General features: G+C 39.8%; 1 non-coding gene across 1 annotated transcript; it reads right to left on the bottom strand.

Annotated features, from left to right (window-relative positions):
• Window positions 1–48,473: 48,473 nt before the first annotated feature.
• On the bottom strand, window positions 48,474–48,580 carry LOC141625956 (small nucleolar RNA R71). Its single transcript, XR_012535695.1, has one exon. It is a non-coding gene; the product is annotated as a small nucleolar RNA R71 (small nucleolar RNA).
• Window positions 48,581–72,089: the final 23,509 nt, after the last annotated feature.

The raw sequence follows: 72,089 nt of genomic DNA, 5'->3' as shown, positions 1-72,089 counted from the left end.
ATTAGGAAAATATTATGTTAATTATGTGAGTGGTAAGCATAATGATTTACCTAATACTAGACATGCAAACCTAGTGGTTATTGTAAAGAACACTTTGATCATGCATTGGGCATAAAAACCTCCCCCCCTTCCACCCGGTTTTGTGATGAGAAAAACCATGGGTTTTTCTTATTATTTTACCTAATATACACTATCATATAGTCTAGTGTATTATTATTCATTATTAATCATCTAAAATAAGGTTTTTAGTGAGATAAAATCTTCCTCCTCCTCCTTCTCTCTTAACCGAAATTATTGAGAGATCAAATAATATTTTGGGTCAATTTTTATACAAAATTAATATTGTTCTAGTAATAATAATATTAATTTTATTAAGTTGTTACTTTGGGTATAATACCTTGGGAGGGATTCTCTACTTGAATCCTTGTTCATCCACTTAAGGAAGCTCAAGAACAAGTGAGTAGGAGAACTCACTTGTGCCCATATAAACCGAAATCTTCAATGTGAGATGATGATTTTTCTTTAATTATTTTATTGTTTGCATGCATAAGATCATTGTTTAATTTTATGACTAAATTTAATCATCACATATAAGAATATGTCAAGTAATGAGATATAGATTTCTAACAAGCGGTATCAAGAGCCTTGGTTGTTTGCATGCAAATCGGTTATAGTTTTTCCGAGTTATACGATTAACATATAAAACTTGTAAATTTGTGTTATTATGATATATCACGAAATAAATTATGCATGTTAAAGTTTCTGATCCTAAAATGTATTTAGGATATTTTGGTTAATTTATGGGTTTTTATTTTTCATCTTATATAATAATGGCATTAAAAATGTGATTTTATGATTAAAATGTCATTTTCGGACTAAAATTAGCTAAACTTCGAATTTTCCGGTGATTTTTGGATATGTTTTCACATGTTTTATTGTTAGATGACCTGTAAATTTTCAGAATTTTTGGAGTTTTTATGCTCGAAATATGGATTTTTCATGATAAAAATCGAATTTAAATGAAAAATATATTAATATGAGATAAATTTCGAATATGGTCATAGGAATTTAATATGTTGTCACATGCAATTTTACAAGATGTGTGTAAAATAATAGGCTATATTGAAGTCTTTATGCATGATTTATGAATTTTTGATGAAAAATAACATAAATAGTGACTTAATTAGTGAATTATTGCTAAAACATACTCCATGACTAAGGAAAAACGTCACATGTTGCATTTTATTACCTATTTCAGATCTAAAATTGAAAAGTTGATGAATATAATTTTTCTCATGTTTTTATGATTATAATTGATAAATCCGATAAACCGCAACATAGTTTTTCCGATAAATATTTCGAAATTATAACCTAAAGGTTTTTGAACATTATGAGTGTTATGGTATTTTTACTGAATGTTCAAGAGTTTAAATTTCAAATTTCAAATTTATTTGAATTTTTGGTGATTTATTTGAAGTTTATAGCATTTTATTGTTATTTTGGGTCCATTAATGAACAATTTTAAGAAATATAAGTTAATTATGGTCAAATAGTTAGTGGAGACTACATTTTGAGTCCTAAGTGGTTAGGGTAATTTACTTGTGCATAAATATGAATTTATGTAATTTATTGTGATTTTAAAAGGTTGAATCACGCAAATCCGTAAAAACCGTTAAATATACGATATTGGCTCCTTAAAGGCGATTTAGCATAAAATTGGGCATGTTCATACATATTATAATGCTGCATTTTATTTATGATTGTCATAATTTTATTTTATGTAATTTTATTTTATGTAATTTTACTTAGTATGGCCTTAGTTTTTAATTGGTATTACCCGAAATGTATGGGAATATCGATTCGGTTGTAATTTATTGTGATCGCGTATCACCGTTTTGTAATTTAATAGATTTATTTTATTTTAATTACAAATGTATAATAGGAAATTATGTAATTTGTTATGTAATTTATTTATTCCGGAGTTCCTTGGAGACGATGTCACTCAAGGAAGACGATACATAAAGACGGTGTTACCTCGAGATGCGTGCCAAAACCGAAGTTCAAGGGACCAATGGAGTTGGTTTCCGAATATGTAATAGTTAATTATATTTTCTACTTTAGGAAGGCCATAATAGGATTTAATTTATGCTTTGCATTTTTATTTATATGTTGCATGCATCGCTAAATCGCCATAACTAAAACATGCATCATCTCTTAATCGAGTTTATCGACCGTGTCAATTAGAATTATCGTAGTTCACCGCTTTAGTTCACTTAAAACGTGATAGATAATAAATTGACATGACCTCTCGCTAAAATAATCAATTGAGACATAGCCTTACCAAAAAGTAGAAACCATGAAAATCTATTTCGCGAGGGAGTGCACTCGGCCCTACCGGGGTACAAACCTTGTTACGTAGGGGAAGTGGGTGATAAATGTCTATCCACCGAATTCATGTTGATAAGGGATGAATCGGCCCTACCGTGCCTAAGTTGATGTGGATTTGGATCATGGACACATTTTTTCGAAATTTGGATTGAGCTCAACGGAAGTATTCGTGACCGTAGTCGCATGTGTTCCGGGCTAAAGATAAATGTTAATGTAATTTTATTGACCAAGAGTTCTAAAAGTAGAATCGATTAAAGTGTTAATCCACCGAGTTATATTGATAAGGGATGAATCGGCCCTACCGTGCCTAAGTTAATATGAATTTGGATCTTGGAATCATTTATCTACGTTGGGTAGAGGTCACTAGATAAATGCAATAAAACTTGTTTAAATTAATTTTTACGAGTATTATTATTATTTTCAAAACGACATATGTTTTATTCCTTCTATTTTGTTTTGTAGACCGCTTTTATTTCTCATAACAAATGGCCAATCCAAACACCAACACCACGCCTCTCACTAATACTTCATGGCTCCGATCCTTCATGGATCGATGTAAACTTGAAAAGAATGGGTCAAATTTCTCCGATTGGGATGCCCAACTCAAATTAGCCGCCCAAGGTAACGACAAGCTTCGTTACCTCACCGAGGCCTCTCCACCCGAACCTAATACTAGGTCAACCGCCGCTACTAGGGAAGCATATGAGGCTTACCATAAGGAGTCCGCCGCAATGAAAAATGTGTTGATCTTTGCGATGGAGGCGGATCTCCAAAGGAGAGCCTTTAAGATGGGCACCGCTAATGAAATCTACTCCAATCTTGTGACAATGTTTTCACAAACTCCGCGGATCGTCCAATATGAGGCGGCCGCGACATTCTTTGATCTCGACTTCAAAGAGGGCCAAAAGGTTAGCCCTCATGTGCTCAAATTAATGGAGCTAGTCGAGACTTTGAAGATTCAAAAAGTTGAAATCCCCAAATAACTCATTGTAGATAGGATTCTACACTTATTATCCAAAGTTAAGGCATATGTTCAATTCCGGGTGAATTTTAACATGCAAGACAAGGACGTGTCTCTTGAAGAATTGCACAAGTTACTTGTGCAAGCCGAAAGAGACATGGGGTTAAATGTCAACCCACCCAAGGATGTGCTTAACATAAGTACCAAGAGTAAGGGGAAGTTCAAAAAGAATGGGAAGAAAGGTAAGAAGCAAGCTCCCAATTTCACCAAAGCTAAGACTTATGAAGCTAGCACTTCCAAGATCAAGAAGGGTCCTCTTGATAAATGCCATTATTGTAATGGTGTTGGACATTGGAAAAGAAATTGTTCCAAATACCTTGGTGACATTAAGGCTGGAAAGATCACTCCAGTAGGTAAATGACTATCCTTTCTTTTATGTTTCTAATTCAACATCGGTATTGTGATACAAAGTTGTGATAATGTATCCCTTTTTATTGTAAATAGGGCCTCCACCAAGCAAGGACAAGGGAAAAGAAAAATAAGCTTGAGAAACCATCGAGAAGCTAGGAGTAGCTTCCATGAAGCTTGTCTTTTTATTGTCTTATTTTAATTTATGTTTCGGATTTTAGAACCTTTTGATTTCCGTGTTTGACATGGAATTGTATTTTGGATATTGGTTGTATTTTGGATAATGGTGGCTTGGTTTGCAACCCAAGTCACCCGTTTTATTGTATTTTATCCTTGTTCTAAAATTCGTCTTTATCCGCTTGCTCATAGAAACAAATGATCATTCACTTAAAGTGATATAATTGACAACTATAATGATGGGATTCATTATATGTCCACAAGCTTAAGGCTTGTATATGATCAATTATAAAGTCATATTGAGTTGATGAACTCTCTTGAAGGAATGTCAATCACCAAGTTCACTTATCAAATTTATAACAATTAGTCAACCTATGAGATAGTGCTCCTTATACTTCAAAATCATTATTTGTGTCTCATAAGCTATCTTTGAATCTCTAGTGTATTCATTCTAAAGATAGAGTGGGAGAAAAATGAAGAGACAAAGAACATCAAGAAAATTTGTGTAAATGAGATCTATGCAAGGAATAATGATTTGAATAAAGGTATATCTATTTATATAGTATACACGAATAAATGAGATCTATGGTCTCGAATAGATCTACATGACAAAAGAGACCAAGTGAAGTAATCAAAAGAATATGTTCTCAAGATAACTACAAGAGGAGACCAAAAGAAAGTTTTGGAATGAGAATGACTAATTTAAAGTCTTAACCATAAGTTATGACTAAGTTTATGAACAACTTTTGACCAATAGTTTCAATATTAATATTTACTTAAGAGCCTAAATGAAACAAAGTTGCATACTCGAAAATAAGTGAGATTTATGACCAAAAGGTTGCAAATGTTGATATGCCGATATCCACAAAAGCTGAGTTAAGTATTATCCTCGCTAATGTCATTACTTAACCTCATTATGAAAATGAAATGGTTAAACCTCCTTCCGACAGGGTATCTTGAAGGACGTGTATTAGATATAATTCACATTTGAATAATGATATTGCTACGCATTATCACAATATGAATGAGTTAAGAGATTAGAATCTCTTTTCATAAGGTTAAGATGAAACCTCTTCAAAATAGGTATTTTGAAAGGATATGATGGGAACATATATGGTTTTATCTTAATAACTTAGCAAAGCAATATATATATTTCAATTCTTTAAATTTTTCAAATGAGTAGTCGATTACGAAACATGTGGAATTAAGTGGGAGTTGGAAATTATCATGTGAAGACATGGAATTTAGTGGGAGCAATCATCTTGTAAAATTTATAACTCACTAACTCATTGAGAATGACGAGCTAATACCTTCTTTCACAAAGAAGTATTTAAGTTTTCAATTCTGGATGAGAATGGACTATGATGAATCCAATTACATCACGAGATGTTGGATAAGTATTGAGATATACACATCGAATCAACGAGAAACATAGGTTATTCATGTCAATGAAAATGGAATTGCCATTAGCAGTCATGGTCGTTCATTGAACGTAAGAATGGTTGAACTCATGATTATTAGTTACTAATGTTTCCGCCATTAGAATAATCTTGCACATGTCCATTAATGAATCATATGCATAAGTGGCAAGCCATAGAAGAAACGTCATGAATTCTCGAGGAGAATCCGATGAGCGATTTCAGTGTTGGACATAACACTCTGTTATGTGTCAAGAGGTTGCACATATTAAAGTTCGAACAACACGTAAGGATTTATGAAAATCCTATCCCTTTCAAGCTAAAAAGAGAAATAAAAGGTTTGGAAATGTACTTAGTTGAAGTAAGAAGTTACTCAAAAACTAATATTTCCTAATATGCTAGGACTTGTGAGAAGTGCTAGGCTAATCATCTTGACAATTGTTGCAAGACTCTGCAAAACATTTACCTAGTGCATTATGAGTGGGTGGAGTACTTGATCAGTGTAAGTTATATCATTCACCGCAAATTCATTGGTTATGTGATAATCGACAGAGAAGTTCTTTCAAAATAAAGAACCCAAACCAAGGTTGGAAACCTATATGTGTACTTGGTAAGGTTCATGCTATGATAGATAACATGAACGTAAAGGAAAATGCGATTATAAGAAGTTTGAACACATGGACACATGGTATGTTAAACTTCTATTGCAATCAACAAGTGTTTACACACTTACGATATGCATCACAAGGTTGTAATATGGTATTGACTACCCGAATGTGATCTCGACATTTGTCGTTTGAGTTATTATTAACTCACCTTATACTTTCTTACATCCAACGGGTTGTAGAGACACTTGAACCCCGTTTAAGTGAACACGGATTAGCATTGTATTCGCCCATAGTTACTTACATGAGGTGACGTCTCGAAGTGACTAGAATGTGATGCGATTGATGGCAAGTTCAAGGGCCATGGAGTCATATGAGAATGACTAGTCGATCACACAGGCAGACTGTTAGGAACATTTTGTCGGGCCTTATGACCGCTTATAGAGTTCTGGCAAATTTATATAGCCTGGTCGTGGCGAGAGCTACTTTAGTATTCTAATGAGTCGATTCTTTTGACTAAAGACTATTCACTTAAGATGGCACAGTTTCAGATTAACTTTGATTTGTGTTACTACGACCTTCGTAAATGGGGTCAAATGGGCATATTTTGGGTTATGATGGCTGGGGCTAGTCAAAGGGAATGAGTGCGATAGGAATTGTCCACTCCTGGTCAGGGTTATAACAATATCTCAGGGCCACTCGAGGAGTAATGAACTGGAAATGCGTGGCCACGCTCGGAAGATATCTATGGTAGATAAATCCGGTCAATCAGTTATTCTCCAGATCGAGGAAACCACTCTCGATATGATCACTTGCAAGTACGACCTGAAAGACACCTTGCATTGAGTGGGAGATAGTAATAGGACAAGAGAATTGGTGACGCACACTTGTCGAGGACAAGTGGGAGATTGTTGGAATATGTGTCCTCCGACAATAATGCGATCACAACTGTTGATCATGATGATCACATGTTTAAGTCTCATTTTAAAGAATACAATTGGGAAGTAATATTTTACTGTCAACTGGTCCACACATATCGGTAATGATTGGCTGACTAGAGTTTGACATTACTGTCGTGCGACGGTGGTGACTAGTTGATCCCCTTAAGTCATACCTAAAGGGTAACACTCTTAATTGATCATTTAATTGATCGTATGACGATACGGGTTAATTAAATTACTTAAAATTGACGGACGATTTTGGAAGTAATATTTACGTGTCTCATTTAATTTGATTAAATAAGATACGGTCTAAGTAATCGAATTGTTTTGTTACTTAGATGAAATTATTGTTTAAGGAAACAATTGCATTTGAATGAATAAATTATTATAAATACAAGATGTTGTGATTTATAATTGTTAAAATATTTTGGTATAAGTAATTATGAATTACTAAGTCGATTTTTGTATATGACTGTAGATACCCGTATCCGTCGATATTGGAATTTATAGAGAACCCGACAAACACCCGATGATGATAGGACACATGTATTCTTTAGTTGTCATTGTCATTATTTGGAGCTCGTTTTACGATGTAGAATGGGCGTCGTCGATGAAGTATTTTATTAATTTAAATGATATTTAAATTAATGTTTTTTAGTGAGTTCATTTTATTAATTTAAATGATATTTAAATTAAAGCTTTTTTAAAGTGATTTCAATTTAATTTATTTTATTTTGAATTTTATTTTCCCAAGTTTATTTTATTGAAAATAAAATAAATATTTGATTTGAAAAATCATTTTATGAGTCATTTATTTTAATGGGTTATTTGATTTGAAAAATCGATTTTAAAAGCGAAGAAAACTCGTTTTTAAATATGTTTTTGAGCTCGATTTTAGCTCGGTTTTTGAGCCCGTTTCCTTTACGAATTGGCACGAATCTCGAGTACATTAACCAACCTAAGCCTCTACCCATCAACCACAGTTCGAACCCCTTACCCATGGCCCAAAATCCCGTCCCAAATCACCCCCAAACAGCCCGCACAAACGAGCAGCCCCCCTGTTTTGGCAGCTCAATCCCGAGCCCAAAACCCGCTCCAAATACCACCAAAACCCGTACCCATTAACCCTAACCCATACCCTAGTATCCTACCCATATTACCCTAGCCTAATCACCAAGAAAACCCCTCTCAAACCCTCACAAAAGCTGCTGGACAACAGCTATGCGTGAGCAGGCCCGACTGCCTCTCCCTCTCTTTTGCCCTACTTTAACTCCTTATAAATACCCACCCTTCACCATACATTCATTCCTCTAAGTTCTCCCCACATCCTACCATCACTCACAAGCTTTAAACCTCAGAAACGAACCCTAATTGCCTCTCAAAATCCCTCCACAAAACCGACATACAAACTGAAACTGTTTGTGTGTCCTCCTCGAAAAACAATTCGTTCCTCCCTCAAACCTCCATCAAAACTCGATTTTCTTGTTCCTAATTAACCACATAACATCCATCTACACATTAGACAAAGATTTACGAGCCAAATTGCCCTTGAGAGTACACGAAATCCCTCGAAAAACAGAGTGTTATACACTCTGTTTTTTTTTTTTTTTTTTTTTTTGCGTTTGTTCCTGTCTGTCCAGTTCTGTTTGTGCTCGTTTTTCGTGCCCAATAACTCAAAACGAGCAGGGGTTTCTTTAAGATCTCTGTTCTCCTCTCTTTCTAGTTTTCAAAACATCTTTTAAATCGAATTTTCATCGTGAAACGAGGGAGAAATCATTGTTTGAAAGTTGCTGTCCAGATTTGCCAAAAACGCGTGTTTGCTTTGTTTCTTCGTCGACGATGGCATCTCGAGATAAAATCTAACATCGATTACGACCCAAGACGGTGTCAACGATACATGTAGGTTGAGGGTGCATCAAATCCTCCTCTTTCTCCCTTTTTTATTTTCGTTTTTATGTTTGTTCTTTTATAGTTTGTTTTGTTTGTTTATCGCTTTTTATTTATCGTTTAAATTAACTATGAAACTAGTTTAGTCCGAGTATGAGTTAAAGTACCACCATGAACACCCGCGTTGACTTGAGATGGGAAAAGAAACCGCTACATCAGTCGGTCGTACACCCCCGTCTCATTTACATATCCTCGTGTTCAAGGTAGGGCATAAATAAAACGAATTTCTAACTTCGCTCTTCGCTTTTGACCCCTTTGTTATTTCGGCCAATTCGACACACCCTAGGATCCGTTGTATGTTAGTTTAACCTCTGATTGTTAATATATGACGTATTTAGATGACATTCGATCGTTTTAATAACCTAATTAGACATGTTAGGTGGCATCGTCAGTTTTAGTTTCTTTTCTTCTTTTGTTTCTTTAATTGTTTACTAATCCTATTTTAATAAATATGGATTGGTGAATAATTTTAATAAGTTGGGTTCAATTTAATTAATAAGTTGTACCTAATTTATTTCAAGCCTTTGTACTTATTTATTTTAATTTAATTAGTTTAATTCTAATCTAATTTGTTTATTAACTAATAATTCGGCTAACATCTTTAATTAGTCTAACTTAGCTTTAGCTTTTTTTGTTTACATTTGTTTCGTTTATTAAGACTTAATAGTTTAAGTTGTATTTTGTTAGTTTGTATTGTAATCTGAGTCAAAGTAATTACGATAGTTGTTGTAATTAGATTGAGTTGTAATTTATTTCTCGTTGTGTCGGCATGAAATGCCTGGGTTGTAATAGGATAGATCCCAATGGCTCCCCCATTCTTCCTAAGCCGTGTTTGCGCATCTTTTATTTCAAATCAACCAACATGCTAAAACAACTTTGACAAAGTTAGTATTCATGCATTAAACGACATAGAAATTGTTGTCACATGTTAGGGTTTTAAAACGATGTTTGCATATCATATATCGTAGTAGCTATGACCTTGTTTGAAATCCGTACTTGACTTAGTAGAGGCCGTTATTGACGGGCGGGGTTGGGTGTCCTTATGGGCTTCCCAACACGTACCCTCACCCCTTACTCAAGATCTATGGTTTGTGGATCCGTCTAAATACCATTGGATTACGAGAGTCTTTCAAATCGAGTGATATAGGGTACAAGTCTTTATCTTTAATCACTCGTAGTCGATTGGCTTTACGCTTTTCGATGAAAGGTGTAAAGTTGACTTGAACGGTTCCAAGTTCCCAAAAAACTTGGTGGCGACTCTAATATGTCTTAATTCGATTCGAAAGAACCTCGAGTCGATTATGCCTAGTGTGGATCCCGCGGACGCAGCCCCGAGGGCCTTGTCCACGATTTGGCGACTCTCTTTGGGGAAAAGAGGACTAGTTACACTTTGTTTCTAGGGTCTTTTCCTCCGAGGTGAAACTTGAAAAGAAAGTGTTGGAAAGTAAAACATTACTCATAGTGCTACGATTCATGCATAAACCCTTAAGGACTTGCCCGGGCCGTCCCAGCGTTTCTTCGTGATGCGTGGGGGGCGACGTCCCACTATTCTAGGAAGCTGCACATTGCTCGCTTCCACTTCACCTCGCGTGGTTCTTGATGGTGGGGACGATCTTCTAGGTACTCTACCTTAAGACACCTTGCTCTATAAGACCGCAAAAGGATGGAGGGCATAAACCTTCTTGTAGAAGACTTGCCGAGACTTAGAGATGTCTAGGATCATACATCCTTGTAACATGAGAATGACAATGTGCAAATTGTTTTCCCGAGTCTTTTCGAAATTTCCCATGTCCTTTTCAAAACCGAACTTTTGAACAACTTACTTTCAAAATAGCATGGTTTTAAAAACGCGAATGCTTTTGCCCAAATAGGACTAGAATTTTCGGCCCAAAATGAGCTTTTATAGCCGGCATGCTGCCCATTTCAAATCTCATTTTCGAATCAATCTTTCGTTTTTTTTTCAAAACCAATCCAAAATGCCTCTCGAACCTCAACCAAGCATGAAATGCGTCAAGTCGTGTCCAGGTCATGGCCGTGTTAGGCCGGGTGTGTTTCGTTCTAAGAGTCTAGAACACGACCTTGTTGGGTCACCCAAGCTCACCTCTTGGGCCTTGAGTCATGTTGGTCGACCATTTGGTCTAGGATAGTCCACAAAAACGCCCAAGCTAGGCCATTTAGGGCGTTTCACCCGAACCTATGGGCTATGTTAGTCCAATCACGGGTTTAGTCACACCGAGTCCAGTTTAGAATCGTGCTATGACAGTTTGAGTCATGTCGTTTTGCCGAGTCTAAAATGAATCGAGGTCTAAATCCAACCGTGAGTCGAACCTTTGGTTAGTCAGTCTCAAGTCGAGTCTTTGTTTGAGTCAAGTTGGTGTCGTGTCCTTAAGTGTGCAGGGGCTCTTACATTTGAATATTGACTCGGTTCGGGGTTTTCTTGTAGAAAGGCCGCCAAAAACCCGACTTCAAGCAATGGAAGATGCTGTTAACAAACTCACTGAGGCCATGAACCTCATGATGACCAGAATGGATGCGATCGAATCCAAGCTGGGTGAAGATTCCTCTTCATCTACCCCACCTCTGACTGATCTGGAGAAACGGTTCAAATTCATTGAAGACCGTCTGAAACTCTCCCAGGGGAAGAACATCCACTACGAAAATGCTAGGGCCTATGCCCCAATTCAGGATAAGTTGCCCACGAACATGGTACTCACTGATATCCCAAAGTTTAAGGGCACAGAAGATCCAGTCCACCATGTTAAGGCCTATAAGGGGTACTTAGCACTGAAGGGAGTGCCTGCTGACATGCACTCTGAAATTTTCGCTCAATCTCTGGATGAACACCCGAAGGCGTGGTTCTACAATCTGGACCTTAAGAACTTCCCTACTTTCGAAGATATCACGGTGGAGTTTTGTAAGCACTATGCTGACAATGTCGAGATTCAAACCAACATAAGAACGCTAGAGGTTATGACACAGAAAGAAAAAGAAGGCTTTACTGAATTCCTTGCAAGATGGCGCGCTGAAAGCGTGAAATTAGCCAAGAAGCCTGATGAAGTTGAAATGGTAGATAAGTTCGTAAAGAATCTACGACCTATTTACCGCAATGCTCTGAAATACCAGAATTTTGGCTCTTTCAAAGAATTGATAAGAATCGGGATAAAGGTAGAAGATGATGTCATAAGGGCAGAGGCTGAAAAGCCGAAAGGGTACCAAGGGGCCTCATCGTCTAAGGCCAAAGCCCCAGCAACGACCCATATTGATGAAGCCATCAATCGCTTAGAAGGGCAATCGAAGAAGTCGCAACGCCAAACACCTAGGGCATTCACCGATATCGGATGCACTTATACCTACGCTCTCCAAAGGCTCATAGCCCAAGGAAAGCTGAAGCCTATTGGTCCAACTCCGGACCCTCCTGCCGATCAACAAGGTAAATGGTATAAACCAAATGCCTACTGTGCCTTTCATCAAGCGAAAGGCCATGATACTCGAAAGGTGCTATCGATCAAGCACGAAATCCAAGACATGATCGAGAATGGAACACTCCCGATCCCAACTGTTAAACCCAATAACATCACCAATCCATTTGGCGATCACGCCAACTTTGTTTCTGTCGAAGACAATGTCGATTATTCCCATTTTATACGCCCATGTCACTGTAAAGGAGTGTTTATCGGGAAAATATTTGTGGATTGCTCTGAATTCTTGCCAAACCCGAAGAATGAAATTCAAGTCGGGAGTCTTGCTCTAGAATGTTCTCCTCTCATTAACGAAGTTAATAAAAGACAATTCGATTCACCAACCTTCATCACTGGCGTAGATCCTCAGAGGACTACCTCAGGATGGAGGCAGACCATCCAAGGGATCAAGGACTAGAACCGAGCATCTAAGATGACAGCTGAACAAGGGAAAGCTCGTGACTAGATTTGAAAATTATGAGTCGGGATCTGTTTTCTTATCTTAGTCAAGTCGAGTCTAGGACTTTCTTTTCTTGAAGTTGAGTCGTTTGTTCCGCGGTGACCTAGGGTGTGTCCTAGGAATCGTTCTTTCGAGTTTGTTAAACTTTTGCCATTCCAATAAAAGGTTGCAGTTTCGTTTCCCAATTTGTCTTGTTTTCAATCCTCAATCATTCTAAAAGCATGATAAAATGCACAACACACTCAAAGGCATCCCTGGGGTAGAAATATGTCCCGTTTCAAAATGGAAGGTACACTAGGATCCCGTGTTTGATTCCTTTACCTATTCCATGTCTGGTGGTAGAAAACCTCCATCTGAACCAATGTTTGTGACAAGCTTTTAGATGATTCTATGATAAACCCGGACTAGCTCCTTGTTTCTCCTATCGATGATGGAAGGCAAGCCTTTTCCCCAACAAAATCATCCCATTTCGAAGAGAGAAGATATCAACCCGTTGTAACAAGGAATTGTTAGTTCCTACCCAAATTAGTTGGCGAAGCCCAGTTTTCAAGGTGTATCCATTTATGACTAAGAGAATGAATAGAAGATCATTTTCAAAGAGAGAAAAAAGATGAAAAAGAATGAAAAATGAGAAAAAGAGAAAAATTGGAAAAATGAAAAAAAAATGAAAAAAAAAGAAAAATGAAAAAAAGATGAAAGAGAAAGAAAAAAGGAAAAAAGATGTTGAAGTCATTGTAGAACGCTTTTGGTTGAATGTCGAAGTTACGGAAGCCAGAAGTCAAGTCAAGTACCCATAGTTGAGGTTCAATGGGCGAAGCCCAAAAGTTTAAGTAGTAACCTTTCTAACCTCTAAGTCCTTCCTGAGACAGTTACAAGGGGATAGTCGGGAATTTTGAGAATCATTCCGCTTGTGCTGGGACCAGATATGGAGATTTGAACCCACATTGTTTTCCAACCCATTTGCACTCGGGTTTCATCAAACCCGAGACACCTTTTTCAACCACGATGTAAGCCATAACCCATTGGCCTTAGCACCAGAAAATGAACCTTCAGAATGACGGTCCACTATTCAAGCCTTTTGTTGCCAAGCTCCACATCCCCAAAAGATCCAAGCCTTTTACACCTAACCCCAAACACGGGATTTAACGGTACTTTACAGGCTAGAATGGGATACGACATGATGCCTTAGGTGAAACCTTCGAATGTGTACACACAATCAACATGCCAAGTTTATGCACCAAGATCGAACTACGTCGGATTTGATTTCGCTCCACGCGAATACGTAGGCAGTCCTTTAGAATAAGGGATTCAATCCACTCATCAACCAAGTTGTCATCTTGTCGGTTTCTTACGGGTCTTTACCAAGTCCAAATGAAGCCACCTTTGTTTGAGTCGGTCTTAGCACTCGATGTAGGCTAGGATGAGGGTATAGGTTCGGATGAATAGTATCGAGTCTCAGAATGAGCTTTATCTAACGGTTTAGGCAAAGGTGCTGAGTCACATAGATGTGGGTTTGTGTTGGGAACAGAAAATATGAAAAACCCGCTGAAAAGAAAGAAGGCGTGGAAGAAAATTAGTAAAAGCCCGCTGAAAAGAAAGAAGGCGGTGGCAAGAATGATGAAACTCGCTGAAAAGAAAGGAGGCGAGGAGAAGAGTGACGGAATGTTCCCAACAAAAGTCATGTGTGATGTCTAAGTGTTCTCATAAAATCAGTCTGTGTTTAGTGTCTGGGCGAAGCCAGCGTTGTTGCTCCATGAGTTTAATCCACCTTGTCAATGCCAAGTGATCTTGATTCCCATGTGCCCTCGGGAGCACGCCCATGTCATACGATATCTCCATCCAAAGTCCGACGACCTTGTGATTCCCATTTGCCATCTTTTGGGCGCCAGAATGGCCTATTTACATTTCTACCCCCAACAATGTCAATATTTGAATTAAAACCCGTGCACACTTGCGGTTTTATTTTCCTTTTTGTTTTGCGGTAGTGGGCTACGCCCACGTTATTTACGGGTCATACAGAGTGTCTGAGTCGTATTTCCACGTTGTTTACGGGTCATACAGAGTGTCTGAGTCGTATTTCATGCTCACCCATCAAAGTTCGATTTCAAAAAATTTCAAAATGCCAAAAATTTCACAAATTCAAAATTCCAAAAACTTTTTGCGAATTGTGGATAGATGATCCAAGTAGTGGAATCTTTGTGGGTCGATGATCCAATCCTTCGAAATTCAAAAATTCAAAATTCAATTTTTGAAGGGCCGATGGCCCAATTTTCTAAATGATGACAAATTCGAAATTCGGGTCAATGACCCAATCATTCAAAATTTCAAATTCAATTTTGAAGGGTCGATGGCCCAATCATTCAAAATTTCAAATTCAATTTTCGGGTTGATGACCCAATCAGTCAACATTTTCAAATTCAATTTCCGGGTCGATGACCCAATCATTCAAAATTTTCAAATTCAATTTTCGGGTCGATGACCCAGTATTTCAAATAATCCAATTTCAAGATCGATGATCCAAATATGCTTATGTGATAATTATTGCTCGTACATTTTTTTGTTGTGCTTCAAATATAGCAGGATATGCTTCAACTGGGGGCTCTAAAGTCTTCGACTTTAGAGCCATTGCAAACTGGGGGCTCTGAAGCCGTTGGCTTCAGAGACCATTATCAAGATGTAAAGGATGACATCCACCAAGAATTCAATTCAATACAAGAGTATGAAATGGAGGAATTCCTTAGCTGAAAGCAAATGATGAAAGTGGCGGCAACCTCCTCGGAAAGTCCCGTCCCATTTTGGCACCTGCCAGCAGATGATAAATTTTGGGCAAGTGTCAGCAGATGATGAATTTTGGACAAATGCCAGCAGATGATAAACTTTGGGCACATGTGTCAGCAGTTGCCGAACTACGACGCGGGTTTGATTCCGCCAGAAACGGATACGTAGGCGCCTAAGGATAAGGCTCAATCCACCATATATGCAATTTAGGGGTCGATGACCAACGATGATAATTCGACGCAACAGAAGCAAGAGTCAATCCCCAACGAAGTTTCAGGTATGATCTCTTCTTATAGCTGGCGAGCTTATATACGCAAGTCTAATGGACTATAAACGACCCGAAGAATCCTCAGGTCGAAAGGGACCTGGGGTATTCTTTGACTTTCGCCTTGTCCAAGCCTCAGTCAAAGTGGGGGCTCTGTAGATACCCGTATCCGTCGATATTGGAATTTATAGAGAACCCGACAAACACCCGATGATGATAGGACACATGTATTCTTTAGTTGTCATTGTCATTATTTGGAGCTCGTTTTACGATGTAGAATGGGCGTCGTCGATGAAGTATTTTATTAATTTAAATGATATTTAAATTAATGTTTTTTAGTGAGTTCATTTTATTAATTTAAATGATATTTAAATTAAAGCTTTTTTAAAGTGATTTCAATTTAATTTATTTTATTTTGAATTTTATTTTCCCAAGTTTATTTTATTGAAAATAAAATAAATATTTGATTTGAAAAATCATTTTATGAGTCATTTATTTTAATGGGTTATTTGATTTGAAAAATCGATTTTAAAAGCGAAGAAAACTCGTTTTTAAACATGTTTTTGAGCTCGATTTTAGCTCGGTTTTTGAGCCCGTTTCCTTTACGAATTGGCACGAATCTCGAGTACATTAACCAACCTAAGCCTCTACCCATCAACCACAGTTCGAACCCCTTACCCATGGCCCAAAATCCCGTCCCAAATCACCCCCAAACAGCCCGCACAAACGAGCAGCCCCCCTGTTTTGGCAGCTCAATCCCGAGCCCAAAACCCGCTCCAAATACCACCAAAACCCGTACCCATTAACCCTAACCCATACCCTAGTATCCTACCCATATTACCCTAGCCTAATCACCAAGAAAACCCCTCTCAAACCCTCACAAAAGCTGCTGGACAGCAGCTATGCGTGAGCAGGCCCGACTGCCTCTCCCTCTCTTTTGCCCTACTTTAACTCCTTATAAATACCCACCCTTCACCATACATTCATTCCTCTAAGTTCTCCCCACATCCTACCATCACTCACAAGCTTTAAACCTCAGAAACGAACCCTAATTGCCTCTCAAAATCCCTCCACAAAACCGACATACAAACTGAAACTGTTTGTGTGTCCTCCTCGAAAAACAATTCGTTCCTCCCTCAAACCTCCATCAAAACTCGATTTTCTTGTTCCTAATTAACCACATAACATCCATCTACACATTAGACAAAGATTTACGAGCCAAATTGCCCTTGAGAGTACACGAAATCCCTCGAAAAACAGAGTGTTATACACTCTGTTTTCGCGGTTTGTTCCTGTCTGTCCAGTTCTGTTTGTGCTCGTTTTTCGTGCCCAATAACTCAAAACGAGCAGGGGTTGCTTTAAGATCTCTGTTCTCCTCTCTTTCTAGTTTTCAAAACATCTTTTAAATCGAATTTTCATCGTGAAACGAGGGAGAAATCATTGTTTGAAAGTTGCTGTCCAGATTTGCCAAAAAAGCGTGTTTGCTTTGTTTCTTCGTCGACGACGGCCTCTCGAGATAAAATCTACCATCGATTACGACCGAAGACGGTGTCAACGATACATGTAGGTTGAGGGTGCATCAAATCCTCCTCTTTCTCCCTTTTTTATTTTCGTTTGTTTATCGCTTTTTATTTATCGTTTAAATTAACTATGAAACTAGTTTAGTCCGAGTATGAGTTAAAGTACCACCATGAACACCCGCGTTGACTTGAGATGGGAAAAGAAACCGCTACATCAGTCGGTCGTACACCCCCGTCTCATTTACATATCCTCGTGTTCAAGGTAGGGCATAAATAAAACGAATTTCTAACTTCGCTCTTCGCTTTTGACCCCTTTGTTATTTCGGCCAATTCGACACACCCTAGGATCCGTTGTATGTTAGTTTAACCTCTGATTGTTAATATATGACGTATTTAGATGACATTCGATCGTTTTAATAACCTAATTAGACATGTTAGGTGGCATCGACATAGCTTTTAAAATCGATTAACAATTCTATAACCTAATTGAATTCATCTTCCCTTTCACTAATTTTCTCGCTAGCATGGAAGTGCGTGCTTAACACCTTTCCATTTGCACTCGTTGACGATTTAGAATTGTACCTAACCTAGTTCGTATTTATTTAATTCAATTTGTAATTAATTAACCTTTAATTTGTTTTATTTATTTCTAATTTTTTAAAAGTCGTTTTAATTATATTTTATGGTTCAAAATCTGTAAATTTAATTTAATGAATTTTTTCGTAATTTATTTTACTGATTTCGTAATTAAAACATAATTAACTTTGCTTTTCTACAAAAACCGTGCCTTGCACGGGTCTGTCTGACTTCTGATCCGTGCACTGCACGGGTCTGCCAGTTTTAGTTTCTTTTCTTCTTTTGTTTCTTTAATTGTTTACTAATCCTATTTTAATAAATATGGATTGGTGAATAATTTTAATAAGTTGGGTTCAATTTAATTAATAAGTTGTACCTAATTTATTTCAAGCCTTTGTACTTATTTATTTTAATTTAATTAGTTTAATTCTAATCTAATTTGTTTATTAACTAATAATTCGGCTAACATCTTTAATTAGTCTAACTTAGCTTTAGCTTTTTTTGTTTACATTTGTTTCGTTTATTAAGACTTAATAGTTTAAGTTGTATTTTGTTAGTTGCTATTGTAATCTGAGTCAAAGTAATTACGATAGTTGTTGTAATTAGATTGAGTTGTAATTTATTTCTCGTTGTGTCGGCATGAAATGCCTGGGTTGTAATAGGATAGATCCCAATGGCTCCCCCATTCCTCCTAAGCCGTGTTTGCGCATCTTTTATTTCAAATCAACCAACATGCTAAAACAACTTTGACAAAGTTAGTATTCATGCATTAAACGACATAGAAATTGTTGTCACATGTTAGGGTTTTAAAACGATGTTTGCATATCATATATCGTAGTAGCTATGACCTTGTTTGAAATCCATACTTGACTTAGTAGAGGCCGTTATTGACGGGCGGGGTTGGGTGTCCTTATGGGCTTCCCAACACGTACCCTCACCCCTTACTCAAGATCTATGGTTTGTGGATCCGTCTAAATACCATTGGATTACGAGAGTTATTCAAATCGAGTGATATAGGGTACAAGTCTTTATCTTTAATCACTCGTAGTCGATTGGCTTTATGCTTTTTGATGAAAGGTGTAAAGTTGACTTGAACGGTTCCAAGTTCCCAAAAAACTTGGTGGCGACTCTAATTGGTCTTAATTCGATTCGAAAGAACCTCGAGTCGATTATGCTTAGTGTGGATCCCGCGGACGCAGTTCCCGAGGGCCTTGTCCACAATGACGTATTTTTATTAATGCGTTGATTTTTAATATGTTAAAAATACATAACAATTTTATGTGACATGTGACATGTGACATATGACAAATTGACAATTTGACAAAGATAAAATGGAGTCCATTTTATCCATGTTAACTGAAATAATGGGAGGATTAGGAAAGTATTATGTTAATTATGTGAGTGGTAAGCATAATGATTTACCTAATACTAGCCATGCAAACCTAGTGGTTATTGTAAAGAACACTTTGATCATGCATTGGGCATCAAAACCTCCCCCCCCTTCCACCCGGTTTTGTGATGAGAAAAACCATGGGTTTTTCTTATTATTTTACCTAATATACACTATCATATAGTCTAGTGTATTATTATTCATTATTAATCATCTAAAATAAGGTTTTTAGTGAGATAAAATATTCCTCCTCCTCCTCCTTCTCTCTTAACCGAAATTATTGAGAGATCAAATAATATTTTGGGTCAATTTTTATACAAAATTAATATTGTTCTAGTAATAATAATATTAATTTTATTAAGTTGTTACTTTGGGTATAATACCTTGGGAGGGATTCTCTACTTGAATCCTTGTTCATCCACTTAAGGAAGCTCAAGAACAAGTGAGTAGGAGAACTCACTTGTGCCCATATAAACCAAAATCTTCAATGTGAGATGATGATTTCTTCTTTAATTATTTTATTGTTTGCATGCATAAGATCATTGTTTAATTTTATGACTAAATTAAATCATCACATATAAGAATATGTCAAGTAATGAGATATATATTTCTAACAAATATGACCCCTTGTACGTTGGGTAAGTAGTTTGTGTTGACTTAGTTTATCTCAACATTATAGTCCGAAGAGTTTCTCGTGATTATGATGGACTAAAGATAGAATTTACAGAAATTTATCGACCAATAATTCTAACAGTAGAATTAGCCAAAAGGTTGGCTTATCAATTTGCAGATAATTGAGTCTTGCGATCATTTATATAATTCTTGAGGGAGGTCAATTGTATAAATGCATGAGTTTTCGCTTATAACAGTTTTACATTAAGACTTAAAATCATAACGATGCATATGCTTATTATTTTTATTCTTCTTTTCGCAGTGTAGAATACGTTTATTTTGATAATACTGTTACAACAAATGGCTGGAAATAACGAAATCTCAATGCCGAGTGCCACACTTGGACGCGAGTCCTGGCTTAAAGTTTTTATGGTCAATATGAATCAGTTCACACGACTGAAGAATGATGGGTCCAACTTTGCGGACTGGGAGGCAACACTATGGAATGCTGCCATTGCTGACGGTAAGCTCAAGTACTTAACTGAGCCAATACCGGTAAACCCAGGCCCCAATGCAGGAGTTAACGAGTCACTTGCTTATAGTGATTTCGTCATGGAAGCGGGTGCGATAAAGAACGTACTCATCTTTGCAATGGAAACCAATTTGCAGAGACGCTTCATTGCCCAAGGTGTAAACAAGATTTTCACCACGTTCACTAACGAGTTCTCAAAAGCACCTAGAATCTTTACTTATGAGCATACCTGTCGCTTCTTTGATGCGAAACTCTAAAAGGGCCAACCGGTTAGCCCACACATTGTTAACATGATTGAGAATGTCGAGAAATTGGAGGCACTTGATTGCAAAATCAGTGAGAGCATAGTCATTGACCGAATGCTTCATTCTCTTCAAGATGGTTTTGCCCTTTTCAGGGCGAACTACTACATGAATGTCTTAAAGAAAAGTCCTCATGAGCTACACTCACTTCTCGTACAGACCAAGAAGGATATGAAATTGAGTGGGAGCATGAAGCAGGATGTTCTCAAGATTTCCAACAAGAATTAAGGTAAGGGCAAAGCTCCAGGCGACCTAACTGTAGGTAAGCCAAAGTTCAAGAAGCCAGGAAACGGTAAGAGTGGGCCTGGTGAGACTAGTGGCTCACAGGGCAAGGCAAAGAGCAAGGGCAGTGACATAGAGTGCCACCATTGTCCCAAGACTGGATATTGGAGGAGGAACTGTCCCGTGTACCGTGAGGACATAAAAGCAGGTCACGTCGTTCCTGTTGGTATGTCATCTTATATTCATATGATTGAGATTAACCATGCAAGTTTCGGAACTTGGGTACTTGATAATGGTTGTGGTTCTTATCTGTGTAATCATTTGCAGGGCCTAAGAAACATCACACCTCTCGAAAAGGGTGATGTGGACCTGCGAGTCGGGAATGGAGCTAGAGTTGCTGCTGTCTCGAAGGGAACATATGTAATCCAACTCCCTAGTGGTTTTGAGTTATATTCATATAACTGTTACTATGTACCCAGTTTGTCTAAGAACATTATTTAAGTTTCCGTACTTGATAAGGACGGTTTTTCATTTTTAATAAAGGATAATAGCTGTATTTTCTCTTTCAATGAAATGATTTATGGCAAAGCAGTTTCCATAAATGGAATTTACATCTTAGATCAAACTACAGACATATTACACGTGAATAATAAGAAATTAAAGGTTGGTGACAAAGATCAAACCTATATATGGCATTGTCGTATGGGACACATAAATGAGAAACGTGTAAAGAAACTCGTCGATAATGGGACTATTCCCGCATTCGATTTTTCTACATATGGCACGTGTGAATCATGGCTCATTGGCAAAATGACTCAAATTTCCTTCAAAGGTGTTGGAATGCGCGCTAGTCACCTATTAGGACTCATACATACTGACGTATGTGGACCTATGTCAATTACCGCTAGAGATGGCTATAGATATTTTATCACTTTCACGGACGATTTGAGTAGATACGGATATGTCTACTTGATGAAGCATAAAAGTGAGTCCTTTGAGAAATTCAAGGAGTACCAGAACAAGGTTGAGAACCAACTGGGTAGAAAGGTCAAAGCACTCCGTTCAGATCGGGGTGGCGAATATCTTTCAAATGAGTTTGATCAACACCTTAAAGACTGTGGAATCGTTTTACAGTTAACTCCACCTAGAACACCTCAATTAAATGGTGTGTCCGAACGGAGAAATCGAACATTACATGATATGGTTCGATCCATGATGAGTCACACGGTAGTACCTGATTCATTATAGGGTTTTGCTCTTTTGTCAGCTGCTCTTATACTTAACCGAAGTCCGACTATAGCTGTCGACAAGACTCCATATGAAATGTGGAAGAGAACGGTCCCTAACTTGTCCTTTATTCGGGTTTGGGGCTGCGAGGCTTATGTCAAGTGGAGACACGAGGATAAGCTCGCCCGCGATCGTTCAAGACATACTTTATGTGTTATCCAAAAGGAACGTTTGGTCATTACTTCTATTCGCCTACCGAACATCGAGTTTTTGTTGCGGCTAGTGCGACGTTCTTGGAGAAAGAATTTCTAGAGAACAAGACAAGTAATAGAACCTTCGAGCTGTCGGAGATTCAAGAACCAACAACCGAGGAACAGATGGAAGAAGTAGTTCCTCCAACTGATGATACGGTTAATATTCCTGAGGAACCTAGGAGGTCGGGTAGAGTCTCTAATCCTCCGGACAGATATATTGGTATGGTCGAGGAGAATGACGTTTTGCTTCTAGAGAGTAATGAACCCGCTACCTATAAAGGTGCTATGGCATGTTCCGACTTAAAGCTATGGCTCGAAGCCATGCAATCCGAGATGGACTCCATGTATGAGAATGACGTATGGGATCTTGTTGATTTACCTAATAAGGTTAAATTTCTACAGTGCAAATGGCTTTACAAAATAAAGCATTCTGTAGACGCGCAACCAGATACCTATAAGGCATGACTAGTGGCAAAAGGTTTCACTCAAGTGCACGGATTGCATTATGATGAAATTTTTGCACCTGTAGTCATGCTACGTTCCATTCGGATAATCTTAACGATTGCCGCTTTTCATGACTATGAAATTTGGCAAATGGATGTGAAAACCGCCTTCTTAAACAGTTATTTGGAGGAAGAGTTGTACATTGTGAAACCCAAAGGTTTCATAGATCCTGAACATCCTAAGAAAGTATGCAAGCTTAAGCGTTCCATTTATGGACTTAAGCAAGCTTCTCGGAGTTGGAATCATCGTTTCGACCAGGTGATAAAAGAGTATGGTTTCACTCGATCGGTCGAGGAACCATGCTTATATATCAAGTCGAGTGGGAGCAAGATTGTTTTCTTGATATTGTATGTCGATGACATACTCTTGATTGGGAATGACATTCATCTCTTATCTTCAGTTAAAGGATGGTTGAAGAACCATTTCCAGATGAAAGATATGGGTGAGGCACAACGCATTTTGGGAATCCGTATCTTCGGTTAAAGGATGGTTGAAGAACCGTTCCATTTATGAACCTCTTGTAAATTTAAATAGCTAATCACCTTTACCTCAAAACTTATATACATATCATATAAATTTAATTAATTAACCATTAATTGTTAAATTTTAATTAACATTTATTAATTAATTATCGAATAATTAAATAATAAATCCCCTTGGCCCGAGTTCGTAACTCGTCATCAAATAATACATTGACTTGACTTATTAAAAGTCAATTAATACAAGGATTTAATTAATTTGTATCTCATACAAATAATTAGTTTTTCCATTTGGGCATCATCCTATATGTGTGACCTAAAGGGATCAGCTGATCACCGTCGTCACACGACAGTAATGTCAAACTCTAGTCAGCCAATCATTACCGATTAATGATGACCAGCTGACAAAGAAATAAATAAATCCTTGATATTCCTTTTACGAGATTTAATATGTAAACGCACTTATTGTGGAGAACACTACTCTAACATCAAGGAATGTACTCAACATGTGTTTAATGGAAGATTCACAGAGGTAGATGATAACTTAACTTGGGCAATGATAGACGAGATGGCGGTTCACAACTCTCAATATAGTAGGCCAAGAAAAGCTACTGGGGGAGGGAGACATGAAGTTGACTCCGTCACACAATTGAGTGTCGATTTGGGTGCCCAACTATGATCCCATATTGACACAATAAATTTGAAATTTGAGAAAGTCGTAGACAAGATGAATGAAGCCTCTCAATCACTAAAGCAACATCAACAAGTCAATGCCATGGTAGCAACATCTTCTATTCCAAATGGAGTATGTGAGAATTGTGGAACTTTGGGACATGATCAACAAGAGTGTAGGGGCACAAATGAGCAAGTCAAAGCTTTCCAAGCATACAAGAATGGCACCCCTTACTCCAACTTTTACAATGAAAACACCAAATTTCACCCAAACTTCTCATATAAAACCAAAATGTTCAAAATCCTCAACCAACATACACCCCACCTCCAATGAGAAATCCTACTCAAAGACCCTTTTTCAACCAAAACCAAGGATTCCAAAACCAACCCTCTTACAATCAATCCAATGACCAAGCTTTTGATGTTTAAAAAGCGGTCCTTCAAATACAAAAGAGCCAACAAGACTTCTTTGCTCAAATGAAAGAGATAGCCAAGCGAAATACACTACCATCAACAATATCCTTGCTCATACCAAGATGTTGGAAGCACAAATGTCCCAATTGGCTTCTTCAAGTTCTCAAAGGTAAAACGGACAATTACCTCCCCAAGGTAATCCTCTTACAAGACATGAAACCATCAATGCCATTCACTTGAGGTGTGGTACACGATATGAAGGACCAAAGGACCCAATTGAAGAGGATGTTATTGAGGAAAGTGTTGATGCGTTGTCGTTGTGTGCACCAAAAATAAAATTTATAAAACCTATTAGAACTAACAGAAGCTAGTGGTAATAGGGTCGATCCGCAGGGAGGTAGGGAGTTAAGTTGTTTTTTTTCAGTCTATGAATTTCTGGGGGGAGGGGGGGGGGGGGGGTTGGATTGGACTAAGTCTAATAACATAAGATAAATAAGCAAATAATGAAAGAAATGTAAACAATAATTAAAATAAGGCTAAGACGATCGGTTCACTGTAGCTACGACGGCGGTAATCCTAGGTAAGTCTGAAATAATCATGTAAGATGGGCAAATAACAGGTCCTCTCGGTCCGAGTTAACTAGTAGCTCCTTTCGGCTTATGCTACTAGTCCCTAAGTCTCACTAAAACTAGCTCTCTCCCTGAATAGTGATTCCTAAAGCCTAAATTACTTATCTTTCGATCTTAGCAATTTAGTCGTCTCAATTTATTAATCTATTTTCCCTCCCTATCTCTCGATCTTGTGGGTTGGTCAAATATTAGGCATTTAACTAGTCGCATGCATTCGATTTTGTCAAATATTGCAATTAATAAACTGAAATAGTGCTAATCTAACACGAGGCCAGTCGATTGACCAGCTATGTTAGTCGATCGACCATGACCCGAATCAGGGTTACCTAAACTATGCCATCTACGCTACGGATCCCCCCACATCTTAGCGCGGGAGATTTAGCTACTCATACTGGAATTAATAACGATAACGAAACTAAAGATGAAAACAACAGAATTCATAACTAAATTAAATGAACAATAAAACCGCATAAAAGAAAGAATTAGGGCTTAGGGATTCTAACTAATCAATTCTAATCTATAAAGAAGGAATAAATGCAAAGTAAAATTTAGAACAAGAATTACCAGAAATAAAGAAGGCAAGAAAAGAATCTGGATGCAAAAGAAGAACTTTATTGAAAAACTAATGAAAACCGTAGACTTACCGATAAAAAATCTAAAACTGAAATATCTAAACTAGGTATGTGACAATGAATCTAAATCCCTCTAGCAGTAGGAAGGAGTTACGTTATATATAAATGTCACGTAACTCCCTTCTCCAAACCTAATTACAAATGGGCTTGGGTTAAAATCTTTTAATTCTCGTCAGATTGCATAAGTGGTCGATCGACCAAGTTAGCCAGTCGATCGACTAAAGGTCGAGAATATCAGAAGCTTCTGACTTAAAATAAAACTTGTACGTCAGCTCATGTGGTCGATCGACCATGGAACTCAGTCGATCGACTGGCTCTTCTTCCTGCAGTCAACTGTTCAACATTCTGACAGTCTATAGACCATGTAGTTCAGTCTATAGACCAAGTTAGCTAGTAATCCGCTTCTGAAACTCTCGCAAATCTATCTTTCGGGCCTTGCTACGCGCACCAAGTTCATTTCCCAAGTCAAATCTTCATGTCAAATCCTATGGCAAGCACTTAGGGACGGATTCGGCTCGATTTCCGCTGGATTCTTCACATTTCTGCAATAATACACAAAAAAGGCGGAAGTGGACAAAATGGGGCAAATAGTAGAATAAAAAACCAATGATGGACATAAAATGCGTGGAAATAAAGATGTAAAACATCATATTATAGACACGTACCAAACTTCCCCAAACCAAACCCTTGCTTGTCCCCAAGCAAGAACTAGACTCGATCTTAGGACCTAGTGGAACGATTTCATCCTCAGAGCGAAATGCAAACCGAATAGCCTAAACCAATTTAATGCAACACTAACAATCAAATAGCAATATGAATCATGCAAACGAGTTATGAAGTTGTTAAAAACTGCTGAATTATCAACTATAAAGACTTATCAAATTGGACTCTTACGGGCCGCTCAAATCACACAGAAAGCACAGGTGAATATATATATATATGTATATATATAAAAGATATAAAGAAGTAATTTTGTAATGACCCTCACCTAACTACGACCTATAAGAACATGGCTGTAGTCTAACATGAAAATGATCCCTACAACCGTACATATGCATTCCAACCATTAAAGACCATGACACATGCCGAGGCGATTATGGGTAAGTGAGGTAATGGGTAAGAAGGGGCTAAGATGAATTTGGATAAGAGGAGTTTAAAGCCAAGCTAGCAACTACTAAACACCAAATTTAGGAACATCCCAACTTCAAACTCAAAAATAAATCAATACAAAACAGTGCCAATTGGATGCACACAACTCACTAATCACCAAAATATCGTCAACTCCCCATAGGATACAAATATAACAAGGGAGCAAAAATCACAGCACAATATTATTCCACTTTTCCGTATATGATTTTTTTTCTTTTCATAATTCTTTTTTTTTCATATTTCTTTTTTTTCTCTTCTTCTTCTTCTTCTTTTCCTTTTTCAATTCTTTTTCCTCCTTCATTCTTTCACCCAACATTTCATAATGAGAATTAATAACCAAACCGCAAATAACACATTCCCAAAATTGCTACCATTACTAGCTCGGCTAGGGTAGGATAGATTATAGATTGTAACTAGTTGGGACAAAATAGGCAATTTGGCTATGAGGGGCTCATGGGTAAAACGGAATAAAGGGGATACCTCTACCACAGTATCAACAAACCACAAACCCAAATGCATACAGGTACTAAGCATATCAAGTTCATGTTTATGCAAATTTATGTAACATGCCTCATAAGGAGTAACTACTCACATCCTAAATATACTGGTCATGGATGACACCAGTTATAAAGCTCTAAGACTCAGAAAATGATGTAGTTTGCCAAAATTCAAAGTCAAATTTCAAATTCAGCAAATAATTTAACAAAAACTCGTAAGTATGCATATGTGATTCTACTAATAACATGTCAATTAAGCACGGCTTAGGCATAAACAGCTGAAAATGCAATGTCATCATTGAAATACTACCGTTCTGACTCGACCTACATGCTAAAATAAGCGTGAAATTTTTTGAATTTTTGGGATTTTTTCAATTCTTTTTTTTTTGAATTTTGAATTTTGTATATATAGGAAATAAATACAATGCAAGCAGAAATGCAATAAACGTGTAACTGAAATGCAATAAAAATAATGCAAATACGACGCAAAACCCTTCCCCAAACCAAATCACACAATGTCCCCATTGTGCAAAAACATATAAAAGAAACAAAAGGGAAATGAGATTTTTGCGATAAATAACTAAATAAGACAAGAAAAGGAACTCGGAAACTCACAAGATTTTAAGCGCAAAAGGAAACCTCCCCAAACCAGCGTGAGCTAGGAGGTTTCAGTAGCCAGCAGTGCTACCAATAAGTACCTGAAAAGATAGAATACCACGCATTATCCGAGAATAAAAAGAGGAGCGGTAAAAATGCGCAAAGAAATAAAACAGAAGAAAGTGATAAATGAATGTGAGAGGAAAAAAGATAGAGAGAAAAACTCCCTAAAACTCCCATTCACGATCCACAAAACGACCAAACACAGCAGGGAATGATCGCCACAACAGGTAAAACAGTAGAGGCGGTCGATCGACCAATGGGGGTAGTCGATCGACCAGAGGAACTGGAACAGGACTCCTGGAACCTCTGCAACCAGTCGATCGACTGCTTTACCTGACGCAGACTTCGTTTATATCGAATTAACTCAATGAATTGAGTTAAGTTGGTCTAATAACCTGCAATTGCACATAAATACAGCGCCCAAAATTGCGCAAACTCAAAAATAGCAGTCTATAGTCTTATAAAATCCTATGCAAACCAAATAAAGCGAAGTCTCGCGCAAACCAAAGCAGTAAATAGTCTTAAAACGCAATAAATTGTCTAAAACTCAAGAAAATAAATAGTTCATCCGCGAAAACTGCGGAATAGCTCCGACCATGGCTTCTGGCTGCATGAAGTGCCCTCCACGGTGCTCATTTCTCAGCATGACTCCACTCTACTCCGTCGTTTAGGACGCTCAGCGGATCATCATCTCTAGCATCTTCCCATACATGGGCATCATCTGGCTCATCAAACTCCAGGTCAGACTCCAAAAAATTTACTGGCTCTTTCTCCTCGGGCTCTTCATCAGTCCCGTAACTCAGACATCCCATACCGTCTCTCTAAACAATGGGCTCTGTCACAGCTGGAGCAACAAGCAGCTCTTCTTTCCCCAAACCAGTTCCTGAAACATCCAATACAGCAGAGTCTCCCTCCATGTTGCTCCCTATCCGGGGCGGAGGTGTCATAGCAGGACTAGGTACAGGTACTAAAGCAGGAATCACCACATAAGATTTAATAGCATTGCAAGTAACGGCCCACATAGCATCTTTCTTCCTAGCAGCTTGGGCAAAAATAATGGACTGCTTGCCCACCTTAAAGGTAAGTGTCCTCAGTCAAACATCAATAACTGCACCGGCAGTGTGCAGAAATGGTCTACCCAAAATGATAGAAATGTGAGCATCCTCGGGTATATCTAGGACAATGAAGTCAACAAGGAAAAAGAACTTTCCTATTTGCACAGGAATATCCTCTAAGACCCCCACTGGCTGAACCGCAGAACGATCGGCCATCCATCGATCATATTAGTGCTAATCGCAAACTTGGTCACACCCAACTTCCTAGCTAGACTCAATGGCATGACACTAATGCTAGCTCCTAGATCACATAATGCCTTCTCAATTGAGAAGGTACCAATATTAAAAGGAACGGAAAAGCTACCAGGGTCAGCTAGCTTATGTGGAGCAGTGTGAGTCAAATAAGAGGTAGACTCTTCAGTGAGAGCTACCGACTGCACAGGTTCAAGTGACCGCTTTTTTGTCAACAATTGCTTTATAAATTTCATATAAGCGGGCACTTGATTAACCAACTCAAGAAAAGGTACTTCCACATTCAAATTGCGAATAACATCTTTAAATTTATTGAATGATACCTAATCCTTGGTCGGCACTAATCTCTCTGGATAAGGGGCTGTCAAAAGTAGCTTTGCCCTCTCCTCAACATCTCTCGTATCGGCATCCTTGGACTTAGATTGGAAATTCACTACCTTAGCTTTATTATAGCTTGTACCCACTTCAGGCCGCGTCAAAAATGAACCATTGACTGACGCTGGGTCATATTTAGTATCCGGAATTGTCTCGTCGGCATTGGGAGCTTCCCTCAAAAACCGCGGGGCCGTCTTACCCCGAAACAAGAAATCCCACAAGCTATCTGGCATTGGAGGACGAAATGGTTCAACATCAGCAGCATCACATGTCGATCGAACAGTGGGGTCGGTCGATCGACTGATCTCCTTTTTCCCAGAATGATCAGAAAGATCAGAAACTGTCGCTGAAGAATAAGGGGTGGTCGATCGATTGGGTAGGGCGGTCGATCGACCATGAACACTGTTGTTCGTCTTTTTATCACTCTTATTCTTCTTTCCTTTTCCAGCAGCTTTTCCACCTCTTCCAACCATAACTTCCTCGGGCTCATCATCTACAGTAACGGGTCCATTAAGGGTTGACCCGCTCCTTAGTGTGATTGCATTCAGGGTCTCTTTCTTCTGGTCCGGCTGCGACGGTAACCGCTCCGGAGCTCTAGTAGCAAACTTATTGGCTAACTGGGCAATTTGAGATTCCAACATCTTTGTACTAGCCTCTCTAGCCTGAGATTCCCTCCGTAGCATTCCCGTCAAGCTCTGAAACATATTCGTGAACTCAGAAGCCTCAGAACTTTGAAACTGCTGCTGCTGCTGCTGAGGTACATAGGGTGGTTTCTGATACGGTTGCTGCTCCTTATGAGGGGGAACATTAGAAGGATCAAAGTAGGTGTTGGTCTGCCTATAATGTTGAAAAGCAGCACAAACCTCATTGGAATTGGTACAGAAATCCGCAACATGTCCTTCTCCTCCACATCTCTTGCATGAAAAAGGACCGTCTGACACAGCATTTACCTGATAAATACCACCCTTTGAAGCTCCTCCTAACTCATACTTGTCAAATATCGCCGTAAGAGCCTTTAATGCAGCTACGGCAGGAGATTCAACAGCTCTCCATTGATTTCCCCTAGAATTTCCATGCTCATCTTTATGGATGGCCATATCTTCGATGATTTTCCACCCCTTTGTTTCACCGCTATTTTCCTGAAATCTCCCATTAGCTGCAGCATCTAGGATAGCTCTCTGATCATCATAAAGACCATTATAGAACTAGTTGCACAGAAACCATTTCTCAAACCCATGGTGCGGAATAGAGCGAACTTGCTTCTTGAATCGGACCCAAGCTTCATGAAAATCTGAGCTCGTGATCTGAGCTCTAAGTGCATTTGTCTTGGCCGCAGAATAGTATTTCTTGTAAAAAGCCAAGGCCAACGAATTCCAATTTGTAATACCTGAAGTAGCACGATCCAGATCCCTATACCACTCCCTTGCAGCATCTCGGAGTGAATAGATGAACATAGTCTCCTTGATCTGGTCTTGAGTAACGCCTTCAGGTGGAGGGATAGAACAGAAATAATCAACAAATATCTCTATATGCCTGGCAGCATCCTCATTTGCAGCTCCTCCAAACTGGTTCCTCTCAACCAGATTGATATAGGATGGTTTTGCTTTAAACCCTCTAGTGGTACCAGCTGGTAAAGTAAACCCCTTATAGAGATTTTCAGCTTTTGGCTCGGAATGACTCGCTATACTCGCCTCTTGAGCCATCCCCAAAGATGTAAATGTATCAGCTGGAGAGATAGAAGCTGGAGATGATGATGGACTGTCTTCAAACAGCTCGTTCTCGTAATAATTAGACAGAGTACTCAGCTCTTCCTCTGTCGGTAATTCTTGAAATAATCTCCTCTTAACCAGCAAAGTCTTCTCTAACTCGAGATCTAGTAGCAATAGCTCACCAAGTTGTGACCTGCGCATAAGATAAAACTACAAAAAGAATGTGAGAAAAGTTTAAGGAACGGAAGTTCCTTAAACAAGAGAATAGACTAAAATAAAATAAAAACAACTAAAACTAGCGCTGCCTCCCCCGCAACGACGCCAAAATTTGATGCGCTGTCGTTGTGTGCACCAAAAATAAAATTTATAAAACCTATTAGAACTAACATAAGCTAGTGGTAACATGGTTGATCCGCACGGAGGTAGGGAGTTAAGTTGTTTTTTTTAAGTCTATGAATTTCTGGGGGGGGGGGGGGGGTGGATTGGACTAAGTCTAATAACATAAGATAAATAAGCAAATAATGAAAGAAATGTAAACAATAATTAAAATAAGGCTAAGACGAGGGGGGGGGGGGGGGGGTTGGATTGGACTAAGTCTAATAACATAAGATAAATAAGCAAATAATGAAAGAAATGTAAACAACAATTAAAATAAGGCTAAGACGATCGGTTCACTGTAGTTACGACGGCGGTAATCCTAGGTAAGTCTGAAATAATCATGTAAGATGGGCAAATAACATGTCCTCTCGGTCCGAATTAACTAGTAGCTCCTTTCGGCCTATACTACTAGTCCCTAAGTCTTACTAAAACTAGCTCTCGCCCTGAATAGTGATTCCTAAAGCCTAAATTACTTATCTTTCGATCTTAGCAATTTAGTCATCTCAATTTATTAATCTATTTTCCCTCCCCTATCTCTCGATCTTGTGGGTTGGTCAAATACTAGGCATTTAACTAGTCGCATGCATTCGATTTTGTCAAATATTGCAATTAATAAACTGAAATAGTGCTAATCTAACACGAGGCCAGTCGATCAACCAGCTATGTCAGTCAATCGACCATGACCCGAATCAGGGTTACCTAAACTACGCCATCTACGCTACGGATCCCCTCACGTCTTAGCGCGGGAGATTTAGCTACTCATACTGGAATTAATAACGATAACGAAACTAAAGATGAAAACAACATAATTCATAACTAAATTAAATGAACAATAAAACCGCATAAAAGAAAGAATTAGGGCTTAGGGATTCTAACTAATCAATTCTAATCTATAAAGAAGGAATAAAAGCAAACTAAAATTTAGAACAAGAATTACCAGAAAAAAAGAAGGCAAGAAACGAATCCGGATGCAAAAGAAGAACTTTATTGAAAAACTAATGAAAACTGTAGACTTACCGATAAAAAATCTAAAACTGAAATGTCTAAACTAGGTATGTGATAATGAATCTGAATCCCTCTAGCAGTAGGAAGGAGTTACGTTATATATAAATGTCACGTAACTCCCTTCTCCAAACCTAATTACAAATGGGCTTAGGTTAAAATCTTTTAATTCTCGTCAGATTGCATAAGTGGTCGATCGACCAAGTCAGCCAGTCGATCGACTAAAGGTCGAGAATATCAGAAGCTTCTGACTTAAAATAAAACTTGTACGTCAGCTCATGTGGTCGATCGACCATGGAACTCAGTCGATCGACTGGCTCTTCTTCTGCGATCAACTAGTCGGCGATTCGGCGATCTATAGACCTTGTAGGTCAGTCTATAGACCAAGTTAGCTGGTAATCCGCTTCTGAAACTCTCGCAAATCTATCTTTCAGGCCTTGCTACGCGCACCAAGTTCATTTCCCGAGTCAAATCTTCATGTCAAATCCTATGCCAAGCACTTAGGGACGGATTCGGCTCAATTTCCGCTGGATTCTTCACATTTCTACAATATTACACAAAAAAGGCGGAAGTGGACAAAATGGGGCAAATAGTAGAATAAACAACCAATGATGGACATAAAATGCGTGGAAATAAAGATGTAAAACATCATATTATAGACACGCATCAAGTGTCAAGACAAGAGATATGATGGAACCATTGAGGAGAAATCCTAGCGTAGTGGAACCAACTACCAATGAGTCATTGAAGAAGAGAAATGAAGAGAAGGCCAAAGAGGTTGAAAAAGAACTTATTGTGATTAGACTCCCGTTTCCAAGTCGCCAAGCCAAGCCCAAGCTTGAAGAGCAACTTGGAAAGTTCATGGAGATTGTGAAGAACCTAGAGGTTTTTATCCCATTCACGAAATTGATCAACCATGTGCCGGCCTATGCAAAATACATGAAAGATATCCTTACCAAGAAGAAGTCCATTAGGAAGTTGGAGACCATCGCATTCACAATGATAAGTAGTGCAATACTTCAAGGGAATTCCCCACTTTAGCTCAATGATCCGGGAAGTTTCTCCATTCCATGTACTATTGGTGATACCACAATCAACAAAGCACTATGTGATCTAGGTGCATGTGTGAGTGTCATTCCATACTCGGTATGTACAAGGCTAGGAGTGGGAGAACTCAAGTGCACTAATATGACTCTACAAATGGCGAACCGAACAACAAAGAAACCACTTGGGCTATGGGAAGATGTGCCCATGAGAATTGGAAATATTTTCATACCGGTGGACTTTGTTATTGTTGACATGGAGGAAGATTCCAATATACCGATCATTCTATGAAGACCATTCCTACACACCGCCGAAGCGGTGATTGATGTTAAGCACGGGATGCTCACACTTGAAGTTGGTGATGAAACAATCACCTTTAATCTTGATAAGACTATGAGAGCTCCCAGCTTGCTTGAGCCATGCTTTATGGTTGATCACTATAGCCGGGAAGGTGACAAAAAGAAAGTGGGAAACCCATTCAAATGTCAAGCCAAAGATGGAAATCCTAGCAAGGACGGCAAGGAAACACTGCCCAATTGGAAGAAAGATGTGGATGATCTTGAAGTGGCTCTATTCGGAGAGCATGGAATTTTTCATAACAAGAACGAGAGCTTGAAAAGCCCACCCATGACAAGTATCAATAAAGGCCTCATTGGCCATAACAACAAGAAAGAGGAGTTGCTCTTGCCAACTCATAATCCTCTCAACATGGGGGAAGAAGCAAAGGAAGTATATGGTCTGTGGGATGACGAGTTTGACGGATTTCTTAATCCTTACATTGGAAATGTTATGACCCTAGACCAAGGCTTTGTAGATCGTTGTCACCACAACATTGACTCGGATTCCTACATTAATGAAAACAACTATGTACCAAGGTCAATGCAAGACCTCTACCATGAAAATGAAAAAGCATTTGATTACTTCTACACGGCGTTGAGCAACATCAACAACGCCCTTGCTTTACCCCCTTGACGTCTCTTAAATGAAGGAGAGTTTGGTGGAGTCCTCCCTAAACCACGATTTGTAAATATGCTAACCTCTTAACTTGCATTTCATTTAATTTGTACATTCCGTTATTTTTGCATTGCATCTTATATGCTTTGTTTTAGGAATTTTTGTGACACATTCCGTCACTACAAAACTCAACCAAATCATCAAAAATCCAAAATACTCAACCAAATTCATCAAAAATCATTGCAAACTTGCTCAAATTCAATTCAAATCACTCCTCTATAAACATTTAGGTCTTCAAAAATCAAAATCTTCCCAAGATCAATCAAAAATTTCTAGGTTTAAGGCTATTTCGAAAACCCCCAATTTGATTGAGAAATTGATTGAAGTTGGAAGAAAAGAAGAAAATTCAAGCTTATCAAAGGTTTGTTGACATCAATTGCAAGGAGGAACCATCATGGCAAGAAGAAAAGGTAACACTCAAGCATCAAAATCCCCGAATCTATCAAAAAGGGAAAAATTTCTAGAATCAAGGGCTTTGGTGGTAATGGAACAAGCTAGAGAGCCAGTAAGGGAGCCAACTGAGGCCATTGAGGAAGTTGCTACTACACTACCGGAAGGCGAACAACTCAAGGACTACCTAGAGGTATATTTCTTATCTAATGAGCATAGAATTGCATTCGAATCCCTTCCAAAAAAAAGTCATTGCCGCAAAGACTATTTGCCAAGATACTTTTGAAAAATTGGGAGTGCTTGATCAAACCAAAGCATTCTTCGAGTCGATGGGATTATCTACCATATTTGAGATGAATGAATTGAAATATTCCGCCCTCACCCTGGAATTCATTAGTTCTTTGAGGAAGTATAAGATTGAGACTCGAAGATATGTTGAATTTCGGCTTGAGAACCAAAGTAGGTATTTCGACTTTGTGACCATTGGGATTTGTTCAAGAAGTCGTTCCTCTTTAGCACCCTATCGTGGTGCTTGACATAGGCACTAAAGATAATTTAGTCGTCCCTCTTTAGCATCCTATCACTAGAATGACTCTCGTTCGCCCTGGATAAGGACGTCCACTATCCAAAGTTTCTGAGTAAGAGGTGAGGGTACGTATTGGGAAGTCCTTTAATCGGACACCCAATCCCGCCTGCGGTAGCTGCCTCTACAGATCTATCTTGGTTGGTTAAGTGCAGAAGTTGATAAAACGGGATAAATGCATGAATGCGCATGCACAAGTTTAAACCTAACATATGAGATTTGCTATGTCTGTTGTTTATCCAAATATCAAGTAATTGATGTCGAGTTGGATTTAATGTTGATTTCCATGCAAGACGTAAATTAAACATCCATTTACCGAGTTAGGTTTATGGTGCTTAACATGATCCATTTGTCTTAGAAAAGTGTGATTTGAAATGCAAAGTGTAAAATGCAAGCTCATCAATCTGATCCGTCCTGTATTCGGGTGTGTATGTGGGCCCACCTACGAGCCCAGCCAATCTGTGGATGTGCAGCGGTCTTAAAAGTCACGCTCGGTGGCGTAAAAATGCTTTCGACCAGATCGTTTTAGATCTGTCGGTTTCGTCTCGGCAAGGGTCTCGAAATGATGCAAGAGATGTTCAGAGTCGCCACCAATCATTTGTGGGATGCTTGTCACCCGTTCGAAACCACTTTATACCTTGGTCAATCAAGGCAAAAAGCGGTGTTTGACATAGGTACTAAAGATAAGGAGTCGTCCCTCTTTAGCATCTTATCTCTAGAATGACTCTCGTTCACCCTAGATAAGGTCGCCCACTATCCAAAGTATCTGAGTAAGCGGTGAAGGTACATATTGGGAAGCCCTTTAATCAGACACCCAATCCAGCCCGCGGTAGCGGCCTCTACTGATCGATCTTTGTTGGTTAAATGAAGAAGTTGATAAAACGGGTAAATGCATGAATGCGCATCCACAAGTTTAAACCTAACATGTGAGCTTTCTATGTCGGTTGTTTATCTAAATATCAATTAATTAATGTCAAGTAGGTTCATCGTCTAATCCGTCCTGTATTAATCGAAGTCAGGATCGTCCTAGACGAGTGGTGGAAAGGAAGTAGGACCTGCATCAGGTAGCCTATTGAGGTGCGAGCCATCAGGCGATGCAAAGGGGCCTGTTCTGGTTAGAAAACTGGAAAACAATTGGCCTGCTTAGGTGCGAGGCAGCTGACTGTCCAAAGGGACGTCTTCTGACTGTTGAAAACGTTTGTAAAACGGTTTGTAAAAAGGTATTTGAACCCGTCTTTATTGAAAAGGTCATTTAGACCGCTTTTGTGTTAATGTGAGGAATGGGACTTGAATAATCATCATTTTATTGACGATATTCGATGTCGGGTTCGGTTTTGCAAGCTTGCCATGAATAGTTTTGAAAAATGATTATGAACTAATTGTATTAAGTCAATTTGTATGTAATTAGTTAATGTTTATCATCGTACTCGGGTTTAAAACCAACATGGTATGTAGGACCACGGATGATTTTGCATGTATGACTCATATGTTTGTTTTTGAAATGTAAATAAGTGAATAAAATGTTTTAAAATGTCTTTTAAAATGTAATTAACCAAATATTATAACCGAAACACGGATTAAGCCGTCATGGTATAAGGAACCAAGAGTGAACATATTTTATGGTTAAAAAGTTTATCTTAAAATGATTTGAAATGGTAAAAACCGGTTATAAAATGAAATGATAAATGGAAAGAATAAACTCAAACACATTTGAGTTCTGACGTGGACACCCCATTGAGGTGTGAGGTACCTAGTGGTGACTAGGGCCTTCTGTTTCCGATCAAAACTCGGTTTTGGCTCATTCGATCTGTATTTTGGACCATGTTATGCATGTTTTAGCATGTTAAGGTCATAAAAACAGAAAAAAGGATATGAAAGAAGAGGATTATTACACCCTCATACTTACATGCTATGTTTGAGACGAGAAATCGACGGAAGGGTAACAACTAGTTAGGTCGGAAAACTCGGTTGAAAACTGTTTTAGCAATGTAAAGAGTGCTTGTTTAGTTTAGTGATTGTGTAGTTGGTCGAAGTGGTCGGTAAAGTGATTTAATGCACGATGACGGTACCAAACAATGTGTACGGCTTGTATTTTTGATCGGTAGGTCGAAAACACGTGTCGGTTTTTGGGTTAAGAAGTCGAGTGGAGGGGGCGGACACTCGCGTACCTTTAAATGGTGGCATTTGAGGGGTATTTATAGCAGATTGAGTGGTTGTGTGCGTTTTGAGAGACGCGGCCGCATGGTCTACTCGAAGAGGCGCAAGCCATTTCGCGGGTCTTCGAGTTGTCTTGTCACTATCACGCACTTGAAATCATGATTTGTTCTATCCTAGGTTTTGGATGGCATGATTGTTGTACTTGACCATTAAAGTATACCGGGTATACTTAACATGGAAGCTTTGTGATGTTTGTTTTTTTTATCTTTGACTCGGTTTGACTCGTTGTTAGAGTCGGGATTTGAATTTATGAGTTGGTTTTTTGGCCCGGTGTCGGTTTTAACTCTAGTTAGTGTCATTATGACCCCGTCGTCCTGCTTAAAATACTCCAGGTACTTTTGAAAATTTTTGAAAATGTTTTGTTCTGGAAATCGTTTCGAGTTTTCCGACGTATAGTTTTACAAAACTGTTAATTAAACGATTAGATTTCTAAGCATGTTGTAGTCCGATAATCACCGGGTGTTTGTTGGGGATTTAACAGATACTAGGTATCTATAGAGTCCCTACTTTAACTAAGGCTTGGATAGGGCGAAAGTCAAAGTATAGCCCCTAGGTCAATCGACGATTACCACCTGGAGACCGAAGCGACGTCGAGGCGGCTTGAAAGGATTCGGGCCAAGGACCTACCGTCGGGGAGGGCGACGCCGAGGCGACTCGGGTATACGAGTCAAGGACCTGTTATCGGGAACAGTTTAGATCTGTCGACTGTCCGTGTGGGTCGTTTTAAGTCCGTTAGACTACATACAAAGGCTCGCCAGCCATACGAAGGAGTCATACCTGAGGCATCTTCGGGTTATATCCTTGAGTTGTTTCTTGTTTGCGCACAAAGGCTCGCCAGCTGTGTTGCGGATATAATGGGGCTCGCCAGCCGCGGTGAAGGTGCGTTTTGAGGCTCGCCAGCCATGTTGCGGATATGATGGGGCTCGCCAGACGTGTTAAAGGTTGTGCGTTTTTAGGCTCGCCAGTCATGTTGAAGGCGCGATTTGAGGCTCGCCAGACACGTTGAATGACCAACTATGGGAAATAGCGGAGTTGGACGGGCTTATTTCAAGAGATCGTTGGGTTACTGGGCTCTATGGGGAGGTCTCCGATATCCTGCTAAGGGAATTTCAGTGTTTACATTGGATGTTGGCGGCGTCGGAAAGAGATAGGCTTGAGCCTGGCTCCTGTGGTTGGCGGTGATTTTAATTCTCGAAGAGAGGTAACGGTTTTTATTACCGTTAGTTTGAATTTTAGAAATAGCGGGCGTGAATTCCGACATTTGATGTGTGTTTGGGAGATAGCGGTTTTAATTCCGTCTTCTGCTTATTTAAAATTTGTGAGGAGTAGTGAATTTGAATTTCACTACCCTGTTCGAAGGTGTGACGGTTTTTAATGCCGTTTGTTTGAATTTTGTGGGAAAATAACGAATTTTGAATTTCGCTATTCTGTTTTTTGTGAGAAAATTACGGTTTTTAACTCCGTCGCTTGAATTTTGAAATTTGTGTGGAAATAGCGAATTTGAATTTCACCATTTTGTTGTTTTGTTTTATTTAAAGGTGACGGTTTTTAATTCCGCCGTTGGAATTTGTGAAAATAGCGAATTTTGAATTTCACTACTTTGTTTCTGTGATTTGAAAATAATGGTTTTTAATTCCGTCGTTGGTGTGGACAATGGGCCACGGGGGCGATTGGGAAACAAGCGTTTGTATTTGTGGAGTCGCCACCAATTTATTGTGGAAAATTGGAAAACGTTCGAATACCTCGTGCCATGTCAAGACACAAAGTAGAGACACGAACACCAAGCTATCGTTACCCTTAGCATTCTATGTCTAGAATGACTCTCGTGGATGCCAATGAACACGGATGTTCACAGAGATCTGGAGTAAGGGGTGAGGGTACGTATTAGGAAGCTCTTTTGATCGAACACCTAATCCCGTCCGCCTCGATAGCGGCCTCTACTAATGATTAGGGAAATTATTCGTACTTGATATATCGTCGATTATATGCATGCAACGCAACATCCAAGTTTTAATCCTAACATGTGATAATTATACTAAGTTGGTGGACACGTAATTTAACATACAATTAATGTCGGAGTAGGATTTAATATTCAATTACATGTGAAAACATACAAATGATACAAGATATATGATAAATACAATAAAATAAAATTACAATAATGGAAATTACAATAATTACAATGGATTAAGCGATTTATGTCGAAAATACCTTTAAAACGGATAATTTGAGAAGGAAAGAATAAAAGAATTAACGAACAGGAATTAGGCGATAATACGGTTAATAGTTAATTAATACGTAAACTAATTAAACTAAGTCAAGGCAATAATGGAGTTCAGAGACAGAAATCATCCTGGAAGAGGCGTAGCAGAGCTGCGCCCTTTGGAAGAGGCGCAGCAGTTGCTGCGTCTGTTCCAAGGGTGAGTTCTGGCTGTGAAGCCGGAACTGCGAATTGTTAATATAAATTGGTGAATTTAATGGTTAATTATGATATTCGACTCGGATGAAAGTGATTTAATGAATTAATTACATACGAATGAGTCATAAAAGCGATAAAACATGGTAAAGACGGAATTAAGATGAATTATTTACATGAATTAAGTGACATAGGTGAATTAATTAGGTTAAACATGATGAATTAATGACGAAAACGACAAAAGACAGATGAAGATATATCAAAGATCGAATTCCAGAAACCCGATATGAACAAATCGAATTTCTACAATCCGGATTGAGTTTAATGACGAAAACCCGCAAATATGAGATTATAAGGGATTTAAGTCGGATTTAATGATGAATTATACGCTAATGAATGATAAATTATGTACATGTGAGATGATTACGATATTACGTCAAAGAATTAAAGAAAACAAATGAAAACGAATAAAAGTTGACGAATTACAGAGGACGAAGGAAGAAGAAAGGAAGCAGGAACTGCGGCAGCCTCACGAAGAGGCGCGGCAGAATCCGCTGCTTCTTCAAGTGGCGCGACGATTCTTTGCGTCCTTTCTCGACGTTTGTCTTCCTCGAAATCCGTAAAAAGAGGTTTTAAACGAGGTTTTAGAAATCGGTTTTAATTGGTATTTTCGACATAAACCTTACAATTAATGATACAAAAAGGTAAATAACAATAAATAAAAGAGAGATTATACACCCTCAGACTTACATGTTTGACGAAACGAGAAGGACTAAGTTATCGATTAGCGATGCTCGACTCGAACTATAACGCAAATATGAAAGTGCCCTCGTAAGAGGAAAACGATTAGATTAATTAAGTTGATTGATTGTGGAGTTGGTCAAATTGGTCGGTCATGCAAACGAGGCTGGTACTCAGAAGGATCCGAGCTTACGTGGTCAAAATTTCAAGCACGTAGACGCCAAAAAGTAAGAACAAAGGTCTAGAATGCAAAGGGAGAAGAGAAGGGCGGACACTCGCGTGAGAAATATGAGGAGCGAAGGCTCCTATTTATACTAATCACGTGAAGGAATTAGGGTTTCGGAGAGTCTTTGGAAGTGAATCTCGGAAAGATATGAAAGAGATACGAAAATTACGCAGAAAAGGACCTCGGAAGAGGCGCAGCAGCCACTGCGTCTCTTGGAAGAGGCGCAGCACCTGCTGCGTCTGTTCCCAAGTGGTTTCCTCCTGCGGAAGAAAAATTTTCGTGTTTCAGTTATAGAAGGATGGAATAATTCGGTTTTCTTTAATATCTTATGTGAATATTACGGGAAATTGTTTACCAAAGAATAAAGATTGTGAAATATTTATAGAATATGGAATAGAAATATCCGGAACATTCCAGAACATTCTGACTCGGGATTTAACGGTTATCAGAAAATGAAGACGGTTTTAGGCCCGGACTCCAAATGTACTCTAATTACTGTCAAAACGACCGTATCGGCACGTAGACGACAACTAAGAGGTAGACATTAGTGTTTGAGCAATCACTTGACGATAAACTTACGAACTATGACAAATCGTTCCGCGCACCAAACATGCGGCCCAATCATCACCGAGTGGCTTGCGCGAGGTGTAGAAATGAGGTATCTACAGAGCCCCCACTTTGACTGAGGCTTGGACAAGGCGAAAGTCAAAGTATAGCCATCAGGTCAATCGAAGATTACAACCTGACGACTATGGCGACGCGAGGCGGCTCAGGGGTCTGAGCCAAGGACCTGTCGTCGGGAACATTTTAGAGTCTGTCGACTATCGGGGAGGGTCGTTTAAAGTTCATTAGACTACGTAAGGAAGCTCGCCAGCCATAACAAGAGACCATACCTGAGACTTCTTCCTCGAGACGTTTCCGGAAATGCATAGGAGCTAAGGGTAAGCATAGGAGCTAAGGGTAAGATCTAAAATATATATAAGGATTGTGCTAGGGTGTGGGACCCTAAAGGAAAACATCGTCGGGAAGGAGGTCAAATATAAGTTCAACTTAAGGGGTAACCCAAGGTTTGAGTGTAGGAACTCTAAGGAAGTGATGATCCTAAAGGAATATGATCCTAAAAGGAAAAGGTGATCCTAAAGGAATATGATCCTAAAAGATATAAGGTGATCCTAAGGAATATGATCCAAAGGGTAGAAGTGTATGAACTCGAGGGAGTTTGGGAACTTAAAAGAAGCTAGGTGTGCGAACCTGGGTATATGAACCCAAAAGGGCGGCTGGTATGGGAACTTAAAGGCTTGTGAACCTAAAGGAATTGGGATCCTAAGGTTAAGTTTAGGAACTGTTGGGTTACTAATTCTTGTTTTAAACGCGTGCGCTTAAGCTTTCTGAGGTATGAAAACTCCAAAAGGATTTTATGGGTTTATGAACCTAAGGACGTTGGTGTGGGAGCTTAAAGGCTTATGAACCTATGGGAAGCCATTTTGGGATCTAAGAATCTAGGGGTCACAGGGATTCTGAAGAAACTTCTTAACACTTCCGAAGGCTAACTCTGAAAGCTATCTCTCACTAAAGGAAAGGCTGAAGGACAACTCTCTCTAATTGACTGAAAGGGGACTTAACTGAAAAGGAGTTATCTGAAGGTTACTGAACGGATTATCTTGAAGTGTCTGAAGAAATGAAGGATTATCTGAAGGGAGGAAGGCTCAAGGAAGGATTATCCCAAAGGTTATCTAAAGGGTTGTCTAAAGGATATGAAGGTAAGTTTCTGAAAGATCTGAAGGGTTTATCCTGAAAAAGGGTTACCTGAAAGATATGAGGGTTTATCCTGAAAAGGGTTACCTAAAGATATGAAGGATCACCTGGGGGTATCTGCCTCTCTCTGTCCTCAACCAAACTCTCACTGGGGAATAAAACGATGATTTTGGGGAATCTGCATGTTTCTGTCCTCAAGCAAACTCTCGTTGGGTGATTACTCTAGGGAATATGCATGTTTCTGTCCTCAAGCAAACTCTCATTGGGGAATAAATCTTGGGAACTGATCTCCATGTCTCGAAAGGGAATGTCTGTTCGTGTACTCTCGTTGGGGGAACAGAATAGAGCTGTGTCAAAACACCTGTCAAAGAGTATTCGCTCGTCGTGGCAAGCGAGGTCTTGATAAAGTACTGCTTCTGATACTTACCTGCATGGTTAGTAGCCGCACAAGAATGCAATCTAATATATGCATGTAAGCGATTATCACATAGACCTCGAATGAGGAAACACATAGGTTTTGTAAAAGTCGTTGTTTCCTTTTAAAAGTCGTTTAAAACTTGTTCAAAGAAGTTTGTCGTTTGTAATGTGTTATGCATACTCAATGGGCTTTAGACATAGGACTTGACATGACACAGACCTACTAGGACGCGACGCGAAGTGTAGACTTAGGTAGGACTGACGCGACACTAACTTAGGTTTGACGTGACACATGAATGACTTTGACAGACTTTGTTTAAGTATGCGCAACCCCTAGCCAAGTGTGGGTGACAATGCATATCAGTTCCAAAGGTAGAAGAATCGCAAGAATGATGAAGGCATATAAAGGCAGGCATGAGCCATGGATCATCTGTCTACTATGACTTCTTTCACCACCGTTTGCTGTAAAAGAGACCCCTCTTAAGACACGATGACTTGGAGAATTGATCTAAGATCTTTGTCATTGTCCGGACCGAGTACTAACTTGGCTTAAAATAAGAGAGGAATAAAGGAAGGGTGGCATTTTGGAAGAGAAGCACCCAGGATGAGAAGATGACTCTGGACTTTGGTAAAAAGGAGGATGGGCGACAATAAAGAGCCCCCAGTATAGAGATGTTGGTTGTGGAAGGGATGTTAATTGCGATGGTTGAGATGGTTGTGTCCTTGAGGACTGCCTACGTATTCACGTGAGGTGAAATCAAACCAGATCGTAGTTCTGAGGTTTGGTTAATTTTGTTTGGGTGTTGTGGTTGTATCCTTCTTGTGTAAGAAAAGACTGCCTACGTATCCACCTGAAAAAGTGAAATCAAACCAGATTGTAGTTCAGGTGTGTGCCTAAGCTATGTTGTTAGGACCTTAAAGTGCAGGGGTCACAAGGGTAATATTCCTTTGGTGACTCTAAGAATTGATTTGAGATAACTCCCTCTGATCATAGACCAAAGAGGTATAATTAAGTTTGTAAAAAACTTCCTTGTCATGTGAGCACATTTAGTGGACCCCAAGGATGATATGGGTATGTCCCGTCCTAGTAGCAAAGTATTTGAAGACTCCGTGTATGGGTCAAGGTGAAACTGGATTGGATATATGGAGTGTGGAGCTCGGACATAAGAGGCTTTGATGAACAAATCTCTGGAGCTTTGATTTTGTGGAGTTAAGGCTTGATGGGGTTATGGCTTGTAATATGGCTTGGAAATGGAGTATCTGGCTTGATGTAGCCTAAGCACATAAAGGTAGGTTAAATGACGTGGGATCAAGTTTCCATGTCTTGGCCCTAAAGGATAGGTATACTTGACAAGCTTGAGAGGATTCTCAAAATTCCTAACTATCTCCATATAACGGTCTCGAGAAGGACTTAGGGTGTGTGATGTGTGAAAGGCTAAGTGAGGGTGCTAACTAACCATCTTCATTGATGTCTTGATTCTATACTATAACTTGATTCTATATAGGCTTCAGGAGTATTTCGTTTAGTATTTGATTTCAGGCTTGTTCTTGATTCAGATTTGGATTCTTGGTCTAGGGTATATCTTGGATTTCTGCTCAGATTTTTTATCAGGTTTTGAAGGATAACGTTGTCTTTGGATATTGACTTGACTTGCTTGATTGAGCCTTCTTCTTTTGTCTCTTTTGTCTTGGGCTATAGGCATATCTACGGCTTCGGATATTGATCTTGGGTTTTTCTCTTGATTGAGCCTTTTGTCTTTCATCATGGCTCATATCGTCTTGGATGGACTTGGGTCAGACTAGCACCTTTAGTGTGAAACGGGTTGGTCTTTTAGTAACACGGGTTGTTTATTGTGGGGAATGGGCTTGCCTTCCGTCATGGATTGTCAACAAGGGAGATGGTCTGGATTCGTCCTAGAATCTCTTGAGATAGGCTCGTCCTAAACTGGGGTATATTGTGGTTTCTATTGCCAGACATGGAATAGGTAAGAAAAGAACACGGAGTTTCAGGTCCTCTACAACTTTGAACGGAACATCATATAAGTGCACTCATATTGACTGTCATGTGTTGTTGTTGTCATTTTAAAAAAATGTCTCAAACCAATTCTTGTTGTCACAGGAAAAGGGTAGAGGAAGAGATATGATAGAATATGTGGATTGAAAAGTGTGCTTTTATTGAAATGGATAATAAATGTATTTAACATAGATATGAGAAGACACGTGACTCATGGGACAACCCCCGGGTTGTCACTAGGAATGAAAATGGAGAAAGATACTATGATAAAATTATGGTGTAGAAAGCCTAAGACTCGGACTCGGACTTTGACGTGATCTTAGATCTAGACTCGTAATCTGATGTGACCATAATTGGCGCATATTTAGCCCCCGAATTACCATTGTTTCCATGCTTTTTAGTACCTATTTGGGTCATTTCTTATCTTTAGTTCTTTGTTTTGCATATTCTTTGAGATTTTGATCCCTTGGTAGGAAAGGAGTAAGAATCTTGCATTTTCATGGCAAAACAAGGCTAAATTGATCATATTTAATGACCAAGCATCAAGGAGAGACAAGACTAGAAGGCCTTTGTACATAGCATAGTAAAAGAGCATTGTTGAGAAAAGGATCCTTGAGTCCCCAAGGAAATCCCCAAGGAATTCATGAAGAAAAGGGAAGAAAAGAAGAAGAAAAGATGCTGCCAGACAATCCGAACGGATTGTACACAATCCGTCCGTCCGCCCAAGCCCAATCCGAGCGTCCCTCAAAGGAATCCGCTCGGATTCCCCCTCGCCAATCCGAGCGTCTTTCCCAAGGATCCGCTCGGATTCTCCAGTCCAGATCCGGCCGTCCCGACTCCCATCCGCACGGATTTCAGTACAGCACGTTTTCATTCTTCAAGCTACGATTAGAGAAGCCCTTCTCTCGGAGAATACCGGAGTCTCCTTGCTCAACTTAAAAAGTGTAATTACTAGTTTAGCCCTTAGTTAACCCTAATGCATCCTCCCTAATTTTCACTATAAATACCCCATTAGTCTAATTAGAGGAATATGTTCTTCTTATCAATAATTAGTGTAGTTAATATTAATCAAATCTCTCTTCAATATTGTAATCAAATATTAATCAAGTTTTAATCCAAGTTTTAGTTCTTTAATCTCTCTCTTGTTCTTACTTTATTTTGGGTAATTGAAGATTATTTGGGTTATTATTGGGAGATTGACAACCTCTCAATCTAGGATTCAAGTACTTCTATTATTCTTGCTTTATTATTGGAATCATTAGGAGGTATAATCTCTTAATCCCTTTTTAATTATTGCTAATTACTTTCATTTATTCATCATGTTTCATTATGTTAGTATGATTGACAACCTTTCTAGCATGATCAATATGATAATGAGTGAGTAGTCTCTTAGCTAGGGTTTAATGGGTGATTAGGGGAAACCAACATGGGGAATGATTCATGCTTAAATTAATATGCTTTCATATCTTATTTGCTTGCTTGTTTTGATCTTAATACATGCACATGTTATATTTGATGAAATGCTAAGCCTATGAATCCTTGCATTTACTATCATCTCTTATCCTTTCAACTTGACTTGTAAGACATAACCCAACTCGAGTCTTGTTAGACCATGCATGTGTTGAGTAGGAAAGATTAAGTCGACTTGTAGGTGTTGTACAATCTAATCGATTCGGCTCCGGGACCCAAACTTTCCTAGGATTGTAAGATATAACCCAACTCAATCCATCACAACAATAATTGCTTGCTTATAATTTGAGAACATGTTTGTATGATCATATCCCATGATTCCCCTATGAACCCATGACACCCTAGTGCCTTTAATCAATTGTTTACACCCCTTATTTTATTTACCTTGTTAGTTTATTTTCATTGCTATTTTAGTTTAGTAACCTTCTACATCAACCCAATTTGTGACACCCCTTAGACACTACTAGTTACAATAGAATTCTCATTTCAATACCCGTCCCTTGGGATCCGACCTTTACTTGCCTCTTTACTAATTGTAGAGTTGTTTGTGAAGTATAAATTGTGTTTTGTATCGACCATTGACCAACGACCACATATGCTTAATTTGTGAAACGAAATGGCCTCGATCAAAAATGGCGCCGTTGCCGGGGACGGTGTTTAATTGATTTAAGATTTCTTTTATTGTTTTTAGTTGTGTCTTTTTCACCTTGGGGAAGTAAAACTCCTCAAGGTTTGTTCTAATTGTTTTCGAGTTGTTTGATATTTTGCATGTCTAGAAGGTTACAAAGAGATTTGTTACCTTTTGACCGTGAAATCGAAAGAACCTTGACGAATAATAGGAGACTTGTTAGGAGGAATTTGGGAGGTGTTGGTGAAGTTGTTCAACCCACTAGTGAGTTTGTCAATCCTTTCGCAATAGAAGGAGAAGAAAACCCATTAAACAATACCACACAAAATCCACCTACAATGCCTAAATTCTCGTCACACTCTATACCCACCGAGGAGGATTTACCAAATGGTACTCCTACCCCACAACATCTTACCGGAAACTTTATTGCCAAGTCCGCCTTCATTCAACTAGTTGAGAGGAGCCAATTCGGGGGAATGCCTAGTGAGGACCCTCATTCTCATATGGAAACCTTTTGCGATTATTGTGAAGCTATCTCTCAAACGGGCGTGACTCAAGACCAAATAAGATGGGTCTTATTTCCTTTTTCGTTAATCGGCACCGCAAAGCAATGGTTGAAGGGCCTTGATAAGGCCACCCTTGGAATAGATTCTTGGAAGAAGCTAGCTCTAGCTTTCTACAAAAAATTCTACCCACCGGAAAAGACCAATATGCTAAGAGCTCAAATTACGGGTTTTAAGCAAAGGGATGAAGAATCTTTGTATGAAGCTTGGGAGCGGTTCAAAGGTATTTGTCGCTCATGTCCTCACCATGGACTTAGCGAATGGTTTTTAGTGCAACAATTTTGGAATGGTTTATATGAAGATTCAAGGAACATTCTCAATATGGGATCAAATGGAATGTTCACCGAAGTTGATGACAATTGACACGTCTGTCGCGTACCTGTCAAAAATAAAACCTAACGGTCTCAACTAAAAATGTAGTAGAGGCAGTCGAGTATCGAATCCTCAGGGAGGTAGTGCAACTACAGCTGTCTATTTCTAATCTATGGTAACAATTGGTGTTGATTAAATTTTTGGTTCTAAACTACGGAGTTGAAAGGAAAGAGAAATAAACAAAGAGCAGTAAAGCAGGAAGTGAATTAAAACTATCAGTAAGAGGGGGACATGTCGGGAATTCGGTTCACTACGGTAGTTCAACAACTTAGCAGTAAATGACTCAGACGAACTAAAGTGAGACGGATATTAGAAGGTCCTTTCGGTCCACTTCCCACCCTAAAATACCACTAACTTAACTTTCGTCCTCATTAGGGTAGTCTACTGTTTATAGCAGGCCTATTTAGTCCAATCTTTCGATCCAGGATTAATTGTAGCCAGATTAATGGGTGACATAGAAGCGTGCACTCAACTAGGTCGAGAATTACAGTTATATTGCTATAGTGACAGAGTCTCTTATCGGTTCATCTGATTCATTCACTACGTCGTCATTATTCTACCGCAGATTCCCTAATCCCAACATGACGGGGTTTAGCTACTCATACTCATAATTAATCTAACAAAGAGATAATTTCCCGTGAGATAACATAACGGAATAATAATAAAATTCAATAATAAATAAACTAGGGCAGGAAGAATGATAACAATAACGCGAATTAAAAGCAACAGAAGGTTAATTATTATTAAAGAGGAGAGAAGATTACAATCCAAGCAAATTCCGGCGTAAAGACACGAAATCCAATGAAGAAATCCGAAAACGAGAGTAGCAGTCGAAGGTTTAAGCAACGTAACCAAGTTCTACTGTGAAGGAAGGTAAAAAGATAGATAAAAAGATAAGTCCAAAAAGAGAGCCCTAATTAACCTAGTAAACATAGGTTAAATAGCCAAAGTCTAAGAGTCTTTGCGGAAAAAAACTAAAACATGGACTAATTAAAGCCCATAGCGTCGAAGCGTCTCGATCGAGTGGGTTACACCATTCGATCGACCAAGATCTCAGCAGAAACTCCTCGATCGACCATCAGGGTACTCGATCGAGAGCTTGGTCAAATGCAGCTTACTCGATCGAGTAAGGAATAGCTCGATCGAGCCTTGGGGAGCTTAGGGACCACTCGATCGACCACCAATCAGCTCGATAGACCACTTGGGTCTTCAATTCAGCTCACGTCTTCACCCAAATGCCTCGTAATGCGTGCAACGACACTTCTAAGTGCAACATCTCACCCTGGGATAATCCCGTCTCCTCTAAATGCATGCAAAAGGGACGAAAAGGAGTATGGTTCCGCTACTTCCGCGATCATTCCTACAAAAAGGACAAAATACACCAAAGTAGCCAATTCGGGGCAAAATACTATAAAAACAGTATAGAAATGCATAGAAATACGTGCTGAAATAGGCCAAAAGGACTATACATTAGGCACGTATCAAATCTCCCCAAACCAAACCTTTACTCGCCCTCGAGTAAACTCAAAACTAAACTAATGGAACGGAAATGATAACTCAGAGCTAGCTTAAGTTGTCTACTTGAACCAATTTAATGCAACAAAAATCAACAGTTAAGCCAAGCAGTCAAAACGCAAACGAATTATAAGTCATTTCATAAATACAAAATGACCTATCGACCTTGCAAGACCAACAAAATCGGACTCTCACGGGGTCACTCTTCTCTCATGAAGCAAAGGGCAAATGTTATATGTAAAAGAGAGAAGAAAAGACAGTCACTCACCTAATCATGACCTACATAGCATGCATGCAACAAAAATGAAAGACAATTCAAGTACTAATGCACACATTCCAACCAATAATGTCCGTCACAGCCGAGGATTTGCAAATAATATGGGAATAGTGAGGTTCAGGTGAGAAAAGGCAAAACAAGTTATGGAAATGTGGAGGTAGAAGCGTCAAGCTAGTTCCTAACAGGACCATAATAAACCATCCGGATCTCAAACTGACTGAAAGACTAAACACGGGTGCCCTTCACTTGGCACAAAACTCACTAGACTCAAAGCACAATCTCCTCAAAAAATTATAGAATAAGAGTGGAGGAGTCAGACGGTCACAAAGTTCCCTTTTTTAAACACATCGTCTGAAACAACTAACTGAAACAACCAACCCTCTTGTCGATTGTACATCTTCGAACATCTTCTCAACTCTGACAAGAGGGTCCAACTTTTTCACAACTTTTTTTTTTTCTTTTTTCTTCTTTCTGCTCATTGTATACGTGAATCTCATCTTTTTTTCGTTTCATTTTCTTTCTTTTTTTTTTTTTTTTTTCTTTCTTCTTCTTTCACGTTTCTCCTTTTTTCTTTTTCAATACTTTTTTCTCTTTTTTTTTTCTTTTTTTTTTTTTTTTTTTCTCCTTCCTTGATACAGACACCAACTCCAACAAGAATGACAGACCAAACTGCAATGGAAACATACCACAAGAGGACAAACTAACTAGCTTGACTAGGCAGGCTTAGTTTGGAATGTAGCTAATGGGTCAAAAAGGCAAGTTTGGCTAAAGTGGAGCTAAATGGGTGAAAGATGTAAGAAAGGGGAAATTGCAAGACCCTCCCTGCATGTGACACCAACCACAAACCCGAATATGTGCATTTGACGAGAAATTGAATGTCATAAATGTGCAAATGAGACAAACATGCTATACAAGGAGTACTACTCTCAAAATTCCTAATGAACTGGTCATGAATGTCACCAGTTATAGCTCTAAAACTCAGAATTTTTAAGTAGTTTGCCAGTTTATTAGGTCAAGTCTAAACAGTCAGCTATTATTTGAACAGAAATTCGTAGATTATGCGTATGACAAGGCTAAAAACTATCAATACAAGTGCAAGGCTCAAGTAATATGACAAGCTATAGTGCAATTTCATCACGGGAATCTACCGTTCCGACTCAACCTAAATGCAAAAATAAACGTGAAATTTTTTTTGAATTTTAACATTTTCTAATTTTTTTGGATTTTTGATTTTTTGAAAATAAACAACAAATGCAAACTGGAAAATTAAACGTGAATGCAAAACAAATGCAGATGCAGACTCAAAAGGATGCAATACCCTCCCCAAACCAAAACGGACAACGCCCTCGTTGTCCTCCAGCATACACCAGCAGAAAAAATGGGGGATGGGAGTATACAACCAATAAAAGAAAATAAAGGAGACGAAATAAAAAGAGTAAGAGAACATACAAAACACGAACTTCCCCAAACCAGCCAGAAAACTGGGGAAGTGAGTAGACCAGTAGCTACTCGTCGTCGGCACCGCCGTCTCCTAGGTACTCCGACTCAACAAAACGGTCTCCCCAAACCATCAACAAACAAGGGGGGACCTCTAGTCATCATCTCCAAGCTGATCCTCCGGACCGGGTACGAACGGAGGATCCCTCTCCTCCTCTCTGGCAGCCCGGTGTGCCGCTTCGCCCAGAATCGCACCGCTCGTGCTACCATTGCCTCTCCTCCGGCTCCTCCTCTGAGTCAGAAGAAGGTGGAGGGTACCCGTCCGCTGGGTATCGGTAGAAGGAAGGATGCGGCCACCCCTCTGGAATCGGTCGCCGGGCTCGGATATGGAACTCGTAGAGCGGGAATACAGCCAAAGCCATATCCCGTCTCATCTCAGTAATGTACCTGCACATATCCGATAGCACGGCATCACGACGCCCTTGGTCCATGACCTCGGCGCCTCTAAAACAGAGGGCGAGACAAAGTTGGCCGGAAAGGCCGGGTCGAGGGGAGGTGGAGTGAGTGTAGGCCGAGGCGTGGGGGTCGGTCCACTGGGCACGAGTCCGAGCTCGAGAGCTAGAAGATGCTCCGGCCTCCCGCTTCCTCTTCCTAGAAGAAGAAGGAGGGGTGAAGGTAAGGTGGTAGGTAGGTGGAGGTGGCCTCGCTCCCTCGGCGGCAGTAGGGCGAGCGAAGTGGCGGAAGGGTAGAGCACGGCAAGGTAACAGACGTGGAACCACAGATCTTCCACGTCCTCGCACTCCCCTTCGCCTTTGGGAACCAGGCGAAGTCGATCATGGCTCCCGTGTCAAGGTAAGCCATCTCATCGATGCAAGAGCCTGGGGTCAGTGGGGTAAAGGTGGCGGGCAATCCGAGTAACTAGCCCGCCGCAGACAATAGCGGTCTTGACCCGAGTCCCAATTCCGTTCCAATGCTGAGCTACCAGATAGGCAATGTTTAGAACAAACGGGGTACCGAAGTCAATGTTGAGGTACCCCGCGAGAATGGCTAGCTCAGTGTTGGTCATGTTATTGGACTCAGGGCGCCCAAAAATAGTCTCTCCTAAGAGACGCAAGTAGTAACGGGGCGCAGGTAAGTGAATGTGAGCTCCCTTCCGTGAGTGGAAGGGAGTGTGAAAAAGAGCAGCCCAGTGAGTGGTGAAGGAGGTCTCGAGGTGGGGCGGTGGGACCGTCACTAACTAGGCCTAAAACTTGGCCAAACTTGGCCAAAGTCCAGTGGTGTGACTCATTGCGGAGTCGAAAGTGAATGCAAGAACTGGAGTGGTCAGCGGTGTAGGAGTCGGTGTCAAAAGAATAGGAGCTAAAGAACTCGTACGTAAGGGTACGAATGGTAGCCTCCTGCATGGTAATCAGACCCGACATACCCGTCCCGTTCAACAAACTACAGACCTCCTCATAAATGCCTAAGGTCTCTAGGTCAGTCCGCGCAAGGAAACGGGTGGGGGAGAGAGGGCAACGAAGTAAAGCGGTTAACCGTTTCCGGTGAGCCTCAGAAGTGAAACGTACCGTGGGCGCTTCGGTAAAGGTGCGAGAGCGCCCTCTCCGTGTAACAAACCTCGGAAGGGCTGGAAGTGATGGCTAACTCGGCTAGCCCGCTCGTGTGGTCTCGGTGGCAAGATACCAGTCCGCTGGAAACGGGCCTCGAATCCGCATCCAAAGAGAGAAAAGGTCTGTAGGAGTAACGGCCGGTGAAGCCCGAATCGAGCTCCCTGGCTGAGCTGGTCGCGCGTACACGTCCCCGCAGCTGAGACAAGTAGAATCCGAATCGGTGCCGCAGTGGTGACCAAGGCGGAGCTAGTGGCAACAAATAGGGGACCACCGACTCGCTCACGACGAGCCGGGAGGACGTACTAGTAGAAGGTAAAGAACTCGCGTCCATCCTGCAAATTATCAAAGGGCACGAATAAGAGAAGATGCTGCTAACCGTGGTTAAAACAACCGCTAACCAACATGTGACAAAGAAAAAGAATGGCCCTATTGGTCGAGAAATCCGACTTCCAAAGATACAAAATCCAACAATCCTCAATAAGTTCGAAAGGTAGCATGTGAGTGATGGTAAAATGACAAAGTAGTGACTCGCTAAAGGAGACAAACACAAAGATGCAAACCACATAGGGGAGCACGTAGGACTCCTAGCAATGAGCATAACCACTCACACAAGATTCCCAATAATTCACATCAAGTAATGGCGATAGGGGACGGTAACGGTAGTTAACAACAAGTGATAAGTAAGCGAGAACCGAAGTTAAGCGAGCAAGGAAACAAAAAACCGTCGAGACAATCGATAAATTTCGACTCACAGGAACCCTAATCGCGGTATCTAGCGCAAAATTCGAATTTAACATGCAAAAACAGTGAGGAATTGCGAAAATATCATCAACAAGCTAATCAAGGGCAAATAAACACAATTAAATCGAAACAAATCGACTAGACATGGCATTTTCGAACCCTAATTCAATCACCTCAAAGAAATTCGAATTAAATGAAGAAAATATGCAAAGAGTGTGAAAGAAACACTTACTTGATGATGATTAACCTACAATAAGCAATTAAACTTCAAAAGAAACAATCAACCAAGGCGGATTTTCGATTGAAAAACCGCAAACCCTAATCCCCTTTAAAAACCGCGAAAATGAGCATAAAAGAGGGGGAAAATAAGGGGTTATTGAAGAATTAAGTGCTAGGGATAGAATGTAGGTGGTGGATTTGATGATTTTGGGCAAAAAAAAGGGGATTTGGGGGAAATGAAAATCGCAATTAGGGGGGGTGTTAGAAGAAATTAGGGGCAAAATTAGAAATGAAACGGAAATAAGGAGTTAAGTATAGAAAACTCCCGTCCACTGTTCATTTCACTCGATCGAGTGAATTTAATCACTCGATCGAGGGCTTTTGCTATTCCCCTTGATCGATCGAGTAAGAACCCTCTCGATCGACCATTTCCTCTGTGGCCTTCCTCGATCGAGTAGCCAGCAAGCTCGATCGAACCAACTTCCACTCGATCGAGTACAAAAAGTACTCGATCGAGGACTTCCTCGCGTAGACTTCTTTGAATTTCCGTCCTTTCTTCCTTGAATTGCGTGCATCTTCCCCAAACCTGCGTAAAACATATCCAAACACATCCCAAAATACCAAAAACGCAGAAAAGCACAAATCTATAGTCTCGATCTAAGCTAAGGATTGTCTAAACTAATTGTCCTAATTAAAAACGTAATAAATAAATTCAAAAGAAATTCAAACGAATATCTATTACAATTTGTTACACGGGGCATTTCCCCGTTTAATTCCCATCAGCTTTCAGTAGCCCCTTCGTGGGCTTCTGACTGGAGGACGTCACTTCAGCGATACTGACCGTCCTCTTTGATTTCCATGAGCTTGAATTACTGTTTGTGACAGTAGGAGGAATGTAGTTCCCATCTATGTAGGTTCGAACTGTCTTCGTTCTCGCCCCTCTGTCATCTTCTTTGGCATCCTTGGCTCCAGTTTGATTGATAATGGTTGCACCCTGTCCCTTGACGACTCCTTTCTTGCCTTCATCCGTACTGCAGTAAGGGAAGCGGACGAATTTTCCTCCTTTTTGCTCTCGGATGAGGCGGAGGGTTAGCAATAACAAGAATATTCTCTAGATTTTCATCCGGAGTGTCAATAATAGGGTCAATAGAAGAGAGGGCATTGCAAGGCCGAGCTTGCATGGGAGCCCTCCGGAACTTGGACCGAGGAAAGTCGGCTCCTCGTCCCCTACCGAAAGGTCAAAGTCTTCCCCCGACGTCTATTATCATGGCAGGCGTGGACAAAAATGGTCTCCCTAAAATGATAGGGGTGTGCACATCTTCGGGGATATCTAAGACGACAAAATCAACGGAATAAAGAACTTCCCGATCCGAACAGTACGTCTTCTCGCTACACCTAGTGGCCGTGATAAACTACGGTCGGCCATCCGGATACCATGTTGGTGCAACTCAGTTTTGTCACACCAAGTCTCTTAGCTAGAGATAAAGGTAGAACACTTACGCTAGCGCCTAAATCGCATAGCGCATTATCAATCAATCGCATACCGATGTGACAAGGGATCGAAAAACTACCCGGGTCTGATTGCTTAGGAGGTAGCTTATTTTGAGATAGGGCTGACCCCACCTCAGTCAAAGCTACGGTCTCATTATCATTTATAGTCCTCTTACGTGCTAAAATTTCTTTTATAAATTTTAAATAAGAGGGTACCTTGGTCAAAATTCAAAGAACGGCACGGAAACTTCCAAACTCTTCAAAAGCTCAACAAATTTGCTAAACTGTTGATTAATCTTGGTATTCTGCAGCCGCCTCGGGAAGGGAACAGTAATTGGAATCTCGAGTCCCTTGTTTCTCGCTTCCAAAGTGTCTTCCGGAGCAAGTTCGGTATCCTTCGGACGCTTCTTACCTCTCGAACGAGGCCTTTCTGGTAATTCCACGCTTAGACGAGCACTAGCAGGCTCTCGAATAAGCTTCCCGTCATCAATATCACTCGATCGAGCAACATTCCCACTCGATCGACCATCTTCAGCTTCCAGTTCACTCGATCGAGCAGAAAGACTACTCGATCGAGGGCTTTCCTCACCAATTCCACTCGATCGAGCACCGCTTGATCGATCGAGTAACTCTTGTGTCGTGAGTCCTTTTCTCTTAACGAAACACTTTTCATCATCGCCGATTCTGACTTCCCTCGGTCTGATTTACGTATACGGTCCTTCATAAGAGAGACCGCTTCTCAACTCTATCAGATGCATCGTCTCATTTGGGTTCTTGTCATTTTGAGTTGGCAAATGACCGGGCTTCCTTGAGGATTGATTTTCGGCCAGTTGGGCAACTTGAGTCTCAAGTGCCTTGAATGCCGTGTCCTTTTGTTGTAATTGCTTTGCAATGGACTGCATCATGGACTTTAACTCACCTATCTCACTCACCCCACTAGATGACGAAGCACCTTGGTTAGGAGGGTTGAAAGACGGAGGCTTCTGATAGCCTTGTTGCTTCTGGTGTGGAGGAATATAGGGCTGCTGCTGCTGATTTGGAGGAGCGGTGGGGTTGAGTACGTTCTGGTTACTCCACCTCAAATTGGGGTGGATATTCGGCTCGTAATGAGTGTTGTTCTGCCTGTAATGTTGGAAGGCAGCACATTGCTCATAAGGACTAGGACAATAATCAGAGACATGTCCCTCTACCCCACACCTCGTACAGACGAAGGGACCGTCTGTCATAGCATTAACATGGTACATTCCTCCCTTGAGAGCTCCTCCTAGTTCGTACTTGTCGAACCTCGCGGTAAGGGCTTCTAATGCGGCCACTGAAGAGGATTCAACGGCTCTCCTTTGGTTTCCTCTTGAATTCCCATATTCAGCCCTGTGAGTGGCTAAATCATCTATAATCTTCCATCCCTTGGTCGCTCCCATGTTGTCAAAGAAATCGACCATTGGTCGCACATCTAATATAGCCCTCTGATCATCATATAAACCATTGTAAAAATGGTTACACAGGCTCCATTTTTCGAAACCGTGATGCGGTATGGTCCGCACTAGTTTCTTAAAACGAAGCCATGCCTCGTGGAAGTTCTCGTCAGGCCCTTGTTTGAAACTTGTTATCTGAGCTCTAATGGCGATGGTTCTCGAAGCAGAGAAATACTTCTTATAAAACGCCAATGCTAGCGAATTCCAATCTGTTATGCCGTGAGCAGCTCGGTCCAAATCCCTATACCACTCCCTTGCAGCATCGCGGAGTGAGAAGATGAACATAGTTTCTTTGATCGATCACCGTCACGCCCCGGTGGGAGGAGGTATGGAGCAGCAAGATAATCAATGAAGGTCTCCATATCTTTGAAATCTGCGTCTTCAGTTGCAGCTCCCCCGAACTGATTTTTCTCGACCATATTGATGTATGCAGGCTTTGGCTCGAACTTCCTAGCATCTCCCGGCAGTTCGAACCCTTTATAGAGATTGTCAGCCGTGGGCTCGGAGTGACTAGCGATGGTTGCTTCCTCAGCCATTTCGGGAAAATCAGGGAAAGTTATAGATTCGAGCGATGAATTGGAAACTGGAGAAGACGGTGGATTGTCTTCGAAAAGCTCGTTCTCGTAAAAGTTACCACGAGAACTAGGCTCTTCCTCTGCCTGTTGCTCTTGAAATAGTCTCCTTTTTACGTGCAGAGATCTCTCAATCTCGGGATCAAAAGGTAGTAGTGGCCCACCTTGCGACCTGCGCATAAGAAGAAACTAAAGACAAGATATGAGAATAGTCTAAGGAACGATGTTCCTTAAACTAAAAGAAGAATTAAAAATAAAACAGCTAGTAAATTGAACAATTGCCTCCCCGGCAACGGCGCCAAAATTTGACACGTCTGTCGCGTACCTGTCAAAAATAAAACCTAACGGTCTCAACTAAAAATGTAGTAGAGGCAGTCGAGTATCGAATCCTCGGGAGGTAGTGCAACTACAAATTGTCTATTTCTAATCTATGGTAACAATTGGTGTTGATTAAATTTTTGGTTCTAAACTACGGAGTTGAAAGGAAAGAGAAATAAACAAAGAGCAGTAAAGCAGGAAGTGAATTAAAACTATCAGTAAGAGGGGGACATGTCGGGAATTCGGTTCACTACGGTAGTTCAAAGCAACTTAGCAAAGAAATGACTCGGGACGAACTAAAGTGAGACGGATATTAGAAGGTCCTTTCGGTCCACTTCCCACCCTAAAATACCACTAACTTAACTTTCGTCCTCATTAGGGTAGTCTACTGTTTATAGCAGGCCTATTTAGTCCAATCTTTCGATCCAGGATTAATTGTAGCCAGATTAATGGGTGACATAGAAGCGTGCACTCAACTAGGTCGAGAATTACAGTTATATTGCTATAGTGACAGAGTCTCTTATCGGTTCATCTGATTCATTCACTACGTCGTCATTATTCTACCGCAGATTCCCTAATCCCAACATGAAGGGGTTTAGCTACTCATACTCATAATTAATCTAACAGCAGATAATTTCCCAGCAGATAACATAACGGAATAATAATAAAATTCAATAATAAATAAACTAGGGCAGGAAGAATGATAACAATAACGCGAATTAAAAGCAACAGAAGGTTAATTATTATTAAAGAGGAGAGAAGATTACAATCCAAGCAAATTCCGGCGTAAAGACACGAAATCCAATGAAGAAATCCGAAAACGAGAGTAGCAGTCGAAGGTTTAAGCAACGTAACCAAGTTCTACTGTGAAGGAAGGTAAAAAGATAGATAAAAAGATAAGTCCAAAAAGAGAGCCCTAATTAACCTAGTAAACATAGGTTAAATAGCCAAAGTCTAAGAGTCTTTGCGGAAAAAAACTAAAACATGGACTAATTAAAGCCCATAGCGTCGAAGCCTCTCGATCGAGTGGGTTACACCATTCGATCGACCAAGATCTCAGCATAAACTCCTCGATCGACCATCAGGGTACTCGATCGAGAGCTTGGTCAAATGCAGCTTACTCGATCGAGTAAGGAATAGCTCGATCGAGCCTTGGGGAGCTTAGGGACCACTCGATCGACCACCAATCAGCTCGATAGACCACTTGGGTCTTCAATTCAGCTCACGTCTTCACCCAAATGCCTCGTAATGCGTGCAACGACACTTCTAAGTGCAACATCTCACCCTGGGATAATCCCGTCTCCTCTAAATGCATGCAAAAGGGACGAAAAGGAGTATGGTTCCGCTACTTCCGCGATCATTCCTACAAAAAGGACAAAATACACCAAAGTAGCCAATTCGGGGCAAAATACTATAAAAACAGTATAGAAATGCATAGAAATACGTGCTGAAATAGGCCAAAAGGACTATACATTAGGCACGTATCAACAATCAAACATGGAACAAGATTGAGGAAATGGCGGTCCATAATTCACAATATAGTAGGCCTCGCAAGGCTACTAGAGGAGGAAAGTATGAAGTAGACACCGTTACTCAATTGGGTGCTCAACTTAGTGCTCACATTGACACAATCAACTTGAAGTTTGAACAAGCTATGGCTAGACTTGAGGAAAACTCAAAATCATCGAAGCATCATGTCAATGCCATGACGGCATCCTCATCAATCCCAAGCGGGATATGTGAGAATTGTGGAACCTTGGGTCATGACTCAAGTGAGTGTAGGGGAACAACCGAACAAGTTAATGCTTTCCAAGCTTACAAAAGTGGTACCCCTTATTCAAATTTTTACAATGAAAACACCAAGTTCCATCCAAATCTCTCATACAAAAGCCAAAATGTTCAAAACCCTCAAACAACATACACTCCACCACCCATGAGAAATCAAAATCAAAGACCCTTTTACAATCAAAACCAAGGCTACCAAAATCAAAATCCATACAATCACCAAAATGACCAAGGTTTTGATGTCCAAAAAGCGTCCTCCAAATGCAAAAGAATCAACAAGAATTTTTCACCCAAATGCAAAAAGATAGCCAAGCAAAAGACACCACCATCAACAACATTCTAGCTCACACCAAGATGTTGGAAACACAATTGACTCAACTAGCATCTTCAAGCTCACAAAGACAAAAGGGGCAATTACCACCTCAAAGTAATCCCCCTAGACATGAAACGGTTAGTGCCATTCACTTGAGAAGTGGTACAAGATATGAAGCACCGAAGAAGCAAGTTGAGGATGAAGTTGTGAGAGCTAGTGAGAATGAAGTTGTGGTGCAAAGCCCCAAAGAAGGGGAATCATCAAAGGAAGAAAGTTCAAAGAAAAATGAAGACAAAGCCAAAGAGAAGGAGCCCATTGTGATTAGACTTCCTTTTCCAAGTCGTCAAGCCAAGCCTAAATTTGATGATCAACTTGGGAAGTTCATGGAGATTGTGAAGAACTTAGAAGTCTCAATTCCTTTCACGGAATTAATCAATCACGTTCCGGCCTATGCAAAGTACATGAAAGATATCCTCACAAAGAAGAAGTCGATCCGGAAACTTGAGACTATCGCCTTCACTAAGGTGAGTAGTGCAATACTTCAAGGGAGTTCACCTCCAAAGTTAAAGGATCCGGGAAGCTTCTCAATACCGTGTACCATTGGCGACACAACGATCAACAAAGCTTTATGTGATCTAGGGGCTAGTGTGAGTATCATGCCGTACTCGGTAAGTAAAAGGTTGGGAATGGGAGAGCTTAAATGCACCAATATCACTCTTCAAATGGCCGATAGATCGACGAAGACACCATTAGGGATATGGGAAGATGTCCCCGTGCGAATTGGGAAGTTTTTCATCCCGGTGGACTTTGTCATTGTTGATATGGAGGAAGATTCCAACATTCCAATCATCTTAGGAAGACCTTTCCTACACACCGCGGGTGCGGTGATTGATGTGAAACATGGAGAGCTCACTCTAGAAGTGGGAGATGAAAGCATAACTTTTAATCTTGACAAAACCATGAGAGCTCCTCGTTTGCATGAGCCATGTTTCATGATTGATCATTATAGCCGGAAAGATGAAAGGAAGAAATCGGAACTCCAATGGAGGAAGAAAGTTGAAGATGCTCCATTCAAAGAGCAAGTGAATTGTGACAAGGAGAGCTTGCAAAGCTCATCAAAATCAACCAAGGAAGAAGATGATGGCCTCATTGGCCAAGAAAAGAAATTGGGAGAGTTGTCTCCATCTAAGCAAGAGATTTTCAATGATCAACTCAATGAAGTTTGTGGTCTTTGGGACGACGAATTTGAAGGGATCTTTAATCCCTACATTGGGCATGCCATCGATCATGATCAACAACAAGGGCCACGGTCTATTGAGGACCTCTACCATAACAATGAACAATCTTTTGATTACTTCTTCAAGGTGTTGAGCAACATCAACAACACCTTGAACATGCCCCCTTGACATCTCATCAAGAATGAGAGTTTGGTGGAGTCCTCCCTAAACCACCACTTGTAAATATTTCTAACTCCCTAACTTACTTTTCAATTTTTGTATTGCATTTTTTGTCATTTTTGGATTTATTTTTACTTTGATCAAAATAATTGTCATGTAAGAGAGAAGTGAGGGAGGGACTAATGATTTTAAATTGATGTGTAGTGCTTTACCTTAGTGTGGGGATGGCAATTGCCTAGGCTATTCATGCCTTAGTAGTGCCCCCACAATGAAGAACACAAGATTTGAAAGAAAGAAAGAAAGAATGATAAGGGAATGCGTTGGTGCACGGATGGAACTGAATCCGTGTACACAAGGACCAATCCGAGCGGATTCCTGAGAATCCGCCCGTCTGAAGAAGATCCGAGCGTCCTGCTGAGAAGACGCCCGTCTTGGGCTGTGCTGAAATTGCAAATTTTCTTGACTGTCAAAGAATCCGAGCGGATTTCTGGAAAGACGCCCGTCTCACAGAATCCGTCCGTCTTGTGAACAATCCGCCCGTCTTGCAGCTGAAGAAAAACAAAGAAAAATCTCTGGACTAGAATCCGTCCGTCCTGCACGAAATCCGCCCGTCCCATCTCAGAAGAATCCGAGCGGATTCCCCAGAATCCGCCCGTCTCTAGGCGGGATTTTGAAAAATTTTGAAGCTGTAGAATTCGCACGGATTGCGCCCAATCCGCACGGATTGTCCCTGCGTCTTGAAAAATCTCGACTCCTTTATAACCCATCCCACCTTCATTCATTCATTCATTCATTCATAAACACTACCCATAACATCAAAACCCTCATCCTCTCCATCTCAAAAACAAAAACCCTCAACAAAATCCACCAAAATCAAATCAAACCATCCTTCAAACAACAAATCAATCACTCCATCTTCATTAACAATCAAAACCAAGAACAAATTCTTCAACCTTTGAATCGATTTTTGTTTTTATAAAGGCAAAGCCTTTCACCTTCAAAATCGATTTGGGCATTCTACAAATTGAAGATTTTTGACTCTTTACTTGGTTAGTTCATCAAATGGCAAGAACAAAGGGAGCAACAAGGGCAACAAAGGCACCAAAAGCAAAGGCTCTCTCTCAAAGGCAAAAAGCTCTACAAGTAAAGAAAGCTTTGGCAGTGGTAGTATCAACACCAAACTTGGTAGTGCAACAACAACAACAAATTCCTATGGAAGCATCACCTTCTACTCCGGTAATCGATCAACTCTTGCATTTTCCGGAGGTAACTTTCATTTCCGATACCCATAGAAATACATTTGTCAAGTTTGCTATGAAACAAATCCAATCCACCAAATTCATATGTCAAGATGCCTTAGAGAAGTTGGGTGTTCTTGAACAAACAAGAGTCTTTTTCAATGCCATGGGTTTGAAAAAATTGTTTGAAATGAAGGAAGTAACATACCCCTCCCTTGTCTTGGAATTCTTAAGTTCTTTAAAAGTGACAAAAGTTGAGAATAGGGAAAATATTGAGTTTCGTCTAGCTAACACTAGTAGACGCATTACCTTTCCGGAATTGGGTGAAATTTTGGGTCTTAGCGATGAACATAAATATTATAAGCAATATGGGAAGTATGATCCCGAGCCTCTTTGGGAGGCAATCTCCGGGAAGAAATTTGAAGATTTCCATGCTTGTCGTGCTCTTTTGGTCCATCATCCGGGCATAAGAATATGGCACAAAGTTGTGGGAAATACCATAATTGCTAGGAAAGACACCAATCATTTCACGGGACTCGATTTTATTCTCCTTGAATCAACTTTGAATATTGGAAGAATTCACACCAAGCCTTACAATTCTTTGAGGCTATTGGTTGATAGATGGCTCCATGTAGATAGTGGGAAGAAGGGTCAAACTGTTATTGTTAATGGCGGCCTTGTCACGGTCCTAGCCAAGCACTTTGATCCTAATTTCAATAAGGATAGCAAGTACAAGGCTAAGGATGGTGGTCATCTTATTGATATGTCCATCTTGATTAACAAGTTTAAGTGGGTTGCTCACAATCCCCTTGATACCAAGTATGGGTGGCTTACTAGTGAGGCTCGATCATTCACTTTACCCGCAAAGATTTGTCGTCTTAGTGTCCACCGGACCAACTATTTACTTCCCCTATCCGAAGAAGCCGAGTACATCATTCAACAACAAAAGGGTGATCATGAAACTCCCTCCTCTTCCATTGTTATACCACCTTACCCCTTTGTGTATGAAGAGTTCAAACCGCAAGGAGTTGAAATTGGAAAAGACTATGTCACTCTTCTTATGCAAGCCATGCACAAGCAAGCTTATGAAGATCGGAAGAATGCATATTTGGCTCAATATCCTCCCCTCCTACATCTAGCTAGGCAAGGACTCCTTGATCTATCTTGTCCTTTGCCTAGTTGGGCGGATAGAGAAGCCTTATTTCCGGGTGCATCAAGGGACGTGGTGGAAGACAATGAGGTTGTTGGAAATGGTGAAGAAATTGATGATAATATTGAGGAAGAAGCAAGTGGAGATGAAGAAAGAGATGGTGAAGATAATGATGAGCAAGATGATGGAGAAAGTGATGAAGAAAGTGCCAAGGAAAGTGGCAATGTGACCGCTTCTCATGAGGGAAGTGGTGATGATAATAGCATGATGGAAGACTAGCCTTGGAGACTCCTACACTCCCATGGTTTGTCTATATCTCTTTGTATTTTATTTCATTTTGATCATTGTTAGTTTAGTCCTAGCAACATCAAAGGACTCACACCTCGGTTCCTTTGAGGTGTTCTTTATTGTTCCCATTTTTGAAAATCCAAAATGACAATCTAGTTTCATGCATAGCATAGTGTGTGCATGAACTCCCCCATGCTTTGACATTAGCAATAGTGTCTTATTCGGTTTGGGGAAGTTAATGCATACACAACGGGAGGTAATCTAAATTATCCTCTCCGTCATAACAAAAACCATGCATCATGTAGTATAGCTTAGTGTAGAATTGCATTTAGTATAGAAATCATGCATCATTTTTGCATAATTTCCATCATTTTGGCCATTGAGGACAATGCCCATATTAGTGTGGGGATGGGAATTCTAACACTTAACTTTTATTCAAAAACCATAAAAATTGAAAAATTTCAAAAATCATAAAAATTTGAAAAATTGAAAAACCAAAAACAAGTTCATTTCCTTTGTATATATTGTCTTGTATATATTGTGTTTGTTTTATCCTTGTTCACTTTGATTGACTACGCCACATCCGAGACATGAGGATATTGAAGACCGCATGGTATGATCTTTCCAATCTCCTTTTTCCTCTTTTTGTTAATGACTATGTGGCTTTATTTTGGTTGATGCGGTAAAAACAATGTGAACTTAGGACTTGCATTTAGTTTATATGTCATATTAGTTGGTAGAATCATTTGCATTAGGATGTTTATATGCTAGTTGCATCATGGCATGTAGTTGCATGGTTAGGAAAATTTTGCGAAACCGTCTATTTGGGAAGCTTGACAAGTGTATATAGGCCCTAGTAGATGCTTTTTATTCTTAAGACTTTGCTTGTTAGAATACTTGTAAAACACCCTAGGATGTGTCATGCTAGTATCCTTTGACCCATGGTTTAAGGCCTAGTCAAGAGTACCTTGTGGTGTGATAACTCCTTGGCTACCGTTTATTACAAGGTGACCCTTGAAACCATGCAAACTTCTATCATTCATCCATGTTCTACCACATTTTTGTCATCAAAGGGAATGGGCACAAAACAAAAAGAAATCAATTTGAGTTCAATGAAATGAAAAATGAAAGAAAGTTTGCAAAAATGCATCAAAAGAAAAGAGGAGCAAAATAGACTCCTAAAGCTTCAAATACAAGGCACCCTCGTTACTAATTGGGGTGACTTTGAAAATGTTCAAAAAAGAAATTCAAAAAGTTGTCAAGTATTGAAATGCCAAAAATCAAAAGAAATGGCAAAGAAAGTGTTCTCAAATGTCAAATGCCAATGAAATTGGGGGGAAAACAAAAATAAAAGCAAACTCCCAAAGTGAAACTCAAATATCTATCGATCCCTTTATCCATCGTATCCATTTTTGTGCATGGTAGAGAGGGGACGACCCTTCTTCTTGTCTAGGCAAGAGGGGGAATTCCGCGATCCTCCAGTGTTTCTAACACCATAGGGAGTCTACTCTTGACAAAAACATTTAACGATTGAGGACAAAGGTACCCTAGCTTGACACATTTTGGAGGTGATTTATTGGTATCCTTCTAGGCTTAGTAGTTTGAACAAATTGCATCTATGAAGGATTGTGTACCCTTGAATTGCTTCCCTTGTAGATAATTTCCGCCACTTAGATGAGGAAAGTGGCTATTCTTTTTGTAGATACATCCATTATGTGTTTTTGTGTGCTTAATGTTTGGATGTGTCGCCATTTTGGCAAGACCCACCTTGCCTTGCAAGAAGGCATCCTACCTCATGGTTGTCTTGTTGTGAGTTAAAGGGGCGGAGTGAGACCCGCTAATTGTCTCATATCGGCTATTATTATTAGGTTAGGTTAGTATTGGTCCTAGTCTTTGTCACCTCTTTACTCGGGACGAGCAAAGGTTCGGTTTGGGGATATTTGATGTGACCATAATTGGCGCATATTTAGCCCCCGAATTACCATTGTTTCCATGCTTTTTAGTACCTATTTGGGTCATTTCTTATCTTTAGTTCTTTGTTTTGCATATTCTTTGAGATTTTGATCCCTTGGTAGGAAAGGAGTAAGAATCTTGCATTTTCATGGCAAAACAAGGCTAAATTGATCATATTTAATGACCAAGCATCAAGGAGAGACAAGACTAGAAGGCCTTTGTACATAGCATAGTAAAAGAGCATTGTTGAGAAAAGGATCCTTGAGTCCCCAAGGAAATCCCCAAGGAATTCATGAAGAAAAGGGAAGAAAAGAAGAAGAAAAGATGCTGCCAGACAATCCGAACGGATTGTACACAATCCGTCCGTCCGCCCAAGCCCAATCCGAGCGTCCCTCAAAGGAATCCGCTCGGATTCCCCCTCGCCAATCCGAGCGTCTTGCCCAAGGATCCGCTCGGATTCTCCAGCTCCCATCCGGCCGTCCCGACTCCCATCCGCACGGATTTCAGTACAGCACGTTTTCATTCTTCAAGCTACGATTAGAGAAGCCCTTCTCTCGGAGAATACCGGAGTCTCCTTGCTCAACTTAAAAAGTGAAATTACTAGTTTAGCCCTTAGTTAACCCTAATGCATCCTCCCTAATTTTCACTATAAATACCCCATTAGTCTAATTAGAGGAATATGTTCTTCTTATCAATAATTAATGTAGTTAATATTAATCAAATCTCTCTTCAATATTGTAATCAAATATTAATCAAGTTTTAATCCAAGTTTTAGTTCTTTAATCTCTCTCTTGTTCTTACTTTATTTTGGGTAATTGAAGATTATTTGGGTTATTATTGGGAGATTGACAACCTCTCAATCTAGGATTCAAGTACTTCTATTATTCTTGCTTTATTATTGGAATCATTAGTAGGTATAATCTCTTAATCCCTTTTTAATTATTGTTAATTACTTTCATTTATTCATCATGTTTCATTATGTTAGTATGATTGACAACCTTTCTAGCATGATCAATATGATAATGAGTGAGTAGTCTCTTAGCTAGGGTTTAATGGGTGATTAGGGGAAACCAACATGGGGAATGATTCATGCTTAAATTAATATGCTTTCATATCTTATTTGCTTGCTTGTTTTGATCTTAATACATGCACATGTTATATTTGATGAAATGCTAAGCCTATGAATCCTTGCATTTACTATCATATCTTATCCTTTCAACTTGACTTGTAAGACATAACCCAACTCGAGTCTTGTTAGACCATGCATGTGTTGAGTAGGAAAGATTAAGTCGACTTGTAGGTGTTGTACAATCTAATCGATTCGGCTCCGGGACCCAAACTTTCCTAGGATTGTAAGATATAACCCAACTCAATCCATCACAACAATAATTGCTTGCTTATAATTTGAGAACATGTTTGTATGATCATATCCCATGATTCCCCTATGAACCCATGACACCCTAGTGCCTTTAATCAATTGTTTACACCCCTTATTTTATTTACCTTGTTAGTTTATTTTCATTGCTATTTTAGTTTAGTAACCTTCTACATCAACCCAATTTGTGACACCCCTTAGACACTACTAGTTACAATAGAATTCTCATTTCAATACCCGTCCCTTGGGATCCGACCTTTACTTGCCTCTTTACTAATTGTAGAGTTGTTTGTGAAGTATAAATTGTGTTTTGTATCGACCATTGACCAACGACCACATATGCTTAATTTGTGAAACGAAATGGACTCGATCATAATCATCGGCCCACGCTTGAACATTTACTCTTCCAGCAACTGGCTTCGACATCCGGCTTTGAGCATTCACCCATTTGAGCACCTCGTCCTCATCATTGGGAACACTGAAAGAATAACAGTCAAGAAAAGTTTCCTGATAAGCTGCATATCCATGAGGATCGCCTAAGCTACCTTGTGGGTTAAAGGTTGAGAGGGACAACCTCCCGCTTTCGATCATACCCTGAATAACGTTTTTTAAATTTGTAACATTTCTCTGTGTCATGCCCTTTGCCTCTATGGTATTTGCAGTAGGCATTCTCATCCCAGAATTTGGATTTCTTATCTGGGTTAGGCGTAGGTCCTGTAGGCTTCAACATTCGTTGTTCCATGAGTCTCTGAAAGGCATCGGCGTATCTAATACCAATGTTGGTAAATTTCCTAGGAGGTGTGGCCTTATTTTCGGAAGCCTTTGTAAATGACCTTAGAGGGTTGTTAGGTTTCTTTGACGAAGGATCCATGAGGTTGCCTTTGTTGATTTTGATTCCCGGATGAGAAGAACTAGAGATACATTGCACATTTGTTGCTTTCACTTTAGGACTGTCAAGTTGAGGGTTTTTCTGGACACTTTTCATTTTGAGAGGTTGGGCATCAAGCTTCTTATCCATTTCAGCAAACTGGTTCTCCATGATGGAAAGTCGAGAGTTTAGGCTATCAATAGCTCCCTCTATTTTTGAAAATTTGTTGTTAAAGGCAATGGAAAGTATGAACATTTCACATTGGATATCGTCATCTTCGAGGACATTGATTTCTTCATCGTCACGAGGATTGAGGAGATGAGAACAGTCTAGAGATGATTCTTCGTCATGTTTAATGATATTAGACCCAAGAGGGTCGATTTTCATAGATTGCGCGACAGAAGGCGGCTTAGGAAGCTTGCCTTCTTCGATCATATCTTGGATGGTGTGTTTCAAGAGAAAACACTCTTCAATATCATGACCTCTGCCTTGGTGATATAAGCAGTATTTGTTGCCCTTCCAGAGGTTCATCTGTTTCTCTAAAGGTGGATCCGGAGTCGGTCCCATTGGATGTAGCTTGCCTTGGGCGGAGAGTCTATTTAAAGCATCGGCATAAGACATGCCTAAATCTGTAAGCACCCTTTGATGCCTCCCAGGTTTCCTTTCAGCTGTTTTCACCTTTCTAGGACGATGGTTATTGCAAGAGGTAAGCTTTGGACGACCTAGACTAGAGGTTTCTCTAGGTGGCGTGTTCTTTTCCACCATTCCATTCTCGAGCGTAAGGACGTGAATGCTCAAATTTTACACAGTAGCTTAAACTCCTAGGACCATGGCATAAACATCTTGGAGAGACACGGTGATTGTGGCTTGATCTGCTTCGTGACTTTGCTGACTGACAGAACTTGCTGGATTCCTACACGACAGAAATGACGCGCATTACAACTCAATTCGACATGGGATCACGCATACCAAGGCAATAAACAAAGGAAGGGACAAGATGATAAATCTAGACTTGACTTGTGAATTCGTGAAATGTCGTGAGCGACTTCTCGTGTTTGAATTCACGGTGCTTGACTTTTAATTTTAGACTCGAGTGTTAACTTTGACGGAGTGACCCTCATATTTATTGGCGGGATTGATGACACATGTTAATTCTAATTTGTGTTGTTTAAGACAGACTTGACTCGAGGTTTGGATATGTGTGTCCCGAACGTGTCACTAGGGGAATTCAAGAGACCGATTTTGGAATGACTCGATGGGTTAGCCTCGAGTGCGTGAGTCGAGGTGTGGAAATGTTTAGATCCTAATTGAGTTGGGGTAGGGAGTCTAAAATGACGGAGTGACGCCTTAGGACTTGACTTGAATTTTGAAAAGACCCAAAATGTAAAGGAAGACAAGTTTATGACTCGACAGAGTTCCGACTAGGACATAGTCGGTTTGAACTTTGACTGTAACTTAGCCCAATTGAATTTACATATTCGCATTTACATGGATTGAAAATTCTTTGATTTAAAAAAAGTTTTTGGTTTTTTGGTTTTTTTTTTCGGACTTTGTTTTTTTGTTTTTTATTTGGTTTTGAAATGGGTTTGAGGCCCGATGTTTGACTCGATATTTGGACAGAGTTTCGGCTTTGTTTTGCGCTATTTTGAAAATGTTTATATTTTGAAAAGGATTTTTGATTTTACAAAATTTCGTCATGGTTTCGTTTACAAAATGGTGATCACGTATTTATACAAACATATATACAGGCATTATAACGGTATGCTGAGTGCATTTAAAAGGGTTTTGGTTTAAAGGGTGGGTTGCCATACCAAATAATCAAACCCGGGGTCTGTGGAGAGGCTCGTACCAAATAAGAGTAAGGCCGATTCCTAGTCCATTTCCTCAAGTAGTGAAAGTCCTTGATACAAACAAGAGTAAGCACCATGGTATGGATGACGTCAATCGCTATCCATCCTTAGGCCCAAATAAGAATTAGGACCGTTTAGACGGGACGATTGGTCGAATGGGTTGGGTTGGGCCAACGAAGGCCGAATGAAACGATCTAGGAAGACCGAGTTATGAAAACCGACAATTGTCTTGTACAAACTATTCCCTAACCTTGTTCAAGTTTCACCCTTGGCTACACGTAAGTGTATTATCCCCAGCAGAGTCGCCAAATTGTGGACAATGGGCCACGGGGGCGCTTGGGAAATAAGCGTTTGCATTTGTGGAGTCGCCACCAATTTATTGTGGAAAATTAGAAACCATTCGAATACCTAGTGCCATGTCAAGACACAAAGTAGAGACATGAACACCAAGCAATCGTTACCCTTAGCATTCTATGTCTAGAATGACTCTCGTGGATGCCAATGAACACGGATGTTCACAGAGATCTGGAGTAAGGGGTGAGGGTACGTATTAGGAAGCTCTTTTGATCGAACACCTAATCCCGCCCGCCTCGATAGCGGCCTCTACTAATGATTAGGGAAATTATTCGTACTTGATATATCGTCGATTATATGCATACAATGCAACATCCAAGTTTTAATCCTAACATGTGAGAATTAGACTAAGTCGGTGGACACGTAATTTAACATACAATTAATGTCGAAGTAGGATTTAATGCTCAATTACATGTGAAAACATACAAATGATACAAGAAATATGATAAATACAATAAAATAAAATTACAATAATGAAAATTACAATAATTACAATGGATTAAGCGATTTATGTCGAAAATACCTTTAAAACGGATAATTTGAGAAGGAAAGAATAAAAGAATTAACGAACAGGAATTAGGTGATAATACGGTTAATAGTTAATTAATACGTAAACTAATTAAACTAAGTCAAGGCAATAATGGAGTTCAGAGACAGAAATCATCCTGGAAGAGGCGTAGCAGAGCTGCGCCCTATGGAAGAGGCGCAGCAGTTGCTGCGTCTGTTCCAAGGGTGAGTTCTGGCTGTGAAGCCGGAACTGCGAATTGTTAATATAAATTGGTGAATTTAATGGTTAATTACGATATTCGACTCGGATGAAAGTGATTTAATGAATTAATTACATACGAATGAGTCATAAAAGCGAGAAAACATGGATGAGACGGAATTAAGATGAATTATTTACATGAATGAAGGATTGATTAGTGACATAGGTGAATTAATTAGGTTAAACATGATGAATTAATGACAAATTAATGACTAAAACGACAAAAGACAGATGAAGATATACCAAAGATCGAATTCCAGAAACCCGATATGAACAAATCGAATTTCTAAAACCCGGATTGAGTTTAATGACGAAAACCCGCAAATATGAGATTATAAGGGATTTAAGCCGGATTTAATGATGAATTATACGCTAATGAATGATAAATTATGTACATGTGAGATG

The sequence above is a fragment of the Silene latifolia genome, chromosome X (assembly GCF_048544455.1).
Source record: "Silene latifolia isolate original U9 population chromosome X, ASM4854445v1, whole genome shotgun sequence".
NCBI classification, from domain to species: domain Eukaryota; kingdom Viridiplantae; phylum Streptophyta; class Magnoliopsida; order Caryophyllales; family Caryophyllaceae; genus Silene; species Silene latifolia.
Note: the sequence above shows the minus strand (reverse complement) of the source record. Positions and strands in the feature narration are given on the sequence as shown.